The sequence below is a fragment of the Telopea speciosissima genome, chromosome 7, assembly GCF_018873765.1.
Source record: "Telopea speciosissima isolate NSW1024214 ecotype Mountain lineage chromosome 7, Tspe_v1, whole genome shotgun sequence".
NCBI lineage: Eukaryota > Viridiplantae > Streptophyta > Magnoliopsida > Proteales > Proteaceae > Telopea > Telopea speciosissima.
In genome coordinates this window covers 47,145,913-47,218,001 of record NC_057922.1, presented here as the reverse complement: position 1 = coordinate 47,218,001, position 72,089 = coordinate 47,145,913, and the positions used below count along the sequence as shown (strand labels likewise).

General features: G+C 40.5%; 3 protein-coding genes across 4 annotated transcripts; 1 reads left to right on the top strand and 2 right to left on the bottom strand.

The window, feature by feature from the left end:
- The first annotated feature begins 17,510 nt into the window (after nt 1-17,510).
- On the top strand, nt 17,511-41,937 carry LOC122669228 (histidine kinase 4-like). 2 transcript variants are annotated; one of them, XM_043865936.1, is made up of 12 exons: nt 17,511-17,724; nt 18,191-18,709; nt 18,820-19,053; nt 19,160-19,329; nt 33,972-34,190; nt 34,287-34,473; nt 34,572-34,623; nt 34,871-35,100; nt 35,426-35,524; nt 35,787-36,505; nt 36,952-37,458; nt 41,248-41,937. In XM_043865936.1, the coding sequence occupies exons 2-12, from the start codon at nt 18,383-18,385 to the stop codon at nt 41,513-41,515; spliced, it is 3,012 nt and encodes a 1,003-aa protein (XP_043721871.1). In that variant the 5' UTR covers nt 17,511-17,724; nt 18,191-18,382; the 3' UTR covers nt 41,516-41,937. The 2 variants fall into 2 exon arrangements, with proteins under 2 accessions (XP_043721871.1, XP_043721870.1); XM_043865935.1 differs by having other exon boundaries at nt 17,511-17,728.
- A 3,234-nt stretch (nt 41,938-45,171) lies between these two features.
- LOC122668638 (protein MAIN-LIKE 1-like) lies at nt 45,172-46,201 on the bottom strand. Its single transcript, XM_043865175.1, has 3 exons — nt 45,809-46,201; nt 45,603-45,722; nt 45,172-45,477 (listed from the first exon to the last, which is right to left on the bottom strand). The coding sequence occupies exons 1-3, from the start codon at nt 46,199-46,201 to the stop codon at nt 45,172-45,174; spliced, it is 819 nt and encodes a 272-aa protein (XP_043721110.1).
- Nucleotides 46,202-52,304: 6,103 nt separating this feature from the next.
- LOC122668637 (receptor-like protein EIX2) lies at nt 52,305-70,067 on the bottom strand. Its single transcript, XM_043865174.1, has 7 exons — nt 68,861-70,067; nt 68,660-68,731; nt 68,427-68,513; nt 66,782-68,038; nt 54,308-54,387; nt 54,042-54,174; nt 52,305-52,438 (listed from the first exon to the last, which is right to left on the bottom strand). The coding sequence occupies exons 1-7, from the start codon at nt 70,065-70,067 to the stop codon at nt 52,305-52,307; spliced, it is 2,970 nt and encodes a 989-aa protein (XP_043721109.1).
- Between the last annotated feature and the right edge of the window lie 2,022 nt (nt 70,068-72,089).

Genomic DNA, 72,089 nt, shown 5'->3' with positions numbered 1-72,089 from the left:
GGTCGACAAAAGACTCCGAGATCTGGACGAGAAGCTGGAAGGGTTGAAGAAATAGACCAAGGGCGAGATGCACTCAATACCCGAGCAACACCCATTCTCGACAGAGATCATGTCAGCCACACTCCCCTCTAGGTTCAGGTTACCCACCTTCGAACTCTATAGTGGTACCACGGACCCTAATGACCACATCAACTATTTCAATGGTATGATGACACTATATGGTGGATCAGACGTGGTCTCCTGTAGAGCATTCTCTGCATCCCTCAAGGGTGCAGCTACTTCCTAGTTCTCTAGACTATGACCGAGGTCGATAGGTTCATTCGTAGAACTGTGCAAGCAATTCGTTACCCGATTCCAGAGCAGCGTCAAGCAGAAGAAGACCACGATCAATCTACTGAACATGGTACAGAACCCTGGGGAGTCCCTCAGGGAGTACATCAGTAAGTTTACCAAGGAATCCTTAGAGGTTCGAGACTTGGACGACCAGACCCAGCATGCAGCCGAGCCTAGTGGCACCAAAGGAGCCTCCATCCTCACTATACTTGGAGGACCAGGACAAGAGTCCACTAGGAAGGCCAAAGCCCATGCCAGGTTTGTGGGAGTAGCGGACAAGCCAAGCAAGGTAGCCAAGTCCGAGACAGTGATCTCCTTCTCGGATGAAGACTTGGAAGGACTAAGCTTTCCATATGAGGATGCCCTGGTAGTACAAGTGGAGGTAGCCAACCGACTTGTACACAGGGTGTTGATAGATACAGGAGCGTCAATAGATGTACTTTCCTTGGAAGCCTACCGACAGTTCGGGTTTGGGGATGACCAACTCAAGCCAGAGCTCACCTACCTCCATGGATTCTCGGGCACCACAACCTCCATCAAAGGCACCATAGAGCTACCCATCACCTTCGGAGTACACCCTCACCAAGTGACAATTATGGTCAACTTCATGGTTGTCAAGTCCGTGGTGTCATTCAATGGCCTCCTAGGGCGACCATCTCTGATAGCCCTTAGAGGAGTCGTATCACTACTCCACTGAAAGATGAAGTTCCCCACTGAGAATAGGGTAGGCGAGGTCCGAGGAGATCAGAAGAAAGCAAGGGAGTGCTACGCGACCTTTATTAAGAAAAACAATGGTAACACCCGCGGGATGGCACTCGGCATCGAGAACTTGGTCAGCGACCAAAGAGATGAACTGACAGAAAGAAGAGGAAGGCCAGTTGAGGACCTCGTCCCATGGCCACTCAGTAAGGACAACCCCTCCAAGGTCGTACAGGTTGGCTCACTATTGAGCATCGAGCAGAAGGATGAGCTTGGACATCTACTCCAAGCAAACATGGATGTCTTCGCATGGTCAACCTCTGACATGCCAGGCATACCACGGTCCATAGCAGAACACCGACTACATGTCGATCCCACCAGGAAGCCCATCCAACAGAAGCAGCGTAACTTTGCCCTTGACTGACAAGCAGCTATCGAGGAAGAGGTTGAGAAATTGAGCTAGTTTGGGTTCATTAGAGAAGAAAAGTTCCCAACCTGTCTCGCGAACATGGTCATGGTGCCGAAGCCCAACGGAAAGTGGAGAATGTGCATCGACTATACCGACCTAAACAAGGCATGCCCAATGGATGAGTACCGGTTGCCCAGGATAGACCTCTTGATCGATGCTATTGCTGGCCATAAGATGCTGAGTTTCATGGACGCCTACTCAAGATACAATCAGATCCTCATGCATGAGGATGATGAGTCGTACACCGCATTCTGAACGGACAAGGAGAACTACTGCTATCATGTCATGCCGTTCAGACTGAAGAATGCAGGGGCCGCCTACCAAAGGATGGTCAATAAGATGTTCGAGGAACAAATCGGACGTAACATGGAGGTGTACGTGGATGACATGGTTGTGAAAAGTGTCCAAGTCCACCAACACCTATCCGACCTGAAGGAAGCATTTGCGGTACTGAGAAGGAACCAGATGAGGCTAAACCCCACAAAGTGCGCTTTTTGGTGTAACATCAGGGAAATTCTTAGGGTTCATGGTCTCAGTACGCGGAATAGAAGCCAACCCATCCAAGATCAAGGCCATCCAAGAGATGGCACCCCCTCGGATGGTTAGAGAAGTGCAAAGGCTAAATAGAAGGGTCACAGCCCTTTCAAGGTTCGTGTCACGATCAGGAGACAAGTGCCTACTGTTCTTTAAGACGTTGAAGAACCTCTAAAGTCCAAAGGACTTTGCATGGACAGAGGAGTGCTAGAAGGCCTTCGAAGAACTAAAGGAGTACCTGGAGAGCCCACTACTACTTGAGCGACCAGAGCCCAATGAAGAGCTACAGGTCTACTTAGCTACCACCCCAGTTGCTGTAAGCACTGTACTATTGAAGGAAGAGGGTAAGGTCCAGAGACCCATCTACTATGTCATCCATGTTCTGATCGATGCAGAGACTAGGTACACAAGGATTGAGAAGGTGACCTATGCACTGGTGATCGCAGCTAGGAAGCTAAGACCATATTTCCAGGCCCACACTATCACAGTACTCACCGACCTACCACTAAAGAAGGTACTCCACAAGCCAGACGTCTCCGGACGACTGATAGCCTGGACGGTAGAGTTGAGTGAACATGACATCAGATTCCAACCACGGACGGCCATCAAAGGTCAAGCTTTGGCGGACTTTGTCGCCGAATGCACCCTATCTGAGGTCGAACTAGAAGCAGAAGAACCAGAGGAGCATGATTGAGGATCGTGGGAGATGTTCGTGGATGGCTCGAGTAATGCAGCAGGAAGTGGGGTTGGCTTCATACTCACCAGCCTCGAGGGATTTCGAATCCAGTATGCTCTCTGATTCAACTTCCAAGCATCCAATAATGAAACAGAGTACGAAGCACTACTAGCTGGACTCCGGGTAGCCAAGGCCATCCAAGTAACACACCTATCCATCCGGAGTGACTCCCAGCTTGTAGTGAACTAGGTGAATGGAGAGTATGAGGCGAAGGACAAGCGAATGACATCATACCTAGCACGCGCCCAAGCGTTGATCGAGGGGTTCATAAAGTTTGAGATGGTTCGAGTCCCCAGGATCGAGAATGCCACCGTCGATGCCCTATCAAGGCTAGCCAATGACGAGCTCTTGAACTTGGCCAGTGCAGTCTACATTGAGATCTTACATGAGCCAACGTATCAGAAGAAACAGGTCTATGAGATTAAGGAAGGGCCTAGCTAGATGGACCCTATACTCAACTACCTACAGAATGACGTCTTACCAGAAGACAAGGTCAAGGCAAGGAAGATAAGGATAAGAGCTACAAAGTACACCGTCCTGGACGGAGTACTATACAAGAGGGGGGTCATAGCACCACTACTCCGGTGCTTGGGACCCAAGGGAGCCGAGTACGCCCTGGCAGAGGTCCATGAGGTGATTTGCGGAAGCCACATGGGGGGACAAGCCCTAGCCTACAAAGTCCTCTGCCAGGGGCTCTACTGGCCATAAATGCGAGAGGAAGCAATACAGTATGCTAAGAAGTGCGAGCAATGTCAGTTGTTCGCCCCATTACCCCATCTACCCACCACCAAACTGACATCAATCCTCAACCCCATCCCCTTTACCATGTGGGGGATGGACATCCTAGGCGATTTCACTGCAGCATCAGGGAATAGGAAGTACCTGGTCATCGCTATAGACTACTTCACCAAATGGGTCGAGGCTAATCCACTAGCCAAAATAACAGAGAATGAGATGGAGAAGTTTATCCTCGACGACGTCATCTATAGGTTCGAGGTACCAAAGATCCTAGTCTCAGACAATGGTAAGCAATTCAACAACCCTAAATTCAGAGCATTCTGTCAGAGCTACAACATTGACTATCGGCCTGTATCGATAGCATACCCACAGGCCAATGGTCAGGTGGAGATGATCAATAGAACACTGCTAGAAGGGGTCAAGAAAAGGCTAGAAGGAGCCAAGGGGAAGTGGGTCGAGGTATTACCAACCGTTCTGTGGGCATACCGAACCACAGTAAGGACACCCACAGGAGAAAGCCCATTCCACCTAGCATACATTACGGAGGCATTGGCACCAGTAGAGGTCCTCGCCATGTCCCACAAAGTACTACACTTTAACGAATGCACCTATGTCAATGGACTACGGCAAACCTAGACTTCATAGATGAGGTCCGAGAGAAGGAACTCCTAAGAAACATAGCATACCAGCAACGCACTGCCAAGTACTACAATGCCAAAGTGAGAGAGAGGCTATTCCACCAGAGAGACCTAGTCCTACGAAGGGCAAGTGCATCGCAACCACGAAAGGAGGGAAAGTTGTCAGCCAATTGGGAAGGACCATATATAGTTTCCAAACAGATACACCCAGGGACCTACCGCTTGAAAACTTTGGGGGGGGGGGGGGGCAAGAAGATAGATCGTACTAGTAAGAGTAGCAGTGGCAGTAGCAGTAGCATAGTCAGTTGTCAGCCATGGTACATGGTAAGTTACATTTTTCAAGGATGATTTAAAATTTTATTTGATATTTGATGTTGGGATACATTTGTCTACTCCTACCTATCGATCGAACACATCTAAAGCACCATGGTCTACGGATCACCTCCAAAACACTATAGTCTCCGGACCACCAAGGCGCAATGCAACCAAGGTCCAATGACCACCAAGGTGTAATGCCACCAAGGTCCAATGACCACCAAGGCTTAATGCCACCAAGGTCCTTAGACCACCAAGGCTCAATGCCACCAAGGTCCGTAGGCCACTAAGGTCCGTAGACCACCAAGGCTTAAAGCCACCAAGGTCCGATGACCACCAAGGCGTAATGCCACCAAGGTCCGATGACCACCAAGGCTTAATGCCACCAAGGTCCGTAGACCACCGAGGCTCAATGCCACCAAGGTCCGTAGACCACCAAGGCGCAATGCCACCAAGGTCCGATGACCACCAAGGCGTAATGCCACCAAGGTCCGCTAACCACCAAGGCGTAAGGCCACCCAGGTCTCTAGACCATCGAGGCACAAGGCCACTAAGGCGTAAGGCCACCCAGGTCCATGGACCACCAAGGTGTAAGGCCACTATGGTCCACGGACCACCAAGGCATAAGGCCACCAAGGTTCACAAACCACCAAAGTCCAAGAACTATCAAGGCGCAAGGCCAGCGAAGTTGGATGACTTTCAAGGCCTATCGGCATATACGAGTGACAAAGAGCAATACACAAAGGAGCGAGGATCCAACCACAGAAATCCAGAAAGAAGGCTATGGGAGAAGGAAACCTCACAAAGGCAGACATCATCTCTAGGAGGACTACCATCTGGGCTAGGACTATCAACGGCACCTCCCCGTCACTAGAAGTAGGTCTGGGAGGAGGCAATGGGGGAGAGTATCTACAAAAGACGACAACCTTGAAGAGGGTCCATCCATGGACTCAACCACAACAGTGGCCGAAGTCAGATTCGCTAGACATCATGGACAATGGCAAGGAAGGTGTTTGAGTTAAAATAATACCACAAGCGTACGGGTCAATCGTAGCTACGGGTCGAACACGAGGAGATATACACTACTCTATTTAACTAACTTAAAAGTAATGCAAAGTGAACCAAATTAAAGTGTTAAATTAAACTAATAAAAATTAATGCAACCTAACTCATGAGCATCTAACAAAATTAAGGGATTAAATTGACGTCCTAACACATTAGCATCTAACCTCTCAAACTAAAGCAAATTGAAAGGAATAAAAATGCAGCCACACATAATAACCATATAAAAAGGAATAAAGGAATAAAAGTGCATCCACAAACCACAACCATATAAAAAAAAATAAAAGAAATAGAGGGAGAAGAAGAAGAAGAAGAAGATAGAGAGAGATAGAGGAGAGGGAGAATGAGATTAAGGGTTTAGATAATAAAAACCTAGATGTGCTTGAACCGGACTGAAATTGCTTCCTCTTCTAAATCTCCAAGTCTTGTCATCTACTTAGAAACTTAGACTAGAAAGCTTAAAACTAAACTAGAATTATTACAACCATATTGAAGACATAAAATTAAAGCATGAATCAAAAGCATCACAACCATGAAATTGAAAGCATGAAATCAAACTAGAACTTAGAAAGCCAAAAACTAGAAGAAGAGAAGAAGAAATTTCACTAATTAATTGAACTAAAAATTACACTAAAAACTGAATTAAAATTGAACTAGAAACTAACTAAAAACTAACTTGTTACAATCCAAAGGGCAAGGGGTATTTATAGGGGGAAGGGAGAAGAGAGAAGAGGGAAGTGGTAGGAGAAATATTCCCTAAGAAAAGAGAATATTCTCTTCTCCTTCCTCCTTTACAATGCCTTGAATCCCAAGAAAAAAGAAAAAAACATAGAAAGAATGAGAGAAAAGAATCTTAGATACATAAACCTTCTATTTATTAAAAAGTAACTTTCTAATTTTAATTTGTGCTTCCTTTTCTTTGTAGGTGTCTTCTCCAAGCAATGAGATCAAGGCATCTTTGACTTTTCAACCTTTCATAGGTGAGAGAATATCTTTCAAAAGAAATCTATTCCAAGTAGAATTCCAAAAGTGCCCTTGAAAAGTTGGAGGAGAGAGAGAGCAAGAGTGATGACTAGGATTTCACTCATAATTAATGAAATATCAAATCTATTCTTAAAAAAATGTGGAGCATGGGATGCTTATATGGGCATCACTGTTGTATTCCTTACAAAAAATCACCCAAAATGGACCTAAATTTTGTCCAATTTGGAGTTCGGGAGCCCAAGATATCTCAAGTTGAAGTTGGACTGCTCCAGAGCCTTCCAAATGAAATCTTTCGATTGACAGAAAGATAACTTCTGCGAATTGTGCTAAGGCCCCTGGAATCTGAATTTTTGCTTTACTTTGTCCCTGGCTGATTGTTAATAATTATAAATAAACCCACGTCCACAGAAACGGCCGTAACTTCTTCATTTCACTCTGAATCAAGTGACGTTTGAACCGGTGCGAAGTTGACTCGACGGGCTACGCATCCATACTATTAACACCTCAAAATTATGCTAAGGGCCCCACTGTAATCACGTTCAAATTTGATTGATTGGCATGATTCTTTCAGTGCTCAATCTAAACTTGATTTTCTTGACTCCTGAGCGATTTCAGCTATTCTTAGCATCTTTTGCTCTATTTTCACAAGAATTCACCTAAAACCTTAAAAGCACAAGAAAGCACCAAAATAATTCTGTCCAATGTGGTAAAATGTATGCTTTATGCCCTAAGATTTCACACATAAATGTGCTCATAAGATTCCCCCACACTTGAACGTTACTTATCCTCAAGTAAAGCAAAAGAAAAACTAATCTAGAATGCAAAAAATCCTAACTCATTTTCGTAGGAATCACGGTTGCACTTACCATGTGCAACAAGCCTTTGAATCCCTAGGTTACCCCTAGTGGACGAGTTGTGCCTCATGGGTGTTTGCAATGAATATACACCCAAAATTCAATTGTAAATGAATCCTGCAAATTTTAATCATGGCATAAGTAGGACAGCGCACATAATCCCAAAAAGTGCTCAACTAAAGATCAAGGAGCTAAAGGTTCCCCCACACTTGAATTTTATCACCCCACATCAATTCAAGTAACAAGCATGCATCAAGATTAAGAGATCTCCTCATATCTTCTGAACATTACTCACTTTCAGGTAAACCACTCATAGCATCGATGGAACCAAACACTTAGGCTTTGAGTATTTTTTACCATACTTTTTTCCAGGCATTAAGACAAAATCTTTTTTTCTTTCTCAACAACAAACTCTATTTCTACTCCACTACTATTCTCTGAATGACATGGTGGAGCATACACCAAACACCCAAATACTTGGTAGCTTCGTTTTTTGCATATATCCATAAAGACTTTGAGACATTGATACAAGAGTTTTTTTGAGTTTCCTTTCAAGGAATTTCGATCAAGTCACCTTGCTTCATGAGGCACAGTGCCCTGTCTAGTCCCAAGGAATTCCACTTTTCTTTCTGTTTCTTTCTTTCTTTCTTTCTTTTTTCTTTTTTTTTTTCTTTCATTCACTTTCATGCCTTGCCTTGCCACAAACAAATTGGTCTCAACTACTAGCCAAAAGATCAAGGGGTCCATAAAACACATAGAGGAATCTAGCCATCAAATGACATAACGCTCATATTTTCCAACTCAATCCCTCTCACTGGATACAAACCAACTATCGTCTTTGAAAAGGGATTTCTTATTATTTCGTATACTAGGGCACCTAATTCCCTCTTTCTCTCGCTTTGAAATAAAAAAAAACATATGCATAACACCAAACTACTGCCACAATCAAAATGTACCAATTAAGCCCAACATCCCCCCCCCCCACACTTAATTCATGCAGTGTCCTCAATGCATGCATAAAAGAAAGAATAAGGGCATGGGAGGAGATGAAGGGGCTTACCAGATATAATCAACAAAGAGGATCATGAAGGGTCATGAGCTCTACAAAAAGTGTTAGGAGCAGCAACAGAAATCTCAATCCATGACCAGTAAATGGAGAAATAGCTTCAGAACCAGAAAACACTCGACCATGAATTTTAGTAAAGCGAGAAACAATATGGAAGTTAAGTTCAACTGAGAAATATCCAATAGAAAAATTTGTCCTCATGGGATAGTGGAAAATGAAGGCATTAAAACTCAGGCCATAAATCCGCCACTTCTCTCCCGTTTGCAATGTAGAACACCTGTCATTCTTTGAAAAACCAACTAAAAACGGATCACAATAAGCATCAAAAGGATCATAAATATCAGTAACCTCATTAAAATAATCATAAAAAATGAGAGGTTTACTCAAATCAATCCTAGCAATACAACTATCCGCCCTTTGCATAACTTGGTTTGCCAAATAAGGATCATGGAAATATGCTTCAAAAGCATCATGACTAACATTGTCCTCCTCAATAAAATCATCAAACCTTGGAGGTTTGGACAAATCAACATGTGAGACAATGGAATCCTCAAAATGACAATCATATGGGTTTTCCTAAGAGAGAGGGGGAGATCGAATTTCTTGGGTTTCTATGCTATCATGAAAATCAGATTCCAAATCAATAAAAACACTAGGCTCACTAAAATAACAAATTTCAGGCAAAAGGTGGACTTCCCCAGGTAGCTCATCAAACCTCGCTTCACTAATATCTTTAGGAGACTCAATCTCAACAAATAAATCATCATGAAAAGCATCTTGTTGGGAGTGACTCTCATTAACCTCAAACCGGGGTGGTGGACTTTCAACATCATTACACTGGGGATGTGGTGGTTCATTCTGAACAGGAATCTGGTAACATAGACTAGGTTCAAGCTGACTAGGTAATGTATCCATTTCCTCTTCTTGTAACATGGTGATCAGTTGAGAAAGTTGCTTCTCCATGTTATTACTTTTTTCTATGAAAATGGCAACATTCCTCTCAAGCTCACTCATTCTGGCCTCCTCACCCATTTTCTGAAACTCAGGGGGTTGGTGATATGGTTCAAAGAGAGGTGGCCCATTGAGATTTAATGGAGGGTTGGGCATTGGAGGACCAAACTGACCATGATATTGAAAATTGGGTAGTCCAGCTTGGTTATTCCATTGATCCCACAAGAAATTAGGATGTTCACTCCACCCCTGATTGTAAGTGCCAAAAGGATTGTACTGAAATAGAGGACTCACATTCTCATCACCATAGCTACCCCCATAAAGATTAGGGCATCCTTCCATAACATGGATTGTCTGGGGATGTGACCAATCATAATTTCCCGAAAGCCCATAGTTGGGTTGGGGAGCAAAATTGTACTGGGGTGGTGCAAAATTGTTCTCTATCTTACTACTTTTGGCTTCCCTAGCCTGTTTAAATATTTTCTCCAAAGTCATGGTTGCCTTAGCATAGTTTCATCTTTCCCCCAAAGTCATATGTGGAAGTGTATCTCCCATTATTCTAAACTAACCATCTATCCCAAATTGAGGTCTCCCTTAGAAAAATTAAAGAAAAATAAAAGACTATAAAAAAAATTCACTAAAAATAAGATGGACCGAAGGTAGATAGTGCATCTATCCACCATATTGAAGACATAAAATTAAAGCATGAATCAAAAGCATCACAATCATAAAATTGAAAGTATGAAATCAAACTAGAACTTAGAAAGCCAAAAACTAGAAGAAGAGAAGAAGAAATTTCACTAATTAATTGAACTAAAAACTACACTAAAAACTGAATTAAAATTGAACTAAAAACTAACTTGTTACAACCCAAAGGGCAAGGGGTATTTATAGGGCGACGGGAAAAGAGAGAAAAGAGAAATGGTATGAGAAATATTCCCTAAGAAAAGAGAATATTCTCTTCTCCTTCCTCCTTTACAATGCCTTGAATCCCAAGAAAAAAGAAAAAAAAAATAGAAAGAGGGAGAGAAAAGAATCATAGATACATAAACTTTCTATTTATTAAAAAGTAATTTTCTAATTCTAACTTGTGCTTCCTTTTTTTTGTAGGTGTCTTTTCCAAGCAATGAGATCAATGCATCTTTGACTTTTCAACTTTTCATAGGTGAGAGAATATCTTTTAAAAGAAATCTATCTTAAGTAGAATTTCAAAAGTGCCCTTGAAAAGTTGGAAGAGAGAGAGAGCAAAGGTGATGACTAGGATTCCACTCACAATTAATGAAATGTCAAGTTTGTCCTTCAAAAAAATGGAGAATGGGATGCTTATATGGGCATCACTGTTGTATTCCTTATGAAAAATCCCCCAAAATTGATCCAAATTTCATCCGATTTGGAGTTCGGGAGCCCAAGATATCTCAAGTTGAAGTTGGACTGCTCCAGAGCCTTCCAAATGGAATCTTTCGGCTGACAGAAAGATAACTTCTGCGAATTACGCTAAGGCCCCTACCGAATTTCCGTTTTACTTTGTCCCCGGCCGACTATCAATAATTACAATTAAACCTCTATCCACGGAAACGGCCGTAACTTCTTCATTTCAACTCGGAATCAAGTGTCGTTTGAACCATTACGAAGCTGACTCGATGGGCTACGCATCCATACTATTAACACTTCAAAATTATGCTAAGGAGCCCACTGTAATCATATTCAAATTTGATTGATTGGTGTGATTCTTTCAGTGCTCAATCCAAACTTTATTTTCTCGACTCCTGGGTGCTTCCGGCTATTCTTAACATCTTTTGCTCTATTTTCACAAGAATTCACCTAAAACCTAAAAAGCACACGAAAGCATTGAAGTTATTCTGTCCAATGTGGTAAAATGTATGTTGTATGCCCTAAGATTTCATACATAAATGTGCTCATCAGAAGGCTACTTACTTGAGTAGTAGTCCCCCAACGTCAAGCCACTGACCCAAGAGAGTGGAAAGCAAGCTGCAACGACCAACACACAAACAATAAGGAACAGAAGATGAGAACTCAACCATAAAAAGCACGGGAAGGAAGTCACAATATGTATAATCCAAAGTGCTGAATCCAGAGATCCGACAAAAAAAAAAAAAATTGCCACGGCCTAGGGCCGTAGACGACAGGCCATGGACATAGGCAAGGTTCGAGGTCCAAGGACGAGGTTCTAGGTCCAAGGTCCGAGGTCAAAGTTCACAAGGGGTTGAGGTCAAGGTTCGAATAAGGACGTGTCTATGGCCGAAGACCAATTCGACTTAAAAAAAAAAGAGAAAATTTTTACGGCCAAAGGCCGTAGACGACAGGCCATGGACATAGGCGAGGTTCGAGGTTCGAGGTCCGAGGTCAAAGTTCGCAAGGAGTCGAGGTCAAGGTTCGAGTAAAGATGTGTCTATGGCCAAAGACCAAGGGAGAGCAAATATTTTCTATACCAGAGAAGACAGGCATGGACCAACGGAGATGGGCGCGGAATCGACTCAAACTAGCATCGCCGGGGGTGGATTGAATAGAACGAGCGTCACCGGACACGGATTGGATCAAATGGGCGTCGAAAGGCGCGGATCGGATCGAATGGGCATCAAAAGGCATGGATCTGATCGAATGGGCGGCAAAGGGCGCGAATCGAACGAGGACACCATCAATGGGCGTCGACTCTTAAGAGAGAGAAAAAAAATACCACGGCCTATGGGTGTCAACCCCTTAGGCAAGGAGAGCAAAGGGGGAAAAAAAAAAAAGCAGCTAAGGGTCCACGCCCAAAAGGCCATGGGTGCAAAGGACTCTTGAGTGAGAGCAAAGGTAGGAGAGAGAAGAGAGAGAAGAAAGAGTGAAAAAAAAAAAAAAGAAAAAGAAAAAGAAAATCCATCAAGGGCCACAGCCTATGGGCGTCAACCCCTTAGGCAAGGAGAGAAAAGGAGAGAAGAGAAAAAAAAAATTTCATGAATGGGCGCCATCCTGCAATGGACGCCACCCAAAAGCAAAGGAGAAGAGAGAGAAGAGAGAGATGAGAGAGAAGAGAGAGAAGAGAGAGAAGAAATAAAAAAAAATTTCATGAATGGGCGCCATCCATCAATGGACGCCGCCCAAAAGCAAAGCAGGAGAGAGAAAAGAAGAAGAGAGAGGAGAGAAAAAGTAGGAGAGAAAAAAGAAGAAGAAGAATAAAAGAGAGAAGAAAGAAAAGGGGGTCTTTGGCCACGGCCAAGGACCGTGGTCGACAGATGCCTACGGGCACGGACTGATGAACGCGGGCGCAGATCGAACAGGCGCGGATTGAGACGGGCACGGATCGAAACAAGCGTGGATCGAGACAGGTGTGGATCGAACAGGCACGGATCTAGACGGGAGCAGATCGAAACAGGCGCGGATCGAGATGGGCATGGATTGAAAAGGAGCGGATCGGACAGGCGCAGATAGTCAAGCGGCGCCAATGGGCGTGGACGAGCACAAACAAGTCGAGGTATGAGCAAAGAACGTGAGATCGAGGTATGGGCGACACGGGCACAAGGAGGCGACAAGCTCATGATCGAGACCGCGGATGTGATCAAGATCAAGAGTAAGCAAGCCACTGGGAAGGCCAAGGGCTAATAGCCAAGAAAGGAAGAAACCAGAAGAGAACAAGGGAGACAAAGCTTCAAAACAAAAATGAAAACGATACTCTCTTGAGCACTCCGTTCCAAGAGAGTGGGGGGCAAATGATAAACCCAAATTCACACCAACCAATTGGATGCTGCCACGTGTCTGGTCCAAGGAGGTGGACCGTAACGGAACCAAAGGAGGAACTAGCCCGGGCGCGGACCACCCACACCCCTTGGGGTACGCTTCCCTTGGGCACCAACCCCTTGGGGTACGCTTCCCTTGGGAAGCCAACCCCTTGGGATACACTTCCCTTGGGAAGCCAACCCCTTGGGGTACGCTTCCCTTGGGCACCAACCCCTTGGGGTACTCTTCCCTTGGGCGCCAACCTCTTGGGGTGCGGACTTCCATGCACACGCAGACCGTGGACCTCAGACACACATGGGTACAAGCGCGGACGTGGATCCTGATAGGAGACCAACACCATCGTCACTGTCGTCGTCAACTGGACGTACGCCACCTCAAGGACTCTAGAACACCGCCTATCAACTGTACAGTCCCAGATGAACATAAACACTAAGCACCATATCTGACAACGTATCAACATCTATCCGCTAAGAATGACAACCCAACTGGGACACTACATCCCACAGGAAGACAACCAATCGAGGAGGAACCCTGCAACCCAGGGACTTTATCAACTACGAAGGCCACTCTACATCAACTGAGACTCTCCACACCGCCATACTCTACTATAAAAGGGAAGGTACTCTACCCCATCAACCCATCTTGAATACTATTATTCATCTGTTTTCTCAGGAGATCTGACTTTGGCATTGGAGAGTCCTAGGCCAAAACCACACCGGTTCTCCTTTGTCACCCCCTGATCCTTTTGCAGGTTATGGCCCTCGAAGGACCGCCTGAATGATTTCTTGACGCAACAAGAAGGAAGAGAGAAAAGAGAAGAGAAGAGAGAAGAAAAGTTTCCCAAGAAGGAGGAAGACCTGCGACTAGTGTAGAATGCCATTACAGCAGACTCCCCCACCCCCCCCCCCCCCAATACTTATAATATCGCAAGACAAAGGAAAAGAAGTAGAAGGACTAAAATACCCTTGTACCCACGACTTACCCTAAACCAAAACATAAAACTCCAAAATAATAAGAATGATAAAAATACCCCTAAAACTCATTAGTTTGGATTGGTAACGTGTATTTATACCCAGATTCAATCATTTACCATCCTTTATAAAACATCCTCTCAACACTCTATGCACCCTCTTGGTGGTCTTAAATTTATCACTATTTTATTTTACCACATGGCAATACCTCTTTGAATTGAAACTTGATACATGAGCAAGAGATTTTTGTAGTCTATCGATTCATAGAAGTTTAGCCCTGTCCATGCCAGATACATAGTAATAATAGGTAATTTGTCCAAAAAATGCAATTTTTGTTGTGTCAGGGTGAAATCTGTGATGAGGAATTGGGGGTGGAAGGTTACTCCCTTACAATTTTCCCTTACAATTCGTTTTCACAAGAATGAATGTAGGAATGGGATATATTTTTTAACAAGATAAAAAACATATATTTTGTGCATAAACATTCCTAAATTATGGTCTTAGCAATTGTTACAGGTAAAATACTTCCACCATTCATAACGAGACACGAAATAGGAAACATAATCCAACGCGTCTCTCGTCTTACTTTCCCAATATGGGAACCTTCCAAAACTAAACTCCAAAATAGGGAGACACACTCCAAATAGGAAGTCAAGAAGATCTATGCTCCTGGCTCCCCATTAGGGGAAGGAATCTTACCAGATCTACAAGATATAGAAGCTTTTCTCAAACAGACTCTCCAAGAATGTACTCCCAAAAGGAAACTACTAATTCAGGCAAAATGCGATAAGAATCATCTTCTCCAATTCAAGCTACCAGTCAACCAATATAAATAGAACCTCCCTTGGGAGGGCAAGATATGATACAATTACCACCTCACACTCTTGTGATATTACTCTTCTATTTCCTTCAGTTGCAAGGGAGTTGACTTACGCATCAGAGAGTCTTTGGCGGACACTGATCCGACCCTCTCATGGTATCTTCTTCTTTGTCTTCCATAAGTACCTCACGCAGCAATGCAACCCATATTTGTGGAAGTTAGTTTTCTACCGCAACAACAATAATTAGATCCCAATATTCCATCAACTTGGGATAGTTTGCATAGTCAATTCAACAAGTGACAATTTGATCTAAGAAGTATGATTCAAGGGCCTTACAAAGCAAGTAAGCAACTAATTAATCTCATGGGAATCCGTCAATCCCCAAATTAATTCATAGAATTATAAAAACAATACTTGTTATTTGGTATTGGGGAAGGTATTCATACACGGGAGATTCTCTCATCAAGTCCATCAAATAGGGGGTCTAAGGGTTTTTATGACATTTCAAATTGGTATTTATGCCAATCTGACTACATTTAATGCAGGTTGTGTACATACATGGCCGTGCATGAAAACTTTGGCCTTTGGTATTTTATTAATTTTTTTTTTCTTATTTAGTAGGATAAGATTTAAAATTTGGATCATTGATTTGGAATTTGAACCTATATAAAGGTAGATTCACTCCTATAAGATTTGTTGTGGGCTGTATGGCATATAAAATCTATATCAATATTGTCTTTGCACATCTATATCAATATTGTATTTGCACATGTAATTCAAGATTCCATAATTGTGATTCTTGGTCGGGGTCAATTGTACAAAATAATTCCAGATCTCATGTAGATTTGGTCCAATATTTTTTTTGGTCTTATATTGGATTTGGTATCATATGTAAGGGTGTCAAAGTTCAGTCAGAACCGGTTAAATTGATCGAACCAGCCCATTCAGTTTAGATTTTGAATTTTTATCGGTTTGGTTTTGGGTTAGGGTTTTATGGAATCGGTAGAAATCAAAACCAAATTGGACCGATTGAGTGCACTGAGCAAATCTTATAAGAGGACCAAACCTAATAAAAAAACGAAACTAGACCAAACCCGATAGTAGCCCGATTATAAAACACTTTCACGAAATTGGACCAAAACTGAAACCGACTAAAACAGAAACTTCTTTAATGGTTTGATTTTGGATTGGCCTAGTAAAAAACTGATATTGATTCAACCCAATCAAACCGGACTGACCGACTAGTTGACATCCTTAATAATGTGCATAAGGGTCTTTAACGTAAATTGAGTAGCACAACATAATGAAGATTGAAGCATGTGAGAGAATCCTATGGGCCTGTACATCATACGGGTAATATGGCTACAAATATTTCTCTAAGTGTGAATGGTCGGTTCGGTCAGATTTTTTGGTTGGTCTGAATCAAGTTTTGTATTTTTTTAATGCATCGATCACAAATCGAGCCGAACCAATAAGCTGATGTTCATCTTGATTTGATTTGGTTCGGTTATGATTTTCAATTATTTCTAAAAACCCAAATTGAACCAGAACCGAAAACATTTGATTCGATTTTTGGTCGGTTTAAATTGGCCGACCGACTAGAGTCATTAGACACCTGTAACGTATGAGAGCTTGGATCTGAAATCGGATCCTTACAAACCTGACCCGTGCTTAAAAAGGATTCCGTGGGGTCCAGGCCCTCCAGGGAGGTCTTACACTTGAACCTTAATTGTACCTTACTCTCATCTGACGGTTGGCAGTGATTCAATAATGGGGACCACAGAAGCAGGTCATCAATTTGGGAGTTGTTAAAGGTTTAAGAAAAACAAAAAAACAAAAAAAACTTGAGATACGCCAAATCGGGATCAATTTGTTTTTTTGTAAAGGAAAGGGCATAAATGTAATTTAGAATTACAAGCAGGGGGGCTTTTTAGGTAATTTTACAATGAGATCTGCAGCTTCTCGAAAGTCGTTTTCTAGGAGATCTTTGATAGCGAATTTTTTAAATTTCCTTCTCGAAAAGCATTAAGTTTTGTGCGACCTCGCAGCTCGCGCAGAGACAAACAAATCACTATTTCCACTGAGTCAAAAACACCATCTTCTCCTTCTCTTACTTCCTTCTCTGCCATTAAAGCAGAGAGAGAGAGAGAGAGAGAGAGAGAGAGAGTTCGAGTTCTTTAGTCTTTAATTGTGGATTTTCTCTTAATCTTTTGATAATGAAGATTACCAAGGATTTTAATTAAGTCAATTAAGTTTGTGTGATTTTACAAGTTCTATAAAGGGTGTCATCAATTGAGTCAAGAGGTCTGAACTCTGAACTGGGTTTAAAGTTTTTGATGGATTGGGTTCCTGATGGAAGATGCAAGATTTGAGCGTAAAGGTAGCACGGAAAGAAGTTGAGAGTGTAGACCTTATCAAGTAGCTGATCTAATGGCTGCTAAGGGAAATAGGGGGATTTGTTCTTCTTGTTACTTTGATGGAAAGTAAATCTAAAGCTTGAGCTCTGGTTGAAAAAATAGAGAAAAGTAGGCAGAGAGAGCAGAGAGTGTGATCATGAGCAAAGAGTAATTATGTGAAAAAGAGAGGAGAAGAGAAGGAAAGGGAAGATTAGAATATAGAAAAGGGTAAAAGGAGGGAAGAATTTATGTTTTATGGGGATAATAGCGTATCTACAGATATCCAGAAATTTTATTTAGTTGCTTTGGAGAAGTGTTTTAAAAAGCAAATATCTCAATTAGAATAGAGGGTTCGTTCAAGATTTTGCCTGATACAGAGGAACAACCACAGACGAACAACCACACAATGCACCTCAAAACAGGTAGGTATGTACATTCAAAGACCAACACACTCACCCAAACCCAAATATACCTTCCTCCCTTAATCTCTTTCATTCTCTCTAACTCCCTCTGATCCTCTCTGTGCTGCGCTGGTATTTGAGCTTAAACAAATCGATCTGGGTCTATCTCTATCTGTTAGTTCTGTTTTTAAATTGAAGAGACACAGTGAACGTGCTTTTCTTTGTCTGGATGCCTCAACTAAACCCCACGCTTGAAGAGGACATGATTGGTTTTATGGATTTTTTTAATCCATTAAACCCCAGAAACAAAAGAAACCAAAGAGAAGGGAAGAACAGCCAACGTCTGTTATTTTTCTCTGAGATTTGAAAAATATAAGCTTTGATTTTTGGTTTATCTTCCATGCTTGAAGTACACAAAACAATTCTTCAAGGTATAGTATAGGCTGAGGTTAGTAATATTCCTTTAGTTTTCTTTCTCTCGCAGGAGGAAAAATTAAATAGGCTTTTCAGATACTGCAGCACTCCTGGAGAAAGCTTTTGGTTTTTCTTTTCTGTTTTGAGTTGGGCTGGTTGGGCGGTTTTTTAGGCTCTTTTAGCTGAGAGATGAAGTGGGGAGGAGAAAAAAAGGAAGAAGGAAAGTACAGCAAGCAGAAGCAAAAGTAGTGGATTTTGTTTGTTAATGGGTCACAAAGATGAGAGCCACCCCATGGTGGCAGTCAAGTTGAACGAGCAGAAGCCAAAGGACTGGATTCAGGCTCACAGAACGTGGCACCCGAAGCTCCTCTTTTTATGGGTGTGTTTGCTAGGTATTATCTGCTATAATATTATCTATAACTATTTGGACCTTAATGCTCTGGCGAGAAGGGAGGAGGTTCTGGTAACAATGTGTGATCAGCGGGCCAGGATGCTTCAGGATCAATTCAATGTTAGTGTCAATCATGTGCATGCTCTTGCAATTCTGGTCTCCACTTTCCATTACTACAAAAACCCTTCTGCTATTGATAAGGTTATCTTCTTCTTTTTCTTATCTGTTTTTCCTTTCATGGTTGCTGACGTTCTAGTTGCAAGCCTGGACTGTTTTTTCATTTATAATCTGGGTTTTGGTTCTAAATGCAGGAGACTTTTTCTAGATACACTGGTGGGACGGCTTTTGAGCGACCATTGCTGAATGGGGTGGCATATGCACAAAGAGTTTTGCATTCAGAGAGGGAGGAATTTGAGAAACAGCAGCGCTGGACAGTAAAGACGATGGAGAGGGAGCCGTCACCAATGCGTGAGGAATATGCTCCCGTGATATTTACACAGGAAACTGTTTCCTATCTTGAATCCATTGATATGATGTCTGGAGAGGTAGATTTTGTTACTCCAATTGTTAATTTCTTCATCCTTGGTGTTGATTTCCAAGGCTGTTTTGTGATTCAGTAACCATCTTGTTTACTTCTAATTGATAATACAGGAGGACAGAGAAAACATTTTGAGGGCCAGAGAAACGGGGAAAGCTGTTCTTACAAGCCCTTTTAGGCTGCTGGGTTCTCATCATCTGGGTGTTGTCTTGACTTTCCCGGTTTATCGTGCCAGTATTCCTTCTGATGCAACTGTTGAAGAACGCATTGTAGCAACCGCTGGGTAAGTATTGAAGCTTACCATTCTTGATCAGTATATTTTTATTCTGAAGTTTGTCTTGAATGGGATTGAAAGTTTGGTCATAAATTTTCTATATTCAAATAATGGCACGAGTTCATGATGACCTTCTATTTGCTAATGAGAAAGGTAAACTAACTGAAGATTAAAATTTAGAGCTGGGATAAAATTGTACCATGTCAAGTTCACTGCTAGAGGTTGTCTGAGGAGAATTTGAAAACTATATGCATGTGGTTATTTGGCTAGCTTGGGAAAATTTTGGGAGATGGAAAAGTGTTTAGGCCATATATTTCAAGTGAAGGGTGCAAGGAGACACTGTCCAGTTCTCTGGGAAAATTTTGAAAATCCGATCCATTTTGGTTGAGTTTTGCAGAGTGAGTTAGGAAGTACAAGTACAACTTAGGGAAAGCTCGTGTATCGAAGTTTTTCCCCTCTTGGCTCTGTCCAAACACCTTCAGTTCCACTTTTCATTGGCAAACCTGTTGGACTTCCCCACACTTTTTCCTCCCACCCTGTCCTTCCCGACAACAATACACGGCATACAAATGCTGCAATCTTAGCCAATCTACTGATTTGTCTATTTATTCTATGGTTGCGATCTTTTGAATTTTCTTTCTCAGTAGTGCTGCTTTTAAGTGTTTGTGCAGGCACATTTTATTTTGTGTAGCTGAGGAAGTTACTTATAAAGGCATATTTTAATATGGTTTCTCATGAGGCATGTATAAACTAATTTTCTGATTACCAATTCGCTTCAACAGGTTTACTGAAAGTATTTTGTATACAAAATTAGTATTGAAAGTTGTAATAAAAATTGGAAATGCTACTTTCACCCGTTGTTATCAACTAACAATGATTAAATAGCGATCAGAATGAAGAACAAGAAAATAATGGTAATTAACATTACAAGTCGTGATGTAAATGTAGCAACAAATAAGTTTTCATCCCATCTAAGCTTTTAAAGGAGACTAATGGGGTTAAACTCACTAAACAGAAATTGTTATACCCAAACCCACAATAGGACTAAGGGCATACCTAGTGCATGAGGCTCCCGCCACTGCGGGGTCGGGGAGGGTCATAATGTACAGAGCTTTACCCCTGCTTTCGCAGAGAGGCTGTTTTCAGAAACACACAAAAAGGACTGAAGAACAGAAATTCCAGCAACAAGGGTGAACTGGTAGGTAAGGGACCATGGCTCAGATCAAGCCCAAATTCTGGTCAAAGGAGTAGTTAGACTTGGAGAATTATACTGTAAAATTTGATGGCTGTAACAGGTAGAACAGAAATTAAAGTATTAAACAGATTTAGTAACAAACCAAAACTAGCAATCCACTGAGCAGATAAATACCAAAGTTGGATTGATCATAGGGCTTCCTCAAAGGAGATTGATGGTGGGGGTTAGGTAGGATAAACCCTAGTTTCTGATTACACAACCCTTTTAACAGGATCTCAAGCAAACCCTTAAATAGAATTTAGGTAAAAAAAAGGCTCAAAAGTGAACCTTTTCGGATGAAGTTCAGATTTTGACGAAGGGTCACAAAGTATTAGAATAAGTGAACCCCAAAATAAAGCAACATTTCAATTGTCAGATTTGAATCATCTGTCAAAACAGTAAAAACCTGATACTTGTAATTCAAATTTGAGAGAATTAACAACCAGATCAGCAAGTCTGATCCGACAAATACCCTGGTCGAAGGAGCTCACTAGGGGGGGGGGGCTTTTAACACACCAGGAGATGAGGGTAATCTGCTGGCTAGATTCCCTTATATCACCAATGCTAATTTTTGCAAAATAGGGCCCAAAAAGGGCTGTTGCCAGCTTCTAGTTGGTGGTTCTATGCTGTGGTTTAAATCTCGATATGAATAGGATATGAACAACAATAACTGGTGAAGATTAACCCTTCCAAACTCAGGTTAGATAAGATTCCAGCAAGTTTGATAGATAATAAATAAAATCAATACTTAAAGAAAAACAGAGCATAGAGAAGAAGGATATGTATGACCTTTGATCTCCACCAACAGGCCTAGATTAGAATCTCTCCAATCCCAAGAGTTTCTCACTCTTCACTGTCTCCATAGTTCTAAAATTCCCTGAGATCTCGGAAAACTTGAGAATCCGACCTGGTCGAGATGGGATCTCTTAGGAGATCTCAATTCTACATGGTTTTGGTAAATTTTGGTACACTTCGTATCGTCTTGCCGAAATGGTACAAACCACCTTATAAATAGGCAGTGTCTAGACCCATTCTTTGAAATTTCAAAGAAAACTCGATAGTCTCGCCGAAATGGTACAAACCACCTTATATAAGAGTGTTTTTGACTTTGTCCTCACTCTTGGCCTCATCTCCACAACTGCTTCAATCTCATCTTCTTTGACCTCTTCTACACAGTCTTCCATAGTAGGCCCTCTAGGAAAGGAAAGTCTTCCATCTTCTATGAGTTATCAAATTGCCTTGGAAGTAAACCAATGTTGTTGTCGAAGTATGTTCTCATGTGATCCTCGAAAGTAACCGGTGGAACCTATGGTGTGGTAGTCCTCTGTGGCAACCTTCGATGGTATCGGTTGGTGTTTTGTGATGCAGTCGTTGTTGGGTAATGCTCAATTCTATGGTCCTCTAGAGTGGGCTGATATGGTGATAGTGTATCAACATGTTGTGGCACTTTATATCCATACGTTGCTCCAGGGATACCAATCAATTAGACATATTTTTAATCGCGTCAGCAAGTTGACGTATAAAAATTTGATCATCTCTTGATTTTGTGGGGTTTAGAACTTGATGAAGCCATAGCCCTGATACCATATTTGTGGGGGTCGGTAGGATAAACCGTAGGTTGAGATTACACACCCCTTTTAACAGGATCTCAAGCAAACCCTAAAACAGGATTTAGGACAACAATAGGGTCAAAGTCAACCTTTTCTGATTAGGTGAGGTGCATCAAGAGTGCTGACGGAAGAGTGTTGGTGAGAGATGAGGACATTGTGAAGAGATGGGATGAGTGTATTTGTGACCTACTAAATGGAGATGGGTCGAGTAGAAATGACCCAGACAATTACTTTTTTCAGCAAGACGCCACATGTTATAGATACGTAAGAAAGACTAGTGTGACGAAAATTAAAGAAGCCTTAAGAAAGATGAAAGTAGGTAAGACCCCAGGCCTAGATGAGATTCCAATAGAAGTGTGGAAAACCCTTGGAGGCTGTGGGGTTCATTGGTTAACCAATCTGTTCAACAAGATTTTGAACACAGGGAAGATGCCAAATGAGTGGCGGAGAAGCATTGTAGTCCTGATTTACAAAAATAAAGGTGATATCCAAAGTTGCAACAACTATAGAAGCATTAAGCTTATGAGTCACACTATGAAACTATGGGAGAAGGTTATTGAAGCCCGTTTGAGAATAGAGACTCATATCTTGGTGAACCAATTTGGCTTTATGGCAGGTAGATCCATGATAGAAGCTATTTACCTATTGAGGAGGCTTATGGAAAGATATAGAGAAAGCAAGAAGGATCTCCATATGGTCTTTATTGACTTGGAAAAACCTTATGACCGAGTCCCTAAAGATTTAATCCAGCGTGTCCTAGTGAGGAGAAGAGTTTCTAGCAAATATGTGGATGTTGTTAAAGGTATGTATGGGGGCGTGGTGACTGGTGTGAGATCTGTGGGAGGTCAGGGAAGGGAATTCCCAATTATGATTGGGTTATACTAGGGATCAACCTTAAGCCCGTATCTATTTTCACTTATCATGGACGATCTAACGAAGAACATTCAAGATGAGATCCCGTGGTGTATGCTCTTCACTAATGATATCGTTTTGGTGGATGAGACAAAAGAAAGGATTAACTCTAAGTTAGAGCTTTGGAGGTCAACCTTGGAAACAAGAGGCTTTAGGATTAGTAGAACAAACACTGAGTATATGATGTGTAATTTTAGTCACACTGCGATGGATACTGATATGGTGCGCATTGAGGATAGAGAGATACCACAAAATGACTATTTTAGATATCTGGGGTCAATCATAAGTAAAGAAGGTGGCATAGAAGATGATGTTTTATAGAGAATTAAAGTGGGATGGATGAAGTGGAGAGGTGCGTCTGGAGTGTTGTGTGACTGATGTATTCTTTTAAAGCTTAAAGGAAGTTCTATAGAACTGTTGTACGACCGGCTATGATGTATGGGGCAGAATGCTGGGCAGTTAAGAAGTGTCATATTGATAAGCTTTGTGTAGCAGAGATGAGGATGTCAAGATGGATGTGTGGAAAAACAAGGAAGGATAAATTATGGAATGAACGTATTAGAGCGGACGTGGGAGTCGCTCCGATCACTGACAAGCTTCGAGAGAGTCGTTTAAGGTGGTATGGTCATATTCATCGAAGGCCTAGGGATGCCCCATTAAGGAGGAGTGATATGATCCCGATTGAAGGAGCTAAAAGAGCTAGGGGCAGGCCTAAAATGACCATATAAGTGGTATTTGGGGTTCACTCAGTTTTCCTTTGTTGTGTTTGGATCCATTTAGCTGACCTATTAAGTTGGGATATGGCTGAGTTTGTTGTTGTTAGTCACAAAGTGTTAGAATAAGTGAACCCCAAAATACAGCAACATTTCAATGGTCAGATTTGAATCAACAGTCAAAACAGTAAAAATCTGAAACCTGTAATCCAAATTTGAGAGAATTAACACAACAGCAGATCAACGGGTCTGATCAGCCAAATACCCTGTTCGAAGGAGCTTACTAGGGAGCCTTTAACACCCCAAGAGATGAGGGTAATGTGCTGGCCAGATTCATTTATATTCACCATTTTCAACTTCAGCAAAATAGGGCCCAAAACAGGGCTGTCATCAGCTTCTAGTTGGTGGTTCTATGTTGTGGTTTAAATCTCGATATGAACAGTATATGAACAATGATAGCAGTTGAAGGGTAACCCTTCCAAACTCAGGTTAAATAAGATCCCAACAAGTTTGAAAGATAATAGATAAAATCCATACTTGAAGAAAAACAGAGCATAGAGAAGAATGATATGACATTTGATTTCCCACTAACAGGCTTAGATTAGGATTTCCCCAATCCCAAGAGTTTCGCACTCCTTACTCTCCCACAGTAGCATACTTTCTGAGCAGCAAAAGACTCGAACCAAAATCTGTTAATCAAATTCGTGTACAAAGCTGGACCCCCTTACAAACTTATATAGAAGATTAAAAAACAGTCTTAAACAGTAAAAAGGAAAGGCTTAATCCAATGCTTAACTAATAAGGTAATATAAATTGTCTAGGAAACTAAAATAGTGAAGAAAACTGACGTAGTAGAAGATAGGTGGGCTAGATATCGTTCTGGCACAAACGACCTCGAATCCACAAGGTAGAAGATAAGGACAAACAGTCAAATTTCAATAGATTTCAAGCTGGAACATACTCTAAAGAGACCTTATATAATAGGTCAAATACAATTCGAAAAAAAAAAAAAAAAGGCGCTAAAATTCAAAATTTTAAAATTGCGCCAAAATTCAAATTCAGATTCCAAAATTTTGGCGGGCTTTTTCGCCTTCGAAACGTGTACGAACGGCCAAAAAACGCATACATTAGCGCCATAGGCACTGTTCCCTGAAGAGCTCGTCGAGATCTTCGATTTGATATATAATTCTCCCTATTTTGCTTAATACCTCCGACCAGTCCGGGTGGACTTCTGCTGGTCCAACCAGCTCAAGAACTCATTTGATATCTCCTCTACATAAAAAACTGACTCAAAGCAGGACTGGACTTATAGAATCGCAATCCAGCTTAACTAAAACACTTGATAACAAATAAAATAAAGAAATAAAGACACTTAATTAATCCCGTATGCCTTGCCTCTACCTATATTATAGGACCATTAAAGTGGTCCAACAACAACAACAACAACAACAAACTCACCCTTATCCCAACTTAAAGTGGTCTAGTACAAAACCCATTGGAACAAAGGCCCAACACCTATATAACCCAACTCAAAACTTATTTCCAATAAAATAATCCCAATTAGGTGATTTATCTGCATCAATGGACCTCCAAATATCTCAGCAAGTTGATGGCTAGATTGAGCAAGGTTTAAAGTATCAGTATCGGGTACTGTATCGGAGATACGTATCGAACGGTATAGAAACGCATGAAAGAGGTCAAAATACACATGGAAATATACTTTTGGACACAAAAAAACAATACAATCAAGCAATATATAACATATATCATGCATAAATACTAAATGAATAATAATGTATAACCAGACAAGTGCGTTAAATTGAAATTGTTATAAAAGATGATGTTTCTTATATGTTGTAATCATCTATAGCCATGGAGAGTATTGGATGATGCAAAGGATGATGTTGTAGCACTCCTTGATTCATTTTTGTGTCCAAAAGTGTGAAAAACAAGATATAAATGATAGATTTTAGTCTCTTGGTTGAGAGTTTTCCTTTAGTTTTCAGAATAAGAGTTGTATTGAGTCTGTGAGTGAATATGGTTTTTTTATGGAATGCATCAATGATATCGGTACGTATTTGTATGTATCAATACGTATCGGTACGTATGGAGCCGTATTGGTCGATACGTATTGATACATATCGATACGTATTAAACCACCCACAGAACCCTTTACTAGATGTATCAATACGAGTATTGGTCATATCGTATCGGCCGATACATTTCGATACAATCCGAGACAGTCCATTTAAAAAAGAGACGTGATACGATACAATATGTACCGATACTTTAACCATGAGATTAAGAGATATGACGGTAGGACTGAAATTAGTAACTTACTCACTGTAGCAGATCCAGCCATTGGATGTGACAGAAACTGAGGTCAATGGTAGAGTACTAAAAGTAGTAAAACACTTCAAAATTCCTTTGGTAGCTGATGACCAGATGTGGAGATAACAACACAAATCTGTAATTAGATACTAGGACAAATTTGGCAACTTACAGACTTGAGAAGATCTAACCATTAAAGGAGGCTGATGTTCAGGTCGATGGAAGGTCTCAAAGGGAAGACTACACCCTCAAAACAATAGTAGATTCTGATGGCCAGAATTGAAGTTGTAGAGAAATGAAGATCTGTTGCAATATAACACCACAGAGGAAGTGCCACAGGTCAGAGAAGATGCAACAGTGTCTTCACCTTGTATTAGCTTGCGGATATTAACATATTAACTTCATGAACAGCAAGTAATGTCACTGCTGTGATAGGTATCGAACACAGTACAAGGTAGCAGTAGCAATAAAATAGAAACAGAGAAATGAAGAAGGAATGCCATCTTGGTCAGTCATTCTCTCACCAACCACGATGGCATCTCATCACTCCACTGTCTCTCACAGCAACTAGGGGGGCACAGAGCCCAAGCAAACTTTATTCAATAAATCGTGGGGGTAGACTCTAAGGACCTTACATAATATAGAGAGCAATGTTGGTTCTAAGAAAGGGAATGAACAAAAGTAGAAAGTGAATAAAATAAAACAGCAGAAGTAGTACGTATTTACTATCCCATTACTACAAAATAATCAAAATAGAAATTGATTACATGTAGTCCTCTATTAGATAACAAAATAGAAACCACCATTTCTGTTTGATATTGGGAAACATAAAGAAGGGACCGTTGGTGCTATTGATGATACTGTTGGTGCTATTGATAGTTCTAGTTTAGGTGGTGGTTCTAATTCTGGTAAAGAGAAGTATTACCACATTGTGTACCACAGAGAGAAGAACAAGCAAAAGAAGACTTGTCAAGAGTCCTCCTTGGATCCACGTCTTGAGATACATCCTCCTCAGTCAGATGACATCCCTCCTCTTCCTTCTGATTTAGACCTTCCTATTGCTGTTAGAAAAAGAAAGAGAGCTTGCACTAATCCTGTAGCCCAGTTTGTTTCCTATGATGCTCTTTCTCCTACAGGTGTTGCCTTCATTGTTGCCATCTCTTCTATTTCTATTCCCAAAAATGTCACTGAAGCTATGTCTGACCCAAAGTGGAAGCAAGCCATGTCTAAGGAAATGATGGCTCTTGAGAAGAACTGTACTTGGAAACTGGTTGACCTTCCCAGGGGGAGAGTTCCAATTGGATGCAGGTGGGTCTGCACAATCAAGTACTTATCAGATGGTACAATCGAGAGATACAAGACAAGGTTGGTGGCCAAAGGGTATAGTCAAGTGTATGGGATTGACTATCAGGAGACATTTGCTCCTGTGGCTAAGCATAATTCTATTCATTGGCAACCAATAGAGATTGGCCTCTATTCCAGTTTGATGTGAAGAATGCTTTCCTCCACGGTGACTTAGAGGAGGAAGTGTACATGTAGCCCCCCCCTGGCTTCAAGTTTCCTTCAGCTGAAAGCAAGGTATGTCTCCTGAAGAAGGCTTTATATGGTCTCAAACAATCTCCAAAAGCATGGTTTGTAAGGTTCAGACAAGCTATTCTGAAGTATGGGTACTCCTAGAGTCAAGCTGACCATACCTTATTTACCCGGAGAGGTAATGGTACCATCACAGCCCTTATTGTTTATGTTGATGACATTGTTGCGATTGGAAATGACAGAGCTGAGATAGCTAAGCTGAAGACCTACTTGGCTCAACAGTTTGAGATTAAAGATTTGGGTCTCTTGAAGTATTTCTTGGGAATTGAAGTGTCAAGGTCCAAGAAAGGAATCAACATATGTTAAAGGAAGTTTGTCCTTGATTTGTTGAAAGAGAGACAGGGATGTTGGGCTGCAAACCAGCAAGTTCTCCCATTGAGCAGAATCATAAACTAGCAGAAGATTGTGGTCCCCCTCTTGTTGATGCAGGGAAGTACCAAAGATTAGTGGGGAAACTCATCTACCTATCTATGACTTGCCCAGATATTTCTTATGCAGTGGGAGTTGTGAGTCAGTTTATGCATGCCCCAAGAGTGGGCACTTGGATGCTATATACCGTATCCTTAGATACTTGAAGTCCTCCCCAGGGAAAGGACTATTGTATGCCAGACATGATCACCTGAGGATAGAGGGCTTCACAGATGCTGATTGGGCTGGATCCATCTGAGATAGAACATCTACATCTTGCTATTGCACATTTGTTGGTGGTAATTTAGTCACATGGAGAAGCAAGAAACGACCTGTTATAGCTAGATCCAGTGCAGAGGCGGAATTTAGGGCAATGGCTCACGGAGTTTGTGAACTTATATGGTTGAAACGATTGGTTCAAGAGTTGGGGTTTGATACTAATGATCTCATGCGGCTCTATTGTGATAACAAGGCAGCCATAAGCATTACTCATAATCCAGTACAACACGACAGAACAAAGCACATCAAAGTGGACAGGCACTTCATCAAGGAGAAAATAGACTCTGGTTGCATTTGCACCCCTTTTGTGAAGACTGGCGATTAATTAGCAAACATCTTTACTAAAGGGCTTTCTTCTCTTCAGTTTGGTACCCTATTATGCAAGTTGGGAATGCATGATATTTATTCTCCAACTTGAGGGGGAGTGTTAGAGCTTATATGTTGTAGGGGGTACTTTAGGAACTAGTTAGTTAACTAGTTGCCTTGTAATGTATTTCTTATGTTTTATCTTTCACCTCCCTAGGGAGGTGTATGTAATTTCTTTTAGCACATTAGTGAAATAATATAGGTGTGGTGGAGTCTATTCTCCAACACACAACATTGCACCATTTTCTCTTCTTCTTCTTCTTCTTCAAGCTGCTGTCTTTAACTTCCAACTATTTGGTGTCCTGGAAGAGCAAGAAACTGACAGTAGTAGCTCGTAACAATGCAGAGTTAGAGTACAGAGCTATGGCACATGTTACCTATGAGTTGATGTGGGTGAAACAGGTGTTGGTTGAACTTGGCTTTGTTGATGATTCTCCAATGAAACTATGGTGTGACAATTAAGCTGCTGTCCATGTTGCTTCAAATCCGGTGTTTCATGAAAGGACGAAACACATTGAAGATAACTATCATTTTGTTCAAGAGAAGCTACAACAAGGGTTGATTTCTCCTGGTCATGTTCATAAACGAGAACAACTTGCAGATGTGTTCACAAAGTCTTTGGGGAGTGCAAGAGTGGATTATATTTGTAACAAGCTGGGCATGGTTAACGTCTATGCTCCAGATTGAGGGGGAGTGTTAGCGTGAATGGTGTAAGTTTGATATTAGCTCCTTCGACTAATATCGAGATAGGTGAGAAAGGGTAGTTTTGTCTAGCTTTATTATTTATTTTTTATTAGGTTTTACCTGTTTTGCCCTTATCACTTGAATATAATGAAGTTTAGTGGGAGATTACACATATCGTGTAACTCCCAAGTTGCAGATCTTCTCCTCTCCTCTTTCTCTCAATTCCTCTTCTTCCTCTTCTTCTTTTTCTTTTGTTACTGACATCTGGAAAACTTCGTCTACCCTCGTCGGATTGAGGATTGAATCTCTAGGTTGAGGCTTTTACTAAGTCTTAAGCTTGGAGGGCCATTTCAAAACAGTCTTGCAAGTCAAATGCTTGTGACTCCTATTTTATCACGCATATCGGGCTGTAACCCTAATCTGAAACGGGAAACAAGTTTATCATCTTTTTTATCCAAACTGGTCCGAGAAATTAGAGTGTCGAACTAATTCATGTATTCTTCCACCGAAAGGGAATCTTAATGGAAAGTGTTTATCTTGTCATGTAGCCTCCGTTGAAAGGTTTGAGGGAGATATGTATATATATATATATATATACACGTATGTATGTATATTTTGAGTTCTTGTATCTCCTCCCACGTAGTAGGTTCTCTTCCACGTCAAATCAACTTCATGTCATGATTACTCCTCCATTCGTGTGCTGTCCCCACGAATTTGGAGTGACTTAGCTTCATTTTTCTATTCTCAGACAAGTCATACAAATCGAAATAATCATCTAAGCCTCTAAGGAGCTCAACCAGCCATAAAACAGCTGTGGGACATGCCGAGCGTTGAACTCTTGAAGTTTTGGCTTCACTTTTTATGTATCATCTTGATGCTGCTGCGGTGTGCCTCAATCAAAGTAAGATCCCTCATACTGCTCAAAGGTGGCTTAGCGAGGAGGTTGTCTATGTGCTGGTCAATTCAAGAATTGATGTGTATTGTTGGCTGAAGAGTGATATTTCTGTCCAATACTTTGTGGCAACATAGAGTGGAGCCGTTGCTCCATCACCGTCATGCTATCAGTCAACTGTCTTAACATCTCAACTACATGAACATTAGAATCAAGGGTCTGGTTTCGGGTGCTGGAGTTCCTCCAAGTGTTATACCCAAACCCACAAATAGGCCTGAAAAAACAGAAATTCCAACAAGAAGGGTGAACCGGTAGGTAAGGGACCAGGGTTCAGATCAAGCCCAAATTCTGGTTGAAGGGTTAGTTAGGGTAGGAAAATAATACCCTAAAGCATGGTTCTAAATCTCGGTTTCGGGACGAAACCTTAATGCAATACCATTTTGTACCTGGTTTCAACCAGGTTTCGGCATGTTTCAGCCATGCTTCGGTAATTTCGCAACTTTCGACTTAAACCTGGTTGAACTACCTTATTTATGCCAAATATCATTTAAGTAAATGAAATATAATATACTATTTTTAAATAAGCAAATACCCCCCATTTGAATCCAATAAAAATAGGTAGAAAGTCAAATTCCAAAGCATAAAAAGTCAACCCCCAGTTCACGAACAAAAACTAGATTTTCAACTGTGGATGAAATTTTCAACTTTCTAATGTTGGGGTTTTTCTCAAATCTAAAAATTCCATAAATCTTATTATGATAAAACTTCACCAATAACCAAAAGAACAGCAAAATATCTTTTGTTTTGATATCTAAAAAACTATTTTCATTCAGAGTGATTTTAACATCATTCGCACACCAAATAAGGTTTGACCGGAACACAACTCCTTCAAATGGGGGGTTATTTGCTTATTTAGGAATAGAACATCATCTTAAGTAAATGAAATGACAAATGTAAAAACATTTACTTAAATGATATTGGCATAAATAAGGGATGATTTTGTTTCAATACCAATTCCAAGAAAACAACTCCTGGGCCTCGAGGTTTCAAGTTGGCCATGGAGAAAGTAGCAGGTTTTGACTGAGATATGGTCGAAACCTGGCATATCTCGCTTTCAGGGCTGGCCGAAACTTGGCCTCAAAACCGAGATTTAGAACCTTGCCCTAAAGTTTGATTATGATCCAAGGGTTGGATCGATGGATGTAAAAGGTAGGACAGAAATACAAAGTATTAAACATACTTAGTGAGAACCCAAAACTAACAATCCATTGGACAGATCAATACCAAAGTTGGATTGATCATAGGGCTTGCTCAAAGGAGATGGACCTCCAAATAGCACAGCAAGTTGATGGCTAGATTAAAAGATATGATGTTAGGACTGAAATTAGTAACTTACTACCTGTAGCAGATCCAGCCATTGGGTATGACTGAAACTGAGGTCAATGGTAGGGTACAAACAGTAGTAAAACACTTCAAAATTCCTTTGGTAGCTGATGGCCAGATGTGGAGATAACACCACTGATCGGAAATTAGAAGCTAAGATAGATTTGGAAACTTAAAGACTTGAGATGATCTAACCATTAAAGGAGGCTGATGTTCTGGTTGATGGAAGGTCTCAAAGGTAGGACTGCAACCTCAAAACAATAGTTGATTCTGATGGCCAGGATAGGAGTTCTAGAGGAATGAATATCTGCTGCAATATAAAACCACAGAGGAAGTGCCGCAGGTCAGAGGAAATTAGAAACTAAGATAGATTTGGAAACTTAAAGACTTGAGATGATCTAACCATTAAAGGAGGCTGATGTTCTGGTTGATGGAAGGTCTCAAAGGTAGGACTACAACCTCAAAACCATAGTTGATTCTGATGGCCAGGATAGAAGTTCTAGAGGAATGAATATCTGCTGCAATATAAAACCACAGAGGAAGTGCTGCAGGTCAGAGGAAATTAGAAACTAAGATAGATTTGGAAACTTAAAGACTTGAGATGATCTAACCATTAAAGGAGGCTGATGTTCAGGTTGATGGAAGGTCTCAAAGGGAGGACTACAACCTCAAAACAATAGTTGATTCTGATGGCCATGATAGAAGTTCTAGAGGAATGAATATCTGCTGCAATATAAAACCACAGAGGAAGTGCCGCAGGTCAGAGAAGATACAACAGTGTCTTCACCTTAGCTTAATGATATCAACACTATAACTTCATGAACAGAAAGTAATGTCTCAGCTGTGAAAGGTATTGAACACTCCACAGAACAAGGTTGCTGTTGCAATAAAATAGAAACAAAGAGATGAAGGAAGAGAGAAGAGGGAAGAATAGGGGGATATGACCAAGGCCTCTCACCTATGGCCTTGGTCAGTCTCTCACCAACAACAATGGCATCTCACCACTCCACTGTATCTCACAGCAACTAGGGCACAAAGCCCAAGCAAACTTCATTCAATAAATTGTGTGGGTGGTCTTTAAGGACCTTACATAATATGGAGAGCAATCTTGCTTCTGAGAAAGGGAACAAACAAAAATAGAATGTAAATAAAATTAGACAACATAGGTAGTAACTATCCCAATACTACCAAATATTCAAAATAGAAACCGATTACATGTAGTGAACTTTTAGATAACAAAAAAGAAACTACCAAACTAGCCCCCACGATTCTGATTTTTAGTGAACCTGTAACACCCAGACCAAAGCTTGTCTGGCCTGAACCAAAAGGGATTCAGTTGAAGAACCAGTGGTCTATTGAAGGGCCTAGATTTCTTTTTCTTGGGGCTATACTGTTTGGTGTATAGCTTTTCTACATCAGAGACATTTGTAACTATTGAGATTATTTCTCCTTTACGACATCAAATTCTACTAGGTCTTCAATTCAGCTTTGGTATTTGATAATTTGAGGTTAATTTAATGGCCTCAAGCCCAAAAATCTGCACAAAGCATGTTATTGGAATTGCTTTTAAGTATTGAAGCCAAACACGTCCTCAACTGAAAATGAGTGTGATGTGTGAAACATGGATGGCTGGTGACATGTGTTAAAAATAACTTAAGACTTATTGCAACTAAATGGTTCGGCTATTTGAATCCTGTTTTGCCATTGCCAACCTGATGCACTAAGCATCCTTTTCCCTTGATTGGTACTGGAAATACAAAAGCACTGGCAGATTTATGTCATGTCAGACAGGAACCCACACAATGTGTAGACATGGACACATCCATACATGCACAGCAAGACAGAAGGTACTCTCTCTCTCTCTGCGTTTCCAGGTTTGTATCTTGCATGCTGACGCCCATTGGGGGTTATGTCCTGTATATCATAGACAAGGACCATTTTCATGTTGTGATTTTCCACTTGGCTTTATCAGTTGTATTATGGTATATTTAGTATTGATGATCTTTTGTGAAGAAGTTTGGGTAGTGTAGTGATTTCAGTATGATCATGAAGCTGAGTTCTAAACCATTCAGGTAGATCTACAGATGGTCCCAGATAACTGGTTTTAATATTCAAAATTTTATTTGATTGTTTTAGTATTGAGATTGAGAGCACAAATGTGAGTGCATAATTGTTCCACTAGTTTCAAGTTCATGTAAAAATTCCAATTGATATTTGTAGTACTGATGTGTACCAATAAATGGCAGATATGTTGGTGGATCCTTTGATGTTGAATCGCTTGTTGAAAATTTGCTCGGGCAACTTGCTGGGAAGGAGGCAATTGTGGTAAATGTATATGATGTCACTAACTCTTCTGATCCCCTCATCATGTACGGACCTCAACATCCTGTTGGTGACATGTCCCTCTGGCATATCAGCGTGCTTGATTTTGGGGATCCATTCAGGAAGCACATGATGAGATGCAGGTAAGTGCACCCTATCATTGATCTCTGCTACAGAAGTCATGCCCACTGGTAATGGCAACAATGTTTTTGATACTAATTATTTGTGATCTTAAGCAGATACCTGCAGAAGCGCCCCCCCTCATGGACAGCTATTGCAACCTCATTGTTTAGCTTCGTGATTGGCGTATTGTTAGGATATATCTTCTATGGTGCAGCAGTGCGCATTGTGAAAGTCGAGGATGATTTCCATGAAATGCAAAAACTAAAAGCCCAAGCGGAAGCTGCTGATGTTGCCAAATCTCAGGTCTCAATGTCCCATCTAAAGCCCATCCGAAGCATATTTTGATCTTTATCTCTAATTCATTCATCTTGATCTGAGTCTTGTTTTTATTCTTAATGCAGTTTCTAGCAACTGTTTCTCATGAGATCAGAACACCCATGAATGGTGTCCTTGGTATGTTGAAGATCCTCAATTTATGTTCATGATTAGAAGTTTGTCATTACTAGTAGGAATCAATGCTTATGCCAAAAGGTCCAATAAAGTATTTAATCAAGTTTTTCATTGTTTGATTCTGTTGAGTGAGTAGGATGTTCCTTTAGTTGTCTGTATCTAAGTGGGTGAGGTTGTTGTCTATGTCCGGGGATTAGCTGATTTCATGGTCTTTTACCCAGGAAAGTGATTATTGGTCTTCTGATTGCAGGAATGCTTGGTCTACTTCTAGATACAAATCTAGATTCAGCCCAAAAGGAATACGCCCAAACTGCTCAAGCCTGTGGGAAAGCACTGATAACACTTATAAATGAAGTGCTTGACCGAGCAAAAATTGAAGCTGGAAAGTTAGAGTTAGAGGCTATCCCCTTCAACCTTCGATCCATACTAGATGAAGTTATCTCCTTATTTTCTGTGAAGACTAGGCACAAGGGAATTGAGGTTAGGCCATCTCATACTGCAATTAGAATAAGTTATCATATGCATTGTTTAATCTGCATGCATCTTTTAGTTGTGTGGCTTGGAAGATCAGTCTACTTTCGTTTAAGGGGCCTCAAAACTGCTTATTTCAGTTTGCATTTTAAATTTTACTTTGGCCATGTGATAGTTTGGATTTTAAATTTTACTTTGGCCTCGTGATAGTTTGGCATGTTTCTTTTCAATGTCAGAATTTTTGATATCCATGGCTTGTATCCTCTATTCTGTGCATTTGTATATTCTCTGACATTCCTTTTTTATGTCGCATTTCATTTTTGGGGAATTGAAGCTTGCCGCGCTTGTCTCTGATAAACTTCCTGAAATCCTTGTCGGTGACCCAGGGAGAATCCGTCAGATAATTACAAATCTAGTGGGCAACTCGGTTAAAGTAAGTCATTTTTAAAAGTGTTGATGAGACACTGGCAATTTCTGTTATTTATATTGTAGACTTTTATAAATGTAAATTCAAGGTCTTGGTCTTTCAGGCCATGAATTGCGTTGTAAAAAGAAGAATGGTATCTAACTTTTTCAGTTGTTACAATGTCTGCAGTGGATGTGCTTACATAATCTAGAGCCAATAAGCTAACTTATCATCAATTTATTTATGTATTTAATACTTTGTGCATATCTATCAACTTTCGTTTCAACAGTTTACTGAGAGGGGTCACATATTTGTACAAGTACATCTAGCTGAACATACAAAGTCTGTGATTGATGCAAAAACGGAAGCATGGTCTAAAAGCGGATCAGATCAAGTGGAATTTATTCCATGTGGCGGTCAGTTCAATACCTTGAGTGGTTGTGAAGCAGCTGATGGTCGGAACAGCTGGGAAACTTTTAAGCTTCTTAATGGAGACGAGGAGTTCTGCTCTGATCGTTTAGATAACTGGATGGCCACTGATGATGCTTCTGAGAGCGTGACATTGGTTGTATCTGTTGAGGATACAGGGATTGGAATCCCACTACTCGCCCAAGGTCGGGTTTTCATGCCCTTTATGCAGGCAGATAGTTCGACCTCCCGGAACTATGGTGGAACTGGAATTGGCTTGAGCATCAGTAAGTGTCTGGTTGAGCTGATGGGTGGGAAGATAAACTTTATCAGCCAGCCTCACATTGGAAGCACATTTATGTTCACTGCTGTCTTGAGAAGATGTGAGAAGAATGGAAGTACTGATCTGCAAAGGTCTCTTTCTGAGGCTCTGCCTACTGGTTTCAGAGGGATGAAAGCAATTATAGTTGATGGAAAACCAGTCAGAGCTGCTGTAACAAAGTACCATCTAGAGAGACTTGGTATCTTGGTAGAAGTTGCTAGTAGTATTGAGATGGTGATTGGTGCAGTACCTCGATCAAATGGTTATTCAAGATCTGGGTAAGCTTTCCTTCTTGCTGACTCTGGTCGGAGTCTTTTTTATTTTGTGTTTTGAAATTTCAAATTGATGATCTGTACATGCATTTAACCTCTAGCTTACCACTTATGCCTTTCATCCCAATGCAACCTGTGCAAGACCAGACTATCCTTATTATTCAATGAATATGCAGACTTATTTTCTTCTCCATAATCATACACTTGATTGTGGTCAATTCGAGTTAGACATGGTTATATGCATAAATTCCTTTGCTGGTTCAAAAAATCGAATTTCATCAATCTGTTTAACCAACTAGGACCGCAGACTACACATAAACAACTAATAACAATTCAGCTGCTCTCCACTTTGTCTATCCGTTGCATTTCTAATTCTTGAAGTTCTTGTTTTATCTTTTCATAAGTGAAGATAATTTTAATCTGGTGCTGAGTTCAACTACTTTACATTTCAGAGATGGAAAGCTTCCGGACATGATTCTGGTTGAAAAGGATTGCTGGATTTCTGGTGGGGATGGTGGCTTGCCTGTATGTTTAATGAACTGTAAACAAAATGGCCGCATGGTTGATTTGCCTAAGATGATGCTTCTCGCCACATCTATTTTCCCTGCTGAATTTGATAAAGCGAAGGCTGCAGGTTTTGCTGATACTGTCATCATGAAACCTTTGAGAGCAAGTATGATAGCAGCATGCCTTCAGCAGGTACTGGGGGTGGGCAATAAGAAGCGAAAAGGGAAAGAAATGACCAATGAATCTGCCTTCCTTCATAAATTGCTACAGGGGAAAAATATATTGGTGGTTGATGACAATAGGGTGAATCGCAGAGTTGCTGCTGGTGCACTTGAGAAGTTTGGGGCTAAGGTGGAGTGTGCTGAAAGTGGAAAGGCTGCTCTTAACCTGCTTAAAGTGCCATACAAATTTGATGCTTGCTTCATGGACATTCAGATGCCAGAAATGGATGGGTATGTATTTCAAATAGAACTCTCGAGATTGATTTCAAAATGCAACTCTTAAGATTAATTTTGAAATACAATGCATGTTACAGAGAATTGTTTTTTGTCTGTCAACTTTTGCACTGCATTGAAGTGCTTAAAGTGTCTTACGATTGCTGTTCCACTTGGTTCCCCCCACCCCACCTGCTTTATTTTCAGGAATTTTTTTTATGAACTTGGAGGGATTAATAAAAATTAAACAAAGAAATGTAGAATAAACATCTCAGGCCAATATATGTGAGGGTTTTTAAAACTAGACTGGGCATCAAACTGAAAAGGGACTGATTGTGGCTCAATGAGGTTTTGTTCCGATCAACTGTGGTATTGAAAAACACATAAAAAGTTAATGGAAAAAATTTGGAAAAATGAAAACTATCAAACTGGACCTGGAGATTTTTGGCAGCTCATGGAATACCCTCGAACCTATTCTGTTTGATTCAGCTTTTAGCCCTAGGCATTTCTATGTCCGGACCAAACTGATAAGTGCCCAGTTCCAGTTGAACTGAGTTCAAATTGTCCTGTTTGCTCCAGTTTTCGTATTGTGGGTGCTCCTAACTCTATCTCTTGATTACACTATCTTGCCCCTCAACATTGAGGCTCCAAGCAATGAGGATGCTGCGAATCTTGGACCTGCTGAGTTTGCCAATGTAAAGACTTCCAGGCTTTGGACACGTTTGCCTCAGTAATGTTTTTCCAAGTTTAATCCGGGAGCTTTAAATACAAGGTGTTGAGTGTCTGATGGACATGTTGCTGCTCCTAGAGGCATATACTTCATACAATATTTATTCCTTGTTTCTCTTTTTCTTTTCTTCTGCATTTTTTTTTTAAAAATCCAACTTGAGAATATGATAGGTGATTTTTACTTCCCTCGTCATTGCCTGACAGAAAGTACTACGACCCATGGATAATAAAGAATGCCTTCTGATTATTAGGATACTATAAAGTTCAAGTGTGAAATTTCTGTTACATGTCTGTTATTAGCCGCTTAAATATATGATAGGAAAATTTAACTACTTTTAAACAATAGCCACCATTTCTGGAATTAGAAGTCATGCGTCTTGCTGGTAGTTATTTCCTTACGTAGCTAAACCCTGATTACATTTTCTGTTTCATTTCTTTGTCATGGATAAGGCTTGCATGCTTTTCCTGTTGAGCTAAGCAACTAGGACATGATATATTTCCAATTTCTTGCTGTTTCAAAGTGCCGGGACATGGCTACACACAAGCTATTATTATGCCACACAGACATGATGATTTGGCATTCTGATAATTGGATTGATGAATGTAGGAATTGTCATGTGGCAGAGCTGGATGGGCATGAGTTGGTCCATATGTTTAAGGGTCTCTCACCCATCTCACTGGTAAAATTTCAGCCTAAAACAAGCACAGGAAGTGGTTAAAAATTAGTTTAAAGTTTCAAATAATTACAAGAATGCCTTTATTTTTCATTTAAAATATGCAAAGCTTGTGTATTTTCAAAATAAAAAATGCAAAAGTATGGACAAACTGAAAAATATACTAAGTTTAAGAAATATGTTGAGTATATTAAATATGAAGATTTTAAATGTGGGTGAGGGAATATATTCTTTAATATATATTATTAGGCATGTATGTTCATTTTGTGTGATGATACAATTATGTATATTAGTTACATCTAAAATATATTGGTAATTTTTTTTTCAGTACACATTATTAGCTAGCAATACGCAGACAAATTTCTTAGTTCCTGTATTTATTTTACCGATCTTCAATTAAATCTTTGACCATCAGAATTAAATTATACAATCTATTTTGAACTGAAATTTTGCCATACCGTGAACTGCTAATTATGGACCAAGAATAGAATAATATGTTTAATTTTGAGTGTTCAATGGGGTTATAGGGGCCATGGGCTTAGTGTTTTTGGGTTACTATTGTAATGGGCCAATTCTATAAGCCCAAATATTAAGGATTTAAGTCCTATACGGGATTAAGTAGTTAGTTTCTATTTTGTAATATTCTAGAATAATTTCTATTTTGAAGAGACTTAAGTTAATGGGTTCTCCCTACCATACATAGTGCTTTCCTATTTTTCTTACTTTCATGAAGTTATAAATAAAGAGTAGGGGATCATACCCATTACCAACGATTTTGACAAAAACTATAGCTCTTTGCTGTGAGGTGCAGTTTGCTCTTGTGAGATGCAATAGCAACCTTGGTGGGTTGCCAAGGTAGCTTGGTGGGAATCCAAATAGAATGCTGGTCGAGTTTTAGGTGGGAGACCTAGTTTATATCCTGTTGGTTGCGAGTTCAAAACTTGGAAACAGCCTCTCCTGCGAAACAGGGGGTTAGGTTGCGGGTTCAAAACTTGGAAACAGCCTCTCCTGCGAAGCAGGGGATAAGGGTGCATACATTTGCCCCTCCCAGACACTGCTGTAGCAGGAGCCTCATGCACTGGGAGTTTTAGGTGGGAGACCTAGTTTATATCCTGTTGGTTGCGGGTTCGAAACTTGGAAACAGCCTCTCCTGCGAAGCAGGGGGTTAGGTTGCGGGTTCAAAACTTGTAAACAGCCTCTCCTGCGAAGCAAGGGATAAGGGTGCATACATTTGCCCCTCCCAGACACTGCAGTAGCAGGAGCCTCATGCACTGGGATGCTCTTTTTTACCTAGTTTATATCCATTATTTTCTATCTTCTTTTTCTTCCTTCACCTGAGGTCATATTTTGATTACTTCTCCGTCTTGTGCATCCAAGTTATTGTTTCTGTTTAACCTTTGAACTGCTATTCTGATTCCTAACTATTGTCATTGTTCCTCTTAGTTTCAGACCTGGATTTCTACAGCAGATACAGCCTTCTTTTAGTCTATTGTGTCCCTGTTTATCGGTAGTCTACTGTCTGGTCTCGAGTGCTGTTACATCACTAGTCTCCCCCTCTATTCCATCAAGTTACTAATTCTGATTGCTTCTATTTCGGTACTGTTTGGTTACGAAATCTGTTCTGAGTTTCTAATATGGTTTTCACTTGCTATTTCTTGATTTAGTCACTAAATTTCTGTAGTTACTAAATCTCAGTTTTTATTTTCAGCAATTTCTAATTTGGTATTCTTTTGATTTCTCCAAATCTGGTTGTTAGATTCTTAGCATATTTTGGAGTTTTAGTCAACTGCTTTAAGGGCATACTTGACCAGAAAACGAGCCTGAACAGAGATGTGGATCTTAAGATATTAATTTCTCCCATTCTGGTCTTTTATTGATGTCCTGTGATCCTGCCTTTGGGAAGAATCTAAAACCTGCTGTAGGATAATTGAGATTCCATCAAGTTAAAGGTATAGTTCTTTATTGCAAATGTTCTTCAGTTGGAATTAGCTATTAATCAAGATCCTGAAACCTTAATTTCCATCTGTGTACTAATAGTTGTTAATAGTGGTCAAACCTGTTAACTTTGGAGTTATAAGGGATGTGGGGATGGGGAGTCGATTCACATCATGTTGTAAGGGATGTCAAACCTGTTAACTTTGGAGTATTATGTTATCCAAGGAAGAAAGGTAGTTGGTTGATGACACCAAAATGGTGAATGATGATCTCCAGCAACGACTAGAGTTTTTTCACAAATGTATAGGGATATGTGTCTTGTCAATGATGTTGTCCTTTATTATGTTGCTTTGCAAACAATTGTCACATAACATGTCTATAATTTAGATTCGTGGAAGAAAATTTTTGCATACAGCTTTCTCACTGAAATGGTTATTTTTGAAGGATAATTTAAGTTTTCTACCTGCAGGTTTGAAGCAACCCGCTTAATTAGGCTCATGGAGAGCAAAATGAATGAGAAGATGAAGAATGGAGGAGGATCCTGCTTTGAAGATTCAGCAACCAGGAGGGAGTTGCACATGCCTATATTGGCTATGACAGCTGATGTAATTCATGCCACACACGAGGAATGCCTGAAATATGGAATGGATGGTTATGTCTCGAAGCCCTTTGAGGAGGAAAATCTCTATCAGGCAGTGGCCCTGTTCTTTGAAACCAAGACCATCGCAGATTCCTGACAAGATCCTCTTTACCAAATCAGCAGACTCGGACTGTAGAAACAAGCAAAACGCCTGCTTCACACGGTGCTAGCATTTCCGATCTTTTCTGTGATCGCCTTGGTAGTGACATGTGATTATGTTGAGAGTTGTTATCTGTCGGGGGAGGGGTATGGAAGATTTCTTTGGCTAGACTTGTACAATGGATCAGGTAATTGTTGATAACCAACTCCATGAACTTGACTATTGTCATGTTTACATAGTATACTAAAATTGTACCTCCATCCCTTCTATATGTATAGAACTCTAGTGGGTAAGAGGGCCAAGTTGCTTGTTTTTTGGGTGTTTGGAAGGGGGACATGTAGATGTTGTGGGTTTCCTGTGTTTCCATAAAAATGTATATTTGATAACTATTTTATATAAAATCAAGCTATTTCTCATTCTCGAGTAGCTACCAAGACATACCTTGACTTTTATAACACCCCTTCTTTTTTAACAAAGGTCTTTGTTTTCCCCATAATGTGTAATATTGATGATTTATGAGCACTCCTTGAAGCAATCTACATCCAGAAGAGACTTGCCATTGATGACAGTATAATCAAGTTGTGTCCTCCACAGAGCATAATTACCTTCTACCCAAGGTACCTGGAGGTAATAACTGAATGACATGGTCCAGAAAGATCTCCAAGGACTGAATCATAACAGGCTTACAGCCCTATAGCTAAGGTATGCAGCATAAACAGAAATTTCTGCTGGTTTGACCATCAAATTGTTGATTTCCTATTTGTCCACAGGTTAAGGAATTACAGTCGTGCGTCTAGGAAGTTGTCTGATAATCCTATTTCATTATTTGAAATTGTTGTTTTAGCATACGGTCTTATAAGCTACTGTTCTAAAATTGTAATGTACAATACCCCGCTGGAAATCTTTGCAGCTGTGGAACTTGAAACTGGAAAATTCACGGGTACCGGTAAGTACAGCCAAAAATAAGATGAACCCTGTATTGTGTTCTAGGTTGCATCATGCATCTTCATGAGTAAAATCGTTTGAGGGTATTGTTCTTGGTTGTGTGGCTCAAAAGAAACCAAAAATGGATTTCGTATCCTTATACTGTATTAAACTTTGAAGGTTTTGCATTTTACTTTATGTTGAGTTGTATACTCATTTTTGTGCCATGTTTTTGTCAAAATTTCGTTCCAAACACGAAAGAGAACCTAGTGGTAAAAGTCTGCTTCCGACTGGTTGTCTGACAACTGGACTAAAGTGGACAGGAGATGAAACAATGTCTGACAAGGGTTTTTTATTTTTTATTTTTTTTGGGGGAAGGGGGGGGGGGGGTGGGAAGGTGTTTGAGTATATCACTGAAGAAGATCCTCAAAGGGCTAAACATATTTATATCGTAGTGCCAAAATGATCTCACAGAGTGTCCTGTTTCAGCGGCAAAGCTTTTATAGGAATTTTTTAAAATCAAAAGGAAATTGTATCTGTTGCGGTGAAGTCTGAGTTGCTGTCCACTTGGCTGAGCTGATCTGTGCAGGTAAACAACACGAGACAAAAGAGTGTCGGCTCGAGCTGGTTAATACACTCCGATGCCTAAGTCAGACCTCTGCAATAGATAAATTTCTCAATTCAAAGAGTTTGAAAAGAGAGTCCCCCTTACCTGGTATAGGAGTCACTATTTATAAGTTTGAGTAGCTAGATTGATATGGGAATCACTTGTTTGTAGACAATAATTAAGATCTCATGTAATCTTAGGTGTCACTCTCAAGGTTCGACATCTGTAAGATCGGGAGTCACGAAGTAGGCATGACCTTGACCATGCCAGGCATGTGGTTAGGTTAGTTGACTACCCTGGGCAATCAGTTAGTGCTCTGAGTCCGATCTGAGTAGTCCGGGCCAATCTGAGCTAACTCAGTGGCCAATTTGTTACTTCGAATTTGCCTATTTGCCGTTGGGTTGGATAATCGAGTTTTATCCATTGTTTGGCCCTCATGCCAGGTCAAATTGGTTTGGGTTTGTTGGTCGATTTTGCCATGTGTCGCTTGCTGATTAGTTATTTTCAACTATGGTTCATCATAGGCCCCCCACTCTTATAAGGCAAGATTGGCTAATGAGAGTAAGCTCGGTTCGGTGATCGGTACATGGACTCTTATTCTTTGTTGTTTGTTTATTGTTAAATTTTATTTTTTTTGGGATCGGGTCACGACTTCATTTGATTCCAGATCGGGTTTTCGATTAGCAATATGATGTTCGCATTTATTAGGACTCCGTACAACGCCTTGGGAAGATGAATCAGTGGCGGCTGCATGCTTTTTGCGTTTTGATGCATGGCGTCTTATCATCATTACTCGGGTAGAGGAATCATTACTTGATCCTCACTGTTGATGCGGTTTAATCCAGACCGTCGAAATGCTTTGCCTACCCTCTCTCCAATCCTATAAATAGATGTTTCAATTTTTTATGTTTTGCTCTTTTACGGCTTCGCTCTTCGGTTGCGACTGCTCTTCTGCTCAGTTTTGGAGCCTATCTTACACGGCTCGTCCAGTGGGTTCGCTCTCTAGCCCATCTTTACCAGCAGTTCAGCCAAAGGTCATAATCAAGAAGTATCTCCTTCACTTGTCCGCTCATGTCTTCTGATAGTGAGCACAAACCCGTCCCCTGAAAGGGTGGGATAAAAGGTTTTAGTGAAGATAGCGATTTTGAGAGCGAAAGATTTGGCTCGAGATCCCTGGGTGGTGATTCCAACGACATTTCCAGCAAGGGAGGAGAGATAGTGTCTAGGTTGGGTCGGGAAAGGGAGAAAGAACAATCTGTGGTCCATCTTGGTTAGGCGGTTGCCGTGCCCTTCGGTCAAGTGGATACCGCCGAAGGTCAAGGATCGGTGGGTCATGAGGAAGAAGATAATGAGTCAAACGACTTGGATGAGGAGGGGGTGGAAGTTCTTGAGGTCCGAGATCGTGCCCCTGTCAGTATCAAAGGTTATGAGTGCACCCCAAAGGATTCCGATTTGGAAAGGATCAGAAATAAATATTTTATTCCTCCTAATGTGATAATTCGTCGGCCAAACCGTCGCGAGAAGGCATCATCAACCCGCAATCCCGAAGTGTGCCTTCACCTAGATGCTTTTAAGTCTGGTTTTCGCTTCCCCGTTCACTGGTTTGTAATTGATGTCCTTGACCACTGGGGATTAGCATTGTGTCAGGTCATGCCAAACTCCTAGAAGGCCATTTTTAGTTTTTTTTTTCGTATATTTGTCTGTCCGAGGTCGTGAGCCGACCCTCCCATTATTCGCTTATTTTTACTTGCTGAAGAAGTACAAGGAGGGTTGGTATTACTTTACTCGTTGGGACCTAGGCGAGTCTTGGGAGAAGTTTAAGTTTTATAATGAAGTGCCATCCTCGAATGAGTTCTGGAAAGGTAAATTCTTCTTTGCGGTCATCTCGGGGAATCCTTTGAGGTCGGGGTGGCCTAAGATCGACCTTAAAGTGGTTACTCGTGCCATTGGCTTGACCCGAGACGAGCAAGAGTCGGTAAAAGCCACTCTTCATGGGCCCAGGTTCGATGTTCGAAACTTGTCATCTAAGGCTTTCCTTTACATGGACTCTCAGTCCGAGTTAGTCTGACCTTCCTCTTTCATTTCTAGTATATTTCTCCTGCTTCCTACTTGGTTGTTCTGATCAGTTTTGGCTTTCTTTCATTTCAGTGAAGTTGGATCCGGCAAGGCTCAGAGTAGCGGTTGCGATCCCAACCCTCAGGACCTCAATATCAGGAGATAAGAGAGAAGCACGCATATGAGCACGGGGAGGCCAAGGCACCATCTGAGTAGAATGCCACTGGCGGGTCACCCTCTCCCCAAGATAGAGCTCCACCCCGGAAGGACCCTCAAAGGCTATCCACTTTTGGACAAGCCCACAGGCGTACCGGTACTCCTCCAAGTCATCAGGATACACAATCTGCTCCTCATTGTAGGGCTGCCAGCGGATCTGCCAACAGAATTGATTCAGTTAAACAAGCAAAGGGAAATCAGTTTAGAGAGAACAAAAAGGCTTAGAGAAGTTTCTTTGATCATTACCTGGTTAACTGCCTAATCATTGAGCTGAAGACTTACTTGCAGCTCATCGATAAGAGAACACCCGGCCTTCCCCCAACGAGTCACTTGGGGGATGTAAGGAGCTGTTTCGTCAGGGAGACCAGGGGTATGGATCCCTAGAACCTCATAACACCATACCTGTCAAGAAAATAAGAGAGCACTATCAAGAACCAAACAAAGATTGAAGGCTAAAAAAAAGACTAGGGGAAGCATATCCAAAGAACGTAGGTGCAGCCGGTCGAGCCAGGAGCGCCGAAGGCAAGGTGATCTAACATCCTCAAAAAGTGGGCATAGGCAGATCCGCCCCAGTCGATGGATGCTGCCTCATTGAAATCCTCAAAGAAACAAGCAAGAAGAGTATCTGTGCGGCCTCGTCCATCACAGAAAAGAACATTGGAGACAAGATAAAGGAGAAAACTCCTAGCAGCCTGGTCCAATAACTCCCTAGGAGAGTTGTCATCAATAACACAGTTGTCCCACTCCTTCAAGATGGACAAGAGAATGACGCGAGAGGTCACTTTGAAACCCAAGAGCTTACCAATATCCTCAAGGGATTTCGTCTTAAGGGAAGGGGTCAAAGAAACGGGTCTCCTAGAGAAGGGGATCCCTGTAATCATAAAGAAGTCCAGAGCGGTGATGGTTACCTCCCCAACAGGCAAATGGAATGTGTGGGTCGACGGCCACCAACGGTCCACAAGAGCATGAACTAGATCAAGATTGTCTATGGCCTGCTGCCCGTAGCAGCCATAGCAGCCTCCTAATGAGGTGCTGCGTAATGACTGCTTTACCCCTGCTCGGGCAAGGCGCTCGGGCAGGGTAAGGCGATCATTGCACCGCGTCTCATTAGCAGCCTTAAAGAAACAAGCAAGAAGAGTTTCTATGCGGCCTCATCCGTCAAAGAAAAGAGCATTGGAGACAAGATAAAGGAGAAAACTCCTAGCAATCTACATGTCCAATAACTCCCCAGGGGAGTTGTCATCAATAACACGGTTGTCCCACTCCTTCTTCAAGATGGACAAGAGAATGACGCGAGAGGTCACTTTGAAACCCAAGAGCTTACCAATATCCTCAAGGGATTTCGTCTCAAGGGAAGGGGTCAAAGAAATAGGTCTCCTAGAAAAGGGGATTCCTGTAATCATAAAGAAGTCCAGAGGGGTGATGGTTACCTCCCCAGCAGGCAGATGGAACGTGTGGGTCGATGGCCACCAACGGTCCACAAGAGCATGAACTAGATCAGGATCGTCTACAGCTTGTTGCTCGTAGCAGCCTTAGAATGAGGCGTGGCGCAATGATCGCCTTACCCCTGCTCGGGCGAGTGCCAGGGGTAAGGCGGTCATTGCACCGCACCTCATTAGGAGGCTGCTATGGCTGCTATGGGCAGGCAGGCCGTAGACGATCCAAATTGGCATGAACTAAAGGAGTATCCAGCTTGGGTGAAACTATCTGAGCAGTACGACCCAAGCCTGTCAAGTCCACCCTCTCCCTCACAGTAGGATGAAGGAACAAGTATAATGACAAGATGTCATTGGTATGACAATACTTCTTATAACCAGGGGAGTAAAGCTCCTACAAGATAATGAACGGGAATCAAATATTGAACAAGAACATGCGTTGCATAAAAAGAGAAGAAAAGGCAAGCACTGCTTACCTTCTTGAGAGCTTGATCCCAGATGGTGCAACATTTGTGGAGCGCGGTGTCCACTAGAATACTGCCCGGGTACCACTCTGCCTTCAAATCGTCGGTTACCTCAGAAGAAGAAGATGATGGCCTGCCCCGTTTTGATGAAGACATGGCAAGTGGCTCACAAGAGAAAAATGAGATAAAGCAAAGAAGAAAGAGAAAAATGAGAAAAAAAAGCAAAGAAGAGAGAGGGCAGAGCTTCAAGGGGAAAGAACCAAGCCAAGGGGAGGGGAAGGTGAGAAATAAGAGCCACCCCCCCTTTTTATAGAAAATCACCCTTGACGGCGCCGTGGGATTGTGGCCGCGAGGTAGTGCCGCGGCCTCTGCTGCAGCCCCGTGGCCAAAAGTTTTTTTTTTGGGGGGGGGGGGGGGTTGCGATGCCACCTCACCATACACTTTGCAAAACTGATCGTGATGCCGTCTCATCGTTACACCATTTCAAAATTCGTTCGCGATGCCGTCTCATCGTCACCCATTTTAAAATTCGACCGTGATTCCATCTCATAGTTACATATTGCAAAATTCGATCACGATGCCGTCTCATCGTTGCACATTTCAAAATTCAATCGCGATGCTGTCTCATCATTACACGTTTCAAAATTCGGTCGCAATGTCGTATCATTGTTGCACATTTCAAAACTCGATCATGGTACCATCTCATTGTACATTTTCGAGGGAGATTCAGTCAAATCCCAGCCAGCGTTGCTCAAGGTCAGGTTTCCTACTGAGCGTCGCTCATAAACCAGAATTCAATGGAGCGTCGCTCAAAACCATTACCCCTTTTGTTGATCAACCGTTGTCATCTGATCCCTGGATCGCCTGTTGCCATTTTTCTTTTTGATCACTTGTTACCATTTGATCTGTTGATTACCCATTGTCATCCGATCCTCGGATTGCCCATTGCCATTTGATATGTTGATCATCTGTTAGCGTTTGATCTTTGGATCGCCCATTGCCATTTGACTTTTTTACCACCTGTTACCATTTGATCTGTTGATCACCCATCGTCATCCGATCCTCTGATCGCCCGTTGCCATTTGATCTGTTGATCACCCATTGTCATCCGATCCTCTGATCGCCCGTTGCCATTTGATTTGTTGCTCACCTGTTGCCATCCGATCCCTGGATCGCCCGTTGCCATTTGATTTTATGACTATCCATTGTCATCCGATCTGTTGATCGCCGGTTGCCATCAGATCTACGATCTCCCGTTGATACTCGATCCTCTAGATTTACTAACTGAGAACCAGTTGCTACCGAATGGTTTACCGAGATAGATTTTATCGTTCAAAATAAAAGATTTTATTGGACGGTTTGACAAGATAGGTTTTATCGTTCAAAACAAAAGATTTCATTGGGCGATTTGCCGAGATAGGTTTTATTGTTCAAAACAAAAGACTTCACCGAGCGATTTGCCGAATTAGGTTTTATCGTTCGAGACATCGTCACCTATGAGCAAAGTGGCGACAGTAGTTGCTCAACCCAAGGAGGCCTATTGAAAAGTTTACCGATGGAGCACCGTCGCCTATGAGCAAAGCGATGGAAGAAGTTGCTCAAAAGATTTGTCGAATGGTTTACCGAAACGCGGTTTTATCGTTCAACTCCACCACCTATGAGCAAAGTGGCGGTGATGTATGCTCCTGGTGACAAAATTAAGCGGTCTCTTGTCTTTGCCCTTCGGCTGTTGACACAGGTCTCGGCCAAAGAGGAGCAAACTGTAGACTCTAGATTTTGCCACCGCCCCAGCGATGACAACAATCGAGATTGGCAATGCCCTTTAAGTACGCTTTCCCTTCGGAGTGACTCGAACACCCCCTGTTCCACCTCGTTTCCACCCGTGGTCCCCCCCGCTTCCCTAAAACGACCCTACATGGCGCCCTCGCCTGAAGCCCTGACCTTGTGACATCGTGCACAACCAGTACTGTGCGGCAGCACTACACCAGGCTGCGGCACTATGCGGCGGCACCGCGCTTGGCAGTGCCACACCCGGCCGCGGTGTCGCGTGGTAGTACTACGCCTCGACCCACAGTGCCGCCAAGTACCCAAAGTGAAAATTTTTCATCTTTGACGACACTGCCGGTTTCGCCACGGTGCCGCCAAGTGGATTTTTTGGCTATAAATACTCCCCCCACCTCTTATTTCAACAAGTTTCAAGTTGAGGAGAGGGGGGGGGGGACCCCCAGAGGTCCAGTTTTCAGTTTTTTTTTTTTCATTTTTTCTTAGTTTTAGGGCCCTACCCTTGTCTGATCTCGAGCTTTCGAGCTTCATCCCTCGGTCTGGAGTCCGGTCCTCCGGACCCGCCTTTCCTAACCTGTTTTCGCCCAAAACCCCGAAGCCTCCCATGGCCTAGTCACCCTGTCCGATGTCCTAATTCCTAGTTTTCGAAGCACTTTTCGACGTCGTTATTCTATCCGAGGTCCCAGTACCCGACACCCGTTCACCGTTACTCAGCCCAAAATTTGAAGAAGCCTAGTTTTCGAAGCCTTTCGACGCTGTTATTCTGTCCGAGGTCTCAGTACCCGACATCCGTACGCTGTTACGCTGCCCGACATTCGGGTGATTATACTCCAAATATTTTTCGACGTCGTTATTTTTCCTGATATCCAGGTACTTACTTTTTGATGTCGTTACTCTATCCGACGAAGGAGAAAGCCAGTCTTATGCCTCCACCTGAGTTGGGGGACGCGATTCGTCCTGCATAATTGCATTGGTTTAATGCATACAGGTATTTAGTCCTTTCATCGCATTTCAATTCTGTAACAATGTAGACTTTTAAATTATGCCCGTGTAGTATACAATAGTTAATTTAATTGAGCAATTTGTGCATCATTTTAGCTATACATGTAGAAATAGGACATTTTATGAAGGAAGAATATTTGAAAACCAGCATCTAATAGAAAGACCGATTTTACCGGGCGAGATGGGTGCCTAACACCTTCCCACTCTTGTAACCTGATCACTTACCCCGAATCTTTGACCAAACCAAACGAAGTCTTGTAGCCCTTTACAGGGCTACACCAATAGGTCCTAGGCCCTAATCCTAGGTGGCGACTCCAATTCACTTGATTGTATGACCCCCATCCCCCAATAAATCATAAACTTCGAGAAGACGCATTCCTTCTCTCTCTCCAACCAAGGACCATAACCCAACCCCTCGGTCCGAACCAAGCGCCCGAGAAGGGAATGCGGGCGCTGCTCCGGGAATGGATCCTCACAACAGGGGGCCGGGTAACTCTTCTAAAGCATGTGCTGGCCTCTATGCCAATACATGTTCTTGCTACTTTGGAGCTGCCAAAAGCGGTTATTGGAAAATTTAATGGAATCTGTGCTGATTTTCTCTGGGGAAGCTTGGAATGGAGCAAGCGTTGTCACTGGGTAAGCTGGAGTAATGTGTGAGACCTTTAAGGGAAGGTGGTTTGGGTGTTAGCTGTTTGGAAGATGTTGGCATTTCCTTGAGATCAAAGGGCCTATGGAGCATTTTTTCAGGTAATTCCCTGTGGGGTTCGTTCTTTAAAGAAAAATTCTTAAAAAATATTCATTATATACCATCGGTGGGCCAAGAAGAATTGGGTCTAAGTCTTGGTGTGAAGCTTCATGTGCAGAAAGCCTCATTGTCTAAAATTCTATTCAAAGTCTTAGGGATGTTTGGCTTTAGTGATCGTTGGGTATCCCGGCTGCATCAACTTCTTCTCTCCACTCGCATCTTTGTCCTCGAAAATGGGGGCCCAATTGGCTTTTTTGGAGTTGAGAAGGGGCTGCGGTAGGAAGACCCTCTCTATCATTTGCTATTTATCATTGCTAAGGAGGTGCTTTGTAGGGGCCTTAAAAATATGATAGTGGAAAATGAGCTCAAACCATTGAGAGGTTCAAGGGTCGCCTGAACTTCTGGGCTCCTCTTATTCACTAAAGATGTTTATATTTTCTTAAATGGCTCTTTAAAGTATGTGTGGGCATTGAAGAACTTTCTAGAGAAATACCAAAATTTCTTTGATCAAAAGATCAACTTGGAAAAGTGCAAGTTGTTTTGTGATAACATCAGCCCCCTAAAAACCATTGCATTTCGGAGCTACTGAACATCCCCATTTGGAAATTCTCCTTGCAATACTTGGGTGTCGTGATCTTCAAAGGCAAAGTCACTAGAGAAGTAATGATGTCTCTTGTTGACATGTTCAAGAAGAGTCTTTCATTCTAGAAATGGAAGCTGTTGTCCTTCGCTGGTCGGGTGGAGCTTGTTAGGTTGATCATTTTGAGCATCCCAGTTCATAACTTTTTGGTATATTGGTGGCCTTCGGTGGTACTAATGGAAAATTGAATTCAAAATTTCATCTGGTCTGGTGATGTGGAGGTTAGGAAGGTGTTGGATTTGAAAGGGGATGTGGTTTGTAGGCCAAGGGTGGAAGGTGGTCTTGGTATCTGCAAGTATTGTGATATTAACAAGTCAGATTTATGCAAGTTCGCGTGGTCTATAAAGCATGACACAACCCTGGTTAGTCATTTTTTTTAGAGATAAGTTTGTTAATGATGACGGGTCTCTAAAGAAGTGCTATAAATCATCTTCAATTTGGCCAGACATTAAGGTGTGGGCTATGATTTAACAAAATGAAAGGTGGGTGATTGAAAATGGATTTTTTGTGAACTTTTGGAAAGATCGCTGGCTTGGTAATGAGTCTATTGCTGAGGTATTAGGCTTAGGCATGGACTTGTTTAAAGACAAATCTACCAAGGTAGTAGAATTCATTGTCAGCTTTAATTGGAGTTTCCCCCCAGGTACTTTCAAGGTTTCTCAGTGATATTTTTTACTTGGCCAAATGGATAGCTCTGCCCTCTCCTACCTTAGACGATTATTGTTTTTGGAAATTAACTCCTTCGGGAAATACTCGGTCTTTTTTGTTTGGGAGGAAATTTAAAAAAGAAATCCAAAGGTCCCTTGGTTAGGTATGATTTAGGATAAAGTTCCTGCCTCCCCAATACTCTTCCTTTGCATGGAGATTAGTTTATGAGAAAATGCTAGTTGATGAGGCAGTGAGGTTGAGGGGAAATCAGATTGTCTCACTGTGAACTTTGTCTCCATGCATCTGAATCCCAATCTCACTTTTTCCTAGAGTGAATATTCCATGCTCATCTGGTTCCACTTCCTTGATCTCTTCGGTCTTCAGTGGTCGTCCCCCTCTTCCTACCAGGATATGATATTATGGTCGAAAAGGAAGTCTAAGATGGTACATCTATCTGAAGCCTAGCTTTTAGGGGTGATGTTGAGCCCATATGTTATTTGGTTGGAGAGGAACAAAAAAAAATTTGAAGGCAAGTCAAAAGGCACTCGCTACTTCTTCAATGTGATCTTTAGTTATATGAGGGAGTTAGCAAGTATATTTATTTAAATCTCCAGTATGTAATACCCAAAATCTGATTTGTTCGAGAAGACTGAGAATCATTGTTGTCCCTAAACCTATCCTGGTTATCAAGGAGGTGTTTTGGTGTAATTAGCCACTCAGGGGTTGGACCAAATTAAATATGGATAAATGCTCTATAGGCAATCCGGGCAGAGCTGGAGTGGGTGGAATCTTGCTGGACAAGTTGTGCTCTCCCATCTCTCCGTTCAATTTCTTCCTTGCGTTAAAACCAATTATATGGGGGAGTTTGAGGTGGTAATCCAATGTATAAAGAGGGCTAGAGATTTGGGGGATCCTAGACTGTGGATTGAAAGTAATTTGGCGGCGGTCACTTGTGCCATACATTCAAGGTCGATCCCTAGGTTCATCATGCAAGATTGGATTGCTTTCGGTACCTTCTTGAATCGAATCATTTTGAAAGTTACTCATAGTTTCAGGGAAGCGAATCTTGTGGCAGACTTCTTAGCTAAATTGGTGGCAAAAAGGGGAGAGTCCAATCCATATGTTTTGAGTTTTCCTTCTTCTTTAAGGGATGCTTTATTGAAAAATTCTGTAGGCTGCCTAGATTTCGCTTTTTTTCTTAAAATTCTATAGGGGTCTCCTCTATATTTTCGTAACGGATGAGTTGTTCCTGCTGATCAAATAGTCGTAGGTGGGGCTTTTCCCCCTATTCTTTATTTCATGCATTCGTACTGGTTACCTGGACGTTAAATACTTGTATCTCTTCTTTATTCGTAATTTAAATCTTTGCTGATCTTTAGCACAAAAAAACAAAGGACATACATATCCAGTACTCCATGCATTCCTCACAGAAGTTTTAAAGGCCACAACTGAGAGAATGCATGTCACTGCTATAGAAAGCCCAATTATGGGAATTGAGCTCTTTCTGGCTGGTTTCATGACCCACACAAGTTGACTGTGGAAAATGATAACCTAAAACGATGCAGAAAAGAATGAAAATTGCTAATAAAAAACCACACACAATGCACACAAGTATTTACATGGTTCGGCAAGATTGCCTACTTCCATGGTGAGATGAGATCTTCTTCATTATTAATGGAGAATAGGGTTACAGCCATTCATCATCACGCCTCTCTCAGATTGATTATAGAGAAAGAACCCTCGCTACAAATATATGGTGACACCCTGTATAGGTAATCTTGCCCTTCGGAGCCTATGGACTCTGAACAACACTTCGTAATTAGCCACTAATGCAAGCGATAGAATACAAGACACTGTACACCCAATAGATATTGAAAGCTTCCTTTTCTTCAGCTTCTTAGTTTGCAGACCCTTGTTATTGCCATCTGAATCTTCTGCTACATTAATGCCATCTTCATAGTCCTTCTTCTTCCTTTTCTTTGAAGTAGATGCATGTTGGCTAACCTGAGATAACTTCACCAACAACATCACTCTCACTCCTCCGATGATCAACATAGAAATCCCCTGTCAAAAGTTCAGCCATGCTTTTCTGCTTCTTTCTCTGATATAACTTGTCATCCGAACTCCCTGGCCACCTCTGAGGATGAGGTTTTGCAAGATTTACCAATCTCAGGGTCTACCGGTGAAGAAAGCCACTCCACTTCAGCTGGATGTTGGTTCAATTCCCCCTCCTAACCATCTAAAATGCTTTTATGCATTTCTTCATTTACAGTAGAGTCTTCAGTAGAGGCGATTCTATCGGCTTCATAGTACATGGGCAATTGCCGGTAACCTTTAGCGTGGTGGAATACTGACAAACAACTACATAGCACTGTATAACCTTTTGACCCGATTGTACAAACCTGGTAAATCATTGATCCGATTGTATAACCTTCTATATTTTCCTTTGTCCTTCTTAACACGTTGGAAACGGTTATCCTACGTGTCTTTTCTCTTGTAATGCATTTGCCATGTGTTGGCGCAATCCACCTTGAAGAATAAAAAGAATTTTTTTTAGCAAGTTAGTAGGCAAAATGAAACACAATCAAGTACAAATCTTATGCTAGATTAGGATGATTTAGATAATTAAATCCCTCATATATGATGAATAACATGAAATAGTTCATTTCATACATATACTGCACCATGAGGTTCATGAAAAAGCCCAAGCCCATCATTAGGCATGTTATGTCCTAAGAGGGTCAATCTTGGACAGAACCCCAAAAAAACTGAGGGCTATAGATGATGGGTTACGATGGCTAGTGCCATGCCTAGCCTTTAATACCACATTTCACCTACAAGTGTGGCCTAGCTCTAGACTATATCTCCTATCATTTGCTCGTATACCATTTTTATAATGGCCTACACCCACAAAGCCATCTTGCAGTATTGAACCATGCTGCTTGGTAGAACAATCTTGAGCATTCTTTAGTAAGGTCAATGATGCCTTTGAGAATGTGAGACATCTATATATAACCATGGTACAAAATTTCGTGATATATCACCGATATATCGTGAAATTTTGGTAATTTCGGTAGGGCCGAGACGAGATGGGCTTCCGAAATGAAAAAAAGTTCAAATTTCGACGAAATTTCGGTATATTTCAGTATATTTCATAGAAATAATGTGTATTGAGCAGTATATTTCGATAAATTTTGGTATATTTCGGTAAATTTCATAGAAATACTTTGTTTATTGAGTATTGAACTATTGACTAATATGAAGTTTATGAGTTATGACTTATGCGCTTATGACTTTATGAGTTTAAACGTTAAACTAAAGGCTACATTTGACTTTATTTTTGTTTCATTACTTTGTTTAAATTTCTTATTATGTCTTTTAATACTTAAACAATATGTATTTAACTATTTTATACAATAAGGTCGACCGTATACAGTCAATCAAGGGTGCAAACCCAAAACACCACTTTGAGTTCATTTTTTTTTACAATATGAAGGTTTAAATGTGTTTATTTAGCTTAAATAAGGGTGTCCATGAAGTATCAGGCCTAGATATGGTCAAATATCCACCGAGATGGACTCCCGAAATATTGCAGAAAAAATACAATATTTTGGCAAAATTTCGCCAAATTTTGGATATCTCAGTAGGCCCGAGATACCGATATATCGCGAGATATAGTACTATGTATATAACTACTTAATCTGAAAAATTGTTCTAATTTAGGAATGGTAAATCTGAATTTATACATAAATATCTAAGCTAGTGAGTAGTTTTTAATCCAAAATCTTATAAGATATTTAAGTCATTTAGAAAATAATTATTTACAATAAAAAGAATGAAAGGAAATTTGAAAGCTAATGTGAGAAAATGGAAATGTAAATCAATCTCAATAATATTGGTAAGAGAATTTCTTTGGAAACCTAAGAAAAATCATTACTCATCATACTGCTCAGGTGAGAAAGAGATTTAATTGTCTATCACAATATGAAATTTATGTCTACCTTAGTTTCTATTGTGATTTATTATTTTTACTTATTCCTAATGGCATTGCTAAAGAGATAGACAACTTGTAGAAAATTCGAAAGGGACAAAGAAGAGGATAATACAAAACTTCACTTCATCAATTGCAACAAATTTGCAAACCGATTGCTAATAGTTGGTTGGGAATTATGGAGGTTTTTAATAACAATTTTATTTGTTGAATAATAATAGAAGATTCTCCTTTTGAGCTATAAAAATCTTAAAGTTAGATACTATCCTTCTTCTCTCTTTGGCGAGAATAGAATTGCAACTTCCTTCTTAAATCAATTTTCAAAAGACTCTAAATTTTATAAAGACTCATATGATTGGATTGTGAAAGATCGATCCAATATTTCAATGTACAAGTGTTATTGGATTCTTTCTTCTACGGTTTTAAGAAAATATAAATCTAATATATTACTTTCATCCTCAAAGTTAGAAATTACTTGATACTTTGAGGAGGCGAGATGTATTAATAGATAAATTTTGATTATGATAACAATGTCACTGATATCTTATGGACATTATTAAAAAGAAGGTGTAGAGATAAACAGTGTTTGATTGGGCCTTTTTTTTTAAGAATGTTGATACTACTATATGAGCACAAGAAATAAGGGTTTTAGAGGCGGTAGAAAGCCGCCACCACTGCATCTAAAATAACCGCCGCTATAGGTTTTACAAGCAGTAATTCCACCCGCTGCAACACCGCATATAATTTGTCCACCCAAAAGCATTAAATGTGAAAAAAAAAAATCTTTGACTGCGATCAGCCAAATATGAGAGCCACTCACATGCCGCTTTTCAGCCCCACCCTCTGCCCCTTCCCTCACCTGCATTTTCCTCCCCAGTTGCAACTCCTCTCTCCCCGATCATACAACTCCTCGCTCCGCCCCAGCCCTTCAACCCCTTCCCTCACTCCAACCATACCCATCTTGCTCCCACCCCTCACCCCAACATCTCCCTCTCCTCCCCTCCCCACCCTCTCTCTCTCTCTCACCTTCCATCAATTGAAAATCTAAAGTACTCCAAAAGGGGCCTCCGAAGTTCCCTACAAGTATTAGATGCCAAGAGGTGTAGAGGACATTGGGAAATGCCTGCTCAATATTAACAATAGAAGGAAGAAGAAGAGGCAGCCAACTTAGTGCCCATTTGTTCTCTTGATTCCAAAGACGAAGAAATCGGTGAGGGAGAAACAGCTTTGGAGTTCACTGACGAGGTGGTGGTGGTGGTGGTGGTGGGTTTTGATGGGAGAGTGAGAGCATCCAATCAAGGGATTCTTGCATAGTTGTGTGCGAGGATGGGAGACAATGGTAAAAGAAGAAAGAAACCCACCAAGAAATGGAGCCTGCGAGCAGGGTTTTCAAAAATTGAATTTGGAACAATTTACAGTGGTAATTAGTTAGGGTCACTAATAAGTAACCTTTAGGGGTGGTAATTTACAAACTGATCTTAGACCCTACAGAAGCGGTAAATAATAATGTTTAAGCATAACGTCGAATAGACATTTAGAAGTGGTAACTTGAAACTGCTGCTAAAGCATAGCACCGATAAGCATTGGAGGAAGCAACTTTTTATTGCCAATAAATTCTATCCCGAATAGCTTTAGCGATGGATACTTTTTGCTTATAGTCTTCTATTTCTTTCTTTTTTTTTGTGGAAAACAAACAACTTTACTAACTAAACATAATACTTACATTCCCTTGGAGGTCATCCGATGAGGATTGAGTAATTCGAGCATTTTTTGCAAGTTTATCTACCAGTGTTATAAGAGGTCTAAGTTGCTTAATAATACGTACAGTACTGAGGGATGAAAGGAGGTGGGAGATATCAAACAGTAAAGTAAAAAGCTGATACGGCCAAGCACAAATATTTTGGTTGTTGTAGCCAGTCCTGTATTTCCTGTGAGTCCGTCCACACCACTATTTCCTTGTAGTCCAGTGGAAGTGATCTTTGGAGCCTTTGGAGTCCTGCTTGGAGTCCTCGCAACTCTACCTCTTGTGTTGACCGTACAGTACCACAGTGCAGTCTTCTATTTCTTTTACTGAGATGAAGGTGACACAATATGTGGTTATGGATTCTATTAAATAAGGGAGATCGTTTTTTGTTTGTTTAATGAATATATTTTTCACTAATAAATTAAAAATTAGAAGAGAAATATATATTCATAAAACTAAATTTATATGAGAAATCAATGAAATAAATCACAACTATCATATGCATCTTATTGATTTTTATAAACTAACATTTGCTCTTAAACTAATGCATGGATAGACCAATATTCCAACATTATTAAGAAAAACCAAAATGATGATTGAACACTGATGATACTAATATCAAACATTTGGAGGAAAATTATAAGAAAAAAGAAAAGAAAGAGACATGAATAGTTACCCAAAGAATCATAATGCAAGAATTCTTCTTGAAATCCAAATCGTATGGATGGTCAATTTAGAACAAAGGCTTTATAGAGACAACTCATTCAATGTGCTTGGTAAAATCTTGGCAGTAGAGAAACATACATGGAACCTCTATGCTTTCTATTGTTGACAAACAAATAATAGTGCTTGGTTGATGCAATGATAAAATTGGGAATAAATTGACACATCACCCCAATTTAATGATTTGTTCTATATTGTTACCATAAAAAACAAATGAAAACTCATTCTCTATTCCTAAAAGTTAGATAATTAATTTTAAAGGGAATAAAACCTAAGTTGAGAAAAGATTGTAATGGATCCTATCCTTTGAAAATATTTGGGGAAAAGCACATTCCTTAAAAGCAGAAAGGTCCTTGAAAGAGGAAGATTTGGGGCCACCATTCTATCCTAGGCATTTTAGGGATGCAATGGAAAAAATAAATATAATATAGAATATATATATATATAGATGAAAGGGATACAATTAAGAGAGTGGGGAGGGCAGCTGGCTCCATCTTTCCTTTATGCTAAAAGGGATAGACTTCACTTAAAAGATAATATTATGGAGAGGATTTCTAGCATTTGTATTAATTAGCTCTTTCTTAATAGTGAATAATTAGATTATTTTATAATCAATTTCTTAATAACTTGCGCGTTAGTTTCTTACTATATTTTGATTTCATTACCTTTTAACAACAAAAATTCAATAAATTGTAGGTTGACCACAAAATGTTTGAAATTTTAACTCTTTTGTAGGTAATGAAATTTACATTTTGTAAAATGTAGGTAGGACCACAAAACTTTTGAAATAAGGTAATGACATCTACATAAGGTAAGAAACTATTAATGGGTAAGTTATGAAGCCATTTATTGCAAATGTTTTAATTCTTTATGGGGAAAGAGATCTCTACTTGGTCGCATGGTCTCTACACAAGCGGCTGGGCAAATGGGAGAGCACGCTTGAGTATCTACCCAGGGGCAAAAGCGTCATTTCACGATATCCTGTGAGAGTGCATAGAAAACACCACTAAAGTAGAGATCGTTTTCCCTTCTTTATATTAATGAGTTAAATGATACCAAAAACAAAGTAAAATCCTAACCAGATTTATCTTATAGAAACTTATAGAAAAGACACCTATTGTAGGATACATGGGCGTTGATTTTTTGGAAACAAGCATACCAAAACTTGCTAATCAAAGTGGTCCTTATATAATTCTAAGTGTTTTATGTTATTTTTGGATACAAATTACGACTATGATATGTTTTGGAAAACAATTTACATGCCAGAATTATTCTTAACTTAGGATTCAACTACATCCCTCAAAATCTGTGATACCCCATACCTAGTTAGTCTTAAGAAGCACTTGTTGGTATTTTCAGGTGCCCATGGGTTTGGATTTCAACGGAACCCAGAGATGGGTATGTTTACCCATAGGTGAGATTTTAGAATTTTAAATATTTTTGCATATAGCATGGTATTTAATTTGTTTAAAATTATTTTGAAAATTTATGATTTAAATTAAATGTAAGTATTACATCTAAATTAGTTAAAGATTGATGAATTTATCTATGGTTTAGTGAGAGAAAATGGGTTATCTTTAGTTATTGAGAAATTGGTTTGGTTCAAGGGGGACCAATGGGCTCACCTTGGCCTAACAAATTGAAAACATAAGGTATTTTATGAGGCCAAAGGTGTAGAAGGGTATTATGGGAAATGCCAAGAGGAATTAGGGATCTAAGGGGACTAATGTGATTTAATGAGGTTTTTTTATGGTTTAAATGGGTTTCAATGGGTTCAAATTAGAACCATATGGTCTAATTGGGTTGAGGGTTGATTTCATGGTAGATATTAGGTGTAAGGAGGACAAAGTGGGGATTTCCTAGGTAAAAAGAAGGGGGTTTCTTAAGCCAAATGTGGGAGCCTTCCTCCCAGCTCGGCTTGGCTTTGGGAGATAGAAAGGAGAGTAAGGGAGGTGAGACGAGAGAGGAACGAGAGAAGAATCGGACAAGAGAGGGAGTAAAGGAGAGTAAATAGTGTGAATTAAGAAGAGGAAACCTAGATTTTCAAGGCTTGGAGCAAAGTACTTGAGGGTTGTAGCTGGTTCTTGAAAGTTCAAGCTAAGGAGGAGTGAGTCTTCTTCAAGAGGTAAATCCCTTCCCCAAACTTCTGACTTTAGGTTTTGGTTTTAGGTTTTTGAGTTTAAAATTTGGGAAAAAGTTCTCTGTCCGGAAGTGTGGCCTACGCCAGCACTCCTATGAGTCTACCTCTCTCCTCCTTATGTGAAAAGACACCTCTGCCCTCTTGTTTTAAGGAGGAGAGAGATAGACACATGGGAGTGCTGATGTAGGCCACACTCCTGTACAGAAAACTGCTTCCCTTAAAATTTTTAAAAGAAAAAAAAGGGGGGGTGGCGAAGTGAAGAGAAAAAAACAAGGGAGTGGAAGAAGAATTCTTGGAGGAGATGGGAAAGGGAGTTGCTTTCCTCCTACAATAGGGCTTGCGGTTAGTGTTAGGATTTAATCTTTGGGATGAAACCCCGATCTCAAGTCATTCAATGAAACTAGAACACGATGTAACACTTAATTGAGAAGATTGGGTATACCTTGCACCATTTATATGTTGGAGATAACTTTGATGCAGTTCTTCACAATCTTCTTCTCTCTAATTTTGGATCTTCCTTAGCACCTCAGACCTCCGTTTGCTCTCTCTTTCTTTTGTGGTAAAATGAAGAAGAATAGAATGAGGACTGTGGGGACCCAAAACATAGTATATATAATACTGTCTAGATACTGTCCTGACCCCAAACCCTAAAATACAATGGGGTTGGACCAGCATATTCCTAAATTAGAGAGTCAACCGAACCAATCGGTGCAACTTGATTCTCACTTTAATCAACCTAAATAATTACTTAAGCCTATAATTCTTGTAGTTTTCCACTTAGAATACATTAATTATTAAGATATCTTTCAATTGGTGTAACCATAGAATCTCATTATATTAACCACTCTTACTTTGATTCAGTTGAAAAATCCATTAACGTCGAACGGCAGCAGAAGATACACCTCAACATACGACATACAATTTTGTGTCATTACATACATAAATGAATTTACCAACATAAACCATGTAGGATATAACCATGGAAATAACGACATATTCTGCAGTCAAACAAATGTCATTCCATGCAGGTCCTTAACTTTGATATTAACATATACTTTGACAAACTGCTTTTAATCTGGGATCAATATCTAACTATGGCAAAATCGCCTATGAACTGTGACAAAACCGCCTTTAAACTGTGGTAAAACCGCCTATGAACTGTGTCAAAACTGCTTTTAATCTGTGGCACATATTGCTTATAAACTGTGATAAATAATACTGCCTTTAAACTGTGACAAGTACTACCTATGAACTGTTCAACAAATAAATGAATGATAAAATAATTTTGCATAAGATAAATGCAGAAATCAAATTAGGAATATAATCAATTCCCATCAAACTGTGTCCAAACACATAGGCTAAAGTTTGAAATATAAATAAAACAATCAATAAGATAAAATACCCCCACTAACCAAGCATATCAGAAGACTCAATTATACCCATGTTAGATGACCTTTGAATATTCCCACTGACAAAGCTTTTGTAAGAGGATTTTCCAGCATTCTATTAGTCACAATGTGTTCCACCACGATATGCTTTTCAGTATCTTTTTCTCTTATTAGGAGATACTTTGATCTCAATGTATTTGGAACCGTTAGATTTCTTATTATTCTTCGAAAAGCAGACAACTGAAGAGTCCACAACTCTTAACTCAGAAATAAAGCATGAATAACCAGGCCAGTCATTGATAAAATTAGTACAACTAGCAAAATAAATTGAATAAGAGTTACAACCGCTACTACATTCATTTACTTTGGACTAAGAATGCACTGGTCATCTTATTAATCTGCATTTTCTGTAATGAGAACGATAATTTTCAAAAATCTCGTTATCTTTGGGCAAAAGGAACCCTTAGGTTACTGTCCTTCTCAATATGTATGTACATGTATTTCTTTAACTTTGATGACATCACCTTTGGACAAATGTTACCAACTTTTCTATGAGGATAAAAAAAAAAATCATATAAGAATTGGATGTGCTACTTTGGTGGATTCCACCCAATTCTTTCACGTTTTTCCATAAATGTATATTGTGCCCCTAATCATGTGCGGAAGTCCTTATTATATAAGACAAAATAATCAAAACCATGATTAAATATGCACAATATTTAATTAATGTAAATTTAAACAAATTCATAACAATCTTTGATATTTCCCTTTTAAGGTTATTTCTAACATCATAATGTATACTAATTCAAAACATGAACCATAATATTAAAGCAAATAATAGTAACAATATGTTCTAGATAAGAGTTATAATTTTCATTGTATCCCTATCCTTTGAGATAGAAAATCACTGGTCTTCTCATTTCTTTGCATTAATTGTGAAAAGAACACCAACTTTCGAAATTTAATCACCTTTGGAAAAAAGAACCCCTAAGTCAATGTCCCTTCTTATTTTCTTACATTAACTTTAAATAGAACAAAACTTTCGAATATTCAATCACCTTTGGATAAAAGAACCCCTAAGTTAGTGTCCCTTCTTGTACATGTGCATGTGTCACATACTTGATGATGTCACCTTTGAAAAAATGTCATCTTTATTATTAAGAAAGACACAATCGAATTGAATGTACCACTTTAGTGGATTCCACTCAATCCTCTCATGTGTTTCTTATTGGAGATATGTATATATATGTACAAAAACATACATTTCTGTAAAGTTGATAGTGAATAATTGGATGATTCTATTATCTATGACTGATTACATATATAGAGTATGAGATCCCATTGATTGAGGGATAAGAATGAAAGAAAAATGAAAGAATATCTGTACAGTTGGTGAGGTTTATCTACACAGCTAGGAGACTTGATTTGAGCCGGTAATTAAGTCCAATACTCCCCCTCAAGTTGGGCGGTGAATGTCAAGATCCCCCAACTTGGATCTATGTGATATAAACAATTCTTTGCCTAGGGATTTGGTGAAGATGTAGGCTAGTTGTGCAGCACTGGGAATATATTGAGTTTGAAGCAGCCCATTTTGGATATTGTCACGAACAATATGGCAGTCAATCTCGATGTGCTTTGTGCATTCATGAAACACTGGGTTTGCCGCAATGTGCATGGCTGCTTGATTATCACAAAATAAAGTAATGGGTCGAGGTGGTTGGATACCAAGATGTCGAAGTAGAGAAGTCAGCCATATCAATTCGCAGGTTGCAATAGCCATGGCCCTGTACTCGGCCTCTACAGAGGATCGAAAGATAGTGTGTTGCTTTTTTGATTTCCAAGAGATTGGACTTGATCCTAGGAAAACACAATATCCCGTAGTGGAACGGCGTGTATTAGGACAACTTGCCCAATCGGAATCACAATAGGCTTGAAGAGACAAGGAGCTATCTACAGACAATAAGATACCTTGACCTGGGGAACCGTTAAGATAACGGAGTAAACGAGTTGCAGCGTCCATGTGGGGCTGCCGTGGTTGGCTCATAAATTGACTTAAGAGATTCACAGTATGGACAATATCGGGTCTTGTGATGGTGAGGTAAATCAGTCGCCCAATCAAGCGGCGATATCGTGTTGCATCTGGTAGTAAATCACCATCAGTGGTTGTCAATTTTAGATTCTGCTCCATGGGAAACTCAGTGGGACGGGCACCAGTAAGTCCAATATCAGAGATGATGTCAAGTGCATATTTCCTTTGGTTTAAAAATATCCCTTTCTTTGAGCGGGCCACTTCTAAACCAAAAAAATATTTCAAAGGGCCGAGATCCTTTGTGCAAAACTGTTTTTGGAAAGTTGCTTTTAAGGCTGATATGGCATTGGAGTTGGGCCCTACAACCAGAATATCGTCCACATAGACGAGCACAAACAGAGCATTCAATCATGTTCCTTTAAAGAAGAGAGAGTGGTTAGACTTGGACTGAGTGAAACCAAGGCCCACTAGAGCAGTTGAAAAGTTGGCAAACCAGTTTCGAGATGCTTGCTTGAGACCGTAAAGAGACTTATTCAAACGACAAACCATATTCTCCCCCTTCCGATGTTAGCCAGGTGGCAATTTCATGTAAACTAATTCGTCAAGATCGCCATGTAAGAAGGTGTTATTGACATCCAGTTGGTGAAGTGTCCAGTCTTTCACAGCGGCAATGGCAAGTAAAGCACGGATAGTAGTGAACTTGGCAGTGGGAGTATACGTTTCATGAAAATCAATACCTTCAGTTTGTGTGTAACCCTTCGCCACCAAGCGGGCTTTGTACCGTTCAATGGAACTGTAAGCATGACGTTTTATTTTGTATACCCATTTGCATCCAATGGGTTTGACATTTGGTGGTAAAGGCACAAGGGACCATGTGTGGTTCTGTTCCAACGCCTCTATTTCTGTTTGCATGGCTCTCTTCCAATCGGGGTGATGACACTGCTTTGGCAAAGCTGGTAGGTTCTATGTGAGAAGATAAAGACTTGATGTACTTAAGGTGAGAAGGAGAGAGATTATCATAATATAAAGAGGAATCAATAGGGCTTAGAGTACTTGCAGTGGATGGCGATGATTGGAGCTGAGAAGCGTGGTAGTGGTAATCCTTCAAGTGCGCTGGTGGCTGTCGAGACCGTATTGATCGAGTTGGAGGGGGTGGTAAAGCATCAATGGGGGTTGAATCAATAACAACAGGAAGGGAAGGTTGTGGACTCGGTGAAGGTGTGGGCAGCGGAGTGGGTGAACCAGTAACAATAGGAAGGGAAGGTTGTGGACTCAGTGAAGGTGTGGGCAGCGGTTGGTTGGAGAATGTATCATCAGATATAGGAAGAGGTAAGACTGGTGCTGCGGTGGGAGTGGTTCGAGTGGTCCGAAAAGGGAAGGATGTTTCAACAAATTTGATTTCTCGACTGGTATAGACTTTTTTGGTTTCAAGATCATATATTTTGTATCCTTTTTGAGCATATGGGTCGCCAATGAACACGCCTGGGGAAGCACGAGGGTCGAACTTGTGTTTGATGGTGGAGTGATTGTGTCTATAGCAAAGGCACCCAAAAGTGCGCAAATGAGAATAGGAAGGGGGTCGGTTTGTGAGGATTTCAATTGGGGTTTTGCCATGCAAGACTTTAGTAGGCAACCTATTAATGATGTGTACAACAGCAAGAAAAGAGAATGAAAAGAAGACAGAATTGTGATAAGGCTGATACCATGTAAGGTTGATAGTGAATAATTGGATGATTCTATTATCTATGACTGATTACATATATAGAGTAGGAGATCCCATTGATTGAGGGATAAGATTGAAAGAAAAAAGAAAGAATATCTGTACAGTTGGTGAGGTTTATCTGCACAGCTAGGAGACTGGATTTGAGCCGGTAATTAAGTCCAATAATTTCAATGTATTTCTTGGACATCAGAAACAAAATGAGGCATAAAATTGCACAGAAACGAGAGATAACAAAAATAGAACATTAATGAATCCCTCCAAAACATTTCAGGGCAAAAATGAAACAAAAATGATGTCAGAACTGTCCCATAGTAGTCCTGAAACACCTTTGTATGGCAAAACTAGGTGGACCATGAAGGATCATTTACTTGTTAGAGCTGTATAAATGCATTATTCCCCATCAAATAGCCTACAATTTGGGGAAATGGAAATAAAAAAGGATATATGCGGGTCTTATAGTAAGAAGCGAAGTACCGTACAGTTACCTTGATTTTTGTCACATACGCAACATGCTCATTAACTAGATAAATCTGAATTTTTCAATGAGAAGAAGATAACGACCATGTATTTCATCATCATGTCTCAAAATTGGGGATCCATTAATATTTTATATCCAAAATTAATTATCTTGGCATTTTCAGTAAATTTGTGTAAACTAAGCTGTACGTACCACACAATCTTATTAATTCAAAATTAAAACATACAACATAAACCAAGGCATATATAGCATTCCTGCTTATACAGATATATGCCAACAACCCCAATTAGACACATTCCTATGATGAGGAAAAGAAACAAAAAAAAAAACTCTCTTAATAGGAAATACAGACATTAATTAATTAAAGGATATGGATTGTACGTACCTTTTATTTATTGTGTCTTATGGTAATAAGACAAGCAGGCGCGCAGTGGAGTTTGGAGATATCGATCAATCTCCTCGTTCAATATAATATGACAAAAACCGAAAGTAAGCAATTCCTCCAAGATTTCTTGAAAAATAAAGTACCCCAAACAGCCGCCCAAAATCCCACAATGAAGCCCATAACGCCGCCGATGTAAAACCATAACATATCCATCCATTCTTCATTTTGATGATCTCCATCAACTTTGGCATCATCATTTGTTGGAGGAAGTGGAGATGGAGGAGATATGTTGGTGCCTGGGCAATTATTAGGTAGGGGCCACCCACAAAGTCCGGAGTTCCCACTATAAATGGATGCATCAACACTAATGGTCTGAATCTGGTTACTTAACGGAATTTTCCCATATAAATTGTTATGTGAGAGGTTCAAATGGCTCAAGAAAGTTAAAGAAGATATGGTTGGAGGAATCTCACCAGAAAGTTGGTTTCTGGAGAGGTCAAGTGTTTCCAGATATTCCAAATCCCCAATCTTCTCTGGGATTTTTCCTGTCAAATGATTCATTGATAAATTCAACGTACCCAATCCTACCAGCCTTGTGATCCCATCTGGAATTTTTCCTGATAGATGATTGCATGAAAGATCAATGCTGTTCACTAAGACAAGAGTGGAGGTGTATTCAAGTTCTCTTCCCTTTGTAACTACCTTCATATGCTCCTCATAATGCCAGTATCGTGTAAAACGTGCCTTAGTTGATTCTAGATGACTCAAGTTTCCCAAACATTGTGGGATGAATCTTGATAGATTATTATGTGAGAGGTCCAAGATGTGAAGCCCAGAAAGCTTACAGATTTGTGAAGGAATTTCTTCAGTGAAAAAGTTGGAATGAAGACGGATAAGTCTCAGAGCTAATACACTTTCTCCAATCCATGTTGGTATATTGCCAGTGAATCCATTTGTGCCAAGATCAAGACTTGATATAGATGTGCATTTTCGTAATGATGAAGGAAGCTTCCCACGAAAGTTGCTGCTACTAAGTAGTAGAATTTCCAATGAAGATAAATAACCTATTGATTGAGGAATCCTGCCTGATAGATTGTTGTTACTTAAATATAGAACCGTCAAGCCCTTTATGTGCTTCCAACAATTAGGGAGTTCTCCCCATAAACTATTATTTGAAAGAATAAGATACAACAAACTCGGTAGTTGACATATAGAAGAAGGAATGCTCCCATTTAAAAAATTCCCAGAAAAATCTAAAGAGGCTACTCCAGACCCTAAAACTTCACCAATATTCTGAGGAATTTGTCCCGTGAATAAATTTGTCCCAAGATATAGATTAATGACATTAGACCAAAGGGGGAGAGAACCATTGATTTGATTGAAACTCAAATCTACTGTACCTGCACCAAAAAATTCCAAAGAATTTGGTACCCTCCCCCTGATTTGATTTTGAGAGAGATCCAAAGTATGAATAGTTTGCCGAGCACATAAATTCCAAATGCTATCTGGTATTTGTGTCTGAAATTCCTACGTTTTTGAGAGTTATACTCGAGAGGTCCTTTTGAGTTGCAAGCCATGAAGGAAAATTGGGGCCCATTTGGAGGTCAGACATATAGATAGTCTTCAGACTAAAAGTTGGAATCCACTCCCTACTCGGTTTAAAAACCAAGGGCTTATTTGGAGCTTCTGGTTCGATGTATAACACTTTTAGACTTTTAACATTCTTAAGAGTGACCTTCGGAAATAATGCCCCTCAAAGAACTCTCAATTATTATCAATTCAACCAACTCTGAATAGTTGCATCCAATTTTTGATTGTAGGAGAGGTCTAATGTTCTCAAGGATGACAAGTTTCCGATAGACGTAGGAATTGGACCTGATATAGAAGTTTCAATTAATTAAGAGGGGTCCTAGTATACATGCACCCATAGGAGAAACAAAAAAAAGAAAAAGAAAAAAGAGGGGGTGGGGGAGGAATTCTGGAGCGATCCAACAAGATTCTGGGAGAAGATGGAAGTTTACCTGAAAGTTGAGTATCAGAGAGGTCTAATTCTATCAAGGAAGACAAGTTTCCGATAGAAGTAGGAATTGGACCTGAAATAGAAGTTTCAATTAAGAGAGGTACTTGCATGTACCCACAAAAAAAAAGAAGAGGGAATTTTTTTATTTTTTTTTTAAGAGATATATCCAACAAGTTTCAAGAAGAAGGTAGAAGTTTATTACCTGAAAGTTGAGTTGAAGAGAGGTCCAAATCTATCAAGAACGACAAGTTTCCGATAGATGATGGAATCAGACCTGAAACTTCGGTGTATCCCAAATGTAGTGTCTCCAAGCGGCTATTAGAATTGCAGATGGACAAACTGTTCACATATTCTGTTATTTCGCCATTAATATTGGAATATGATAGATCTAACCGTTTCAAATTGCAAAGATTGCCCAAAGTTTTTGGTATCCTTCCCTCAGTGTCCGCACCAGATAAGTCAAGAACAGTAAGACTAGTAATATTAAAAATCCAGGGAGGAATAATTGAGGAGTTAAAGTTGTTCCAGGCAAGTTCGAGGACTAGAAGAGAAGTAAAATTTGCAGCATATGGAAGAGATGATATTGAGAGAGGGATGTTGGAAAGTTCACAGAAGGACAGGTGTAGTTCTGACAGAGAAGGAAGCATAGTAACAGCTTGTATCCAGTCAGTTGAAGACTTACCTGTAAAGCTCACATTTTTCATGTTTAGGTACCTCAAAGAAGAAGATAGACCAGAGAGCCAGTGAGGATTGTTGATGTTTAGCTCATATTCAACAAAATAAAAATAGGGAGTTGGAGTATGGAGGTCAAGATATTGCAATCTAGACAAGTTTCCAAAGTGAGGAGGAATTGTTCCACCAAATGATGCAAAAGAGAGATTGAGATACCTCAAGTTATGAAGGGAACCGATGAATTTTGGAATATGGGTTCCTTGAAAATTAATGTTGAAGCTGAGGTCCAAGTAATTCAAGTGTTTCAATTTGAGCAATGAAGGACTTATCTTTCCACCCAAAGAAGACTTCTGGGCAGCTTCCCAATCAATTTCTGTATATTCAACAACAAATGCCCTCTCTACTACAAAGTATACAGGTTGATTTCGAAGGTCGAGTTTGATGACATGGCCGGTCCGATTGTTGCAGCCCACACCTCTCCATGTGCAGCAATCATCACCAATCCAAGAAGAGAGCCGCCCCGAAGTAGTGTCGTTTAGACCAGCTTTGAACTCGAGCAGTGCCTGTCTCTCTCCCTCTTTGCAGCTGCTGTTGTTGCTCACAGTGAGACCAGCAGCTCCAACAATATTATTGCTAATTCCAAGGTATAGAAAATCAAAAAGCAGCAGCTGCAACAACAGAGGAAGAAGCAGAAGAAACTGATCATGAATAGATGTAATAGCAGATAGACCTCCCATGATTAGGCCTTATCAGATAACACTTAATTCAGATAGATTGATTATATCCCAGCTCTTTGAAGCCCAAATGATATTTTATAAGATAAAAGTTGTTCTGAATCACCAGCGTGCTTCACACGGCGACTTGACCGGTAATCCTCATGGACATTGATGGATTTTATTAAGGGGACTTGAGTTGACCCGTGGTTCATACGGGCTGTGAAGCTGATGGAAATGAAAGAATTCGGATCAACTACCCATATGGAGGGTTCAAATCTGTCCCCACCCATCCCCATGTAGATAGCAGATCTAAACTCGGACATGAGCTGGGATCAGTACCAAAGACATGTACCCGTTATGGAAATTTGATGGAAGTTGCCCACCACCCACTAACATATCAGTACCAAAGTCATGTATCTTTGACTTTGGGTCGTCTTCTAATTCTTTTTTTTTTTTTTTTAATCAAACGATGTTGTCTTGTGTTGCAAGTTTTTTCTTGACGTTGTATTGGAGCCTGGAGGAGTACTTACGTATTTTAACTCAATATTTATCAAAGAAAAAAGAAGACTGTCAGGCTGCGAGCAACCTGTGCCAAACTTAAGAAGAGAGAAATAACCTTCCACCCTCTTGAGATGAAAAATCTCACCCCTGTTGTACATTTGGAGGGCAAGAAAGGGCATTTCATGAATATCACTCAAGCCACCACTGCACCTGTGAAGCCTGCTGCCCCTACTAGAATCAGCGACAACTCTACACCTACACCTTGTAGACCACCACCGGTTGGATTCTTAAAAGTAAACTATGATGCTGCTGTTTCACAAGGAGAGGATAAAGGTGGACTGGGTTTTGTATTTAGAGACCATAGAGGTGTACACTTGAAAGCTTTCTTCTGTTATCATCACTTCAGATCAGTGCTCCATGGGGAGGCATTAGCTGTTCGATATGCCCTATCAACAATGGTATTGAATAAGGCTACTCACATCTACAAGTAGAGTCGGATAGTGATGAGTTGATCCAGTACATTCTTCATCCACATCAATCTCCGCCTATTGATGAAGTTGAAGCGATTGTTTCAGATGTGCATAGGCTAGTTGATTCCTATCAAGGTTATACATGTCTTTCTCCTCTGAAGATCATATGTGGCGGAAATCTTGTTGAATATCACACATATGATATCAAATCTCTCTATGGATGGCAAGCCAGAATCGTTATCACATGTGATATAGAATAGGATCTCAGTGAATATCTCCTACAGTAACTTCTATATTTTATGTGATTTATTTCCTTGTATAACCATAGTGAATATCTTGTAAGTGTATCTGTATTTATACTCTCCAATTGAGAGAGAATAATCAAGGCAATGAAATTCAATTTACACACTTCAACATGGTAATCAGAGCCTCAACTCCAATGAGCTATCAAACTCTTAAATTTTTTTTTTTTTTTTTTTTCTTCACCATGACCGAAGGATCCCTTTCTGCCATGGTGGTTGGTGCTCTATCATCCTCCTCTGAGGTACCCAGCCTCCCCTCCTTCCCCAATGCCCATCACTACATCTCCATTAAACTGACGTCAAAGAACTTTCTCTATTGGCAAACTCAAGTGGAACCGTTTCTTGATGGACTTGGCCTTTTTGGTCATGTCGATGGCACTACAATCTGTCCAACCGAACCTGCAGCTGCATCCCAATGGCGTCGCCAGGACTCTATCATCCGGAGTCTCCTACTAGCATCCCTCTCTGAAGAAGTATTCTCTTTGGTACTTGGAAAACGTACAAGCCGTGAAATCTGGACGACTCTTTGCACTGCATTCTTGGCTCCTTCAGAGAGCCGCATCATGGCCCTGTCCATGGCACTACAGGACTTGGAACAGAAGCTAGACGAATCTATTTCTCAATTTTTGTAGCATGCAAAGGCTATTACTGCCGAGCTTGCTGCCTCGGGCCAGCCTCTGCGTCCTACACAGGTCAACCTACATATTTTTCGTGGTCTCAAGTCCGAGTTTCGACCTATGGTTTCTTCTCTACTGACGCGGACAGACCCT

Excerpts from the sequence above, each read along its gene's own strand:
- LOC122669228 (XM_043865936.1), top strand. The coding sequence starts at position 18,383 with ATGGGTCACAAAGATGAGAGCCACCCCATGGTGGCAGTCAAGTTGAAC. Across the intron at positions 19,054-19,159 it reads TTGATATGATGTCTGGAGAG|GAGGACAGAGAAAACATTTT; the intron begins GTAGATTTTGTT and ends TTGATAATACAG. Across the intron at positions 34,191-34,286 it reads AAGCACATGATGAGATGCAG|ATACCTGCAGAAGCGCCCCC; the intron begins GTAAGTGCACCC and ends GATCTTAAGCAG.
- LOC122668637 (XM_043865174.1), bottom strand. The coding sequence starts at position 70,067 with ATGGGAGGTCTATCTGCTATTACATCTATTCATGATCAGTTTCTTCTG. Across the intron at positions 68,514-68,659 it reads CTCTGATACTCAACTTTCAG|GTCCAATTCCTACGTCTATC; the intron begins GTAAACTTCCAT and ends CTTCTATATCAG. Across the intron at positions 68,039-68,426 it reads ATTGGATGCAACTATTCAGA|GTACAGTAGATTTGAGTTTC; the intron begins GTTGGTTGAATT and ends TTTTTGGTGCAG.
- LOC122668638 (XM_043865175.1), bottom strand. The coding sequence starts at position 46,201 with ATGATTACAGGGATCCCCTTCTCTAGGAGACCCGTTTCTTTGACCCCT. Across the intron at positions 45,723-45,808 it reads GCTCGACCGGCTGCACCTAC|GTATGGTGTTATGAGGTTCT; the intron begins GTTCTTTGGATA and ends TTTTCTTGACAG. Across the intron at positions 45,478-45,602 it reads CTCTTATCGATGAGCTGCAA|ATCCGCTGGCAGCCCTACAA; the intron begins GTAAGTCTTCAG and ends TTCTGTTGGCAG.